Source organism: Triticum aestivum, chromosome 6D, assembly GCF_018294505.1.
Source record: "Triticum aestivum cultivar Chinese Spring chromosome 6D, IWGSC CS RefSeq v2.1, whole genome shotgun sequence".
NCBI lineage: Eukaryota > Viridiplantae > Streptophyta > Magnoliopsida > Poales > Poaceae > Triticum > Triticum aestivum.
The window spans coordinates 481,173,719-481,245,807 of NC_057811.1; the positions used below are offsets into that span (position 1 = coordinate 481,173,719).

Below are 72,089 nucleotides of genomic sequence, written 5' to 3' on the forward strand. Positions count from 1 at the left end.
TGGATATCGACAAGACCCCAGACAACGAGGAAACCCACGACGCAGCTACCTCCAAAGCCAGTAAGTTTGCCCGACTCGAGTTTATTTGGACGACTGGATTGTTTGTCAGCTATCTCCTTGACTTTCTCTGTTTGTTGCAGCGCCATGGGACGTTGTTGTGCTCCCGGACGATGAAGAAGAAGTGCCACTGAGGGGAAGGAGGAGGAGGGACAAGGAACTGAGCGGGAAAGCGCCTGAGGCCCAGGTTCCTCAGTCGACTGATATGCCTGGGAGCGATCGTCAGATCCGGCACGTACCAACGTCACTTTCGCTATCCCGCTGTCGACTGATTGCACATCAGGATCAGCTGCTCAGACTTCTGCTGTACCAATACAACCCCATGCATCAGACCCAGCGGTTGCTCCGACTGCTCTGCCATCATCGCTTTTTACTGCGTACTAAACCCCGGACGACCCACCGTCTGTCGCCAAGGAAGCTCTTCTTCAGTTGAACCTTGTGATGGGGCAGATGAAAGTGGTGCATGAGGCCAGTCAGGTGGCCTTCAACGCCGGAGCTGCTCTGCAGACCAATGTCCAGGTTAGTTGATTTTCAATTGATCATATTTCTCGTCCGATCACCCACTTGGGTGTGACTGTTTTGAAGTTGCACGAGTCAATTTGAGTCGTCTTGGATTGAATTTTTGAACTAGTGGGGCACTCTTAGTGCACCCACTGGGTGTAGTCCCCGAGATCATAGTTGACTGCGGGCAGTCAACTGGTCTGAGAATCTGAATTTTGTCACTCGGTCTGGACTGGCCAAGTCGAATGACACCAGAACTAGTGGGGGCACGCGGAGTGCACCCACTGGGTGTAGTCCCCGAGACCGTGGTTGACTGCGGGCAGTCGACTATGGTCTGAGAACTGTTTTTTTACTCTCGCAATGGGTAGACCATGTCGAGTGTTTATTCAAACCAGTGGGGGCACGCCAAGTGCACCCACTGGGTGTAGTCCCCGAGACTGCCGTTGAATGTTTGATTCGGCGGTAGTCTTAGAGTAGCTATCACTGTGATGTCTTTTTATCCTGGTCAATTGATATGGCTTAAACTGCAGAAATCTTGTGATCTTGGGGCTCAGCTTTCCGCAATGAACAAGCAGCAAATCAGCCTCAACCTTGATCTGGAATTGGCCCAGAAGAATCTCAAGAGTGCTCGTGATGAAGTAGCTGCCATGGGAGGTAACCAATCGACAAATGTCTTTCTCACTGCCGGCCCTTCTCCTTTCCATTTTTTGAACCGAGTGACTCCACTCGAGCAGATGTATGTAGTGAAAACCGTCAACTCCAAGCCCGTCTGTAGAGAAAATGAAGCAGGCTTTGGAGAAGAAGGATCTGGATCTTGCTGCTGCACAGAAGGAAGCGCGAGAGAAAATGGCGCTTGCTGACAAGAAGCTTGCTTCAGTCGGTAAGTTAGAAGAGGAGAACTCCAAACTGAAGGCTGCTGTCTCTGACGCCAATCGGGAGGTCGAGCGACTGAAGAAAGGCAAGGACAAGCTGACTGACGAGCTTGGGAGTCTCAAGGCCAAGAAGGGCGAGTTGGAGTCTTATCTGGGCCAGCTTGCTGCAAAGCTGGTCCTAAAACTTGAAGGTACTGATGATTGACTGACTTATTACGGTCGGCTGTCCAGCTTGATTATATCGTCGACTCATCGTTTACTCGACTGTGCAGAGCTTTGCCAAGACTTTGAAGCGGAAACTGGGTGGGTCGAGACGGGTCTCGATCCCATAAATTGTCCAGTCAAGGATGATGTTTGCGATGAATGTGCTGCGGTTGGAATCTCGCATGGACAGCGCGGTTGCTTATCTTGCTTGCCTGAAGGCAGCGATGACTCGGGTTGATGCTGAACTCTGGCCTCAGGCAGAACTTTCTCAAGATCTCGAGTCTCTGATGGCTCGACTGAATCAAATACCTGACCGAGTGCAAGAGTGGAAGAAGTCATCTGCTTGCTGTGGCACTGATGTCGCGTTGTCCTTGGTCCGAGTGCACTGCAAAGACGTCAAAGAAGACAAGCTGGCGGAGCTCAAGGTTGCTAACACAAAGAGGCACACCTTCCAATCCTTCATGGACACTTTTCTTGACGCTGCCACTCGCATTGCAGACAACATAGACCTTGACAGTTTCTGCGACCCAGCCAGTCCTTCTCCTGACGCGTGATCGAAAAACATTATGCTCCACTTTTATTTGCCTCGGAATGCCGAGTGATTGTGTAATCGTTAAACTTCTTCGGGCTTGGTGCTCGAATACTTTTGATCCGTTGTCCGGAACTTTAGGATTTATCTGAACTTGGTTTATCTCTGAATATGCTTGTGTTTGCCTTCGAGTGGATTTGGCTCTTCACTCAGAATAATCTTTGTACTTGAGATGCGGCTCTGAGGAGGAGATCCCAGTCGACTTGTACCTCGTCATCCTTGCGGACGAGGATGGATCGTACGTTGTACTTGTGGCGCAGCTCTGAAGGAGAAGGTTACAGTCGACTTGTACCTCGTCGTCCTTGCGGATAGGGCAGGAGCACACGTTGTACTTGTGGCGCAGCTCCGAAGGAGAAGGTTGCAGTCGACCTGCACTTCGTCGTCCTTGCGGATAGGGATGGACTTCGAACTTAGGCGAGTACTAGACTGCAGCTAAGCCCCCGAGTGAGAGGGTTGCTCACCACTCGGTAGGGTTTTACAAACTTAGGCGAGTACTGGACTGCAGCTAAGCCCCCGAGTGGGAGGGTTGCTCACTACTCGGTAGGATTTTTCAAACTTAGGCGAGTACTGGACTGCAGCTAAGCCCCCGAGTGGGAGGGTTGCTCACCACTCGGTAGGATTTTTCAAACTTAGGCGAGTTCTGGACTGCAGCTAAGCCCCCGAGTGAGAGGCTTGCTCATCACTCGGTGGGATTTTTCAAACTTAGGCGAGTACTGGACTACAGCTAAGCCCCCGAGTGAGAGGCTTGCTCATCACTCGGTGGGATTTTTCAAACTTAGGCGAGTACTGGACTGCAGCTAAGCCCCCGAGTGAGAGGCTTGCTCATCACTCGGTGGGATTTTTCAAACTTAGGCGAGTACTGGACTGCAGCTAAGCCCCCGAGTGAGAGGCTTGCTCATCACTCGGTGGGATTTTTCAAACTTAGGCAAGTACTGGACTGCAGCTAAGCCCCCGAGTGAGAGGCTTGCTCATCACTCGGTGGGATTTTTCAAACTTAGGTGAGTACTGGACTGCAGCTAAGCCCCCGAGTGGGAGGGTTGCTCTCCACTCGGTAGGATTTTACAAACTTAGGTGAAACGGATTTGCGGCTAAGTCCCCGAGTGAGAGGCTTGCTCACCACTCGGTAGGATTTTTCAAACTTAGGTGAAACGGATTCGCGGCAAAGTCACCCACTGGGGGATTTCAGACATAAACAAAAGTAACAACAACCATTTAGGAAGACTGTAAAGCTCTTGTCTTTGATAAGCAAACTACAAAGGTACTTCTTATTACATCACATCCGAATGAGTACTTAAGTATAAAAGGGGCGGAGCAGCTCCGCGTTCCAAGCCCGTCGCTCGTCTTTCTGATGCTCGACATTGTAAAGATGGTATGCTCCATTGTGGAGAACTCTGGTGACAATGAAGGGACCTTCCCAAGCAGGGGCAAGCTTGTGTGGTTTCTGCTGATCCACTCGAAGAACCAAGTCTCCCTCTTGAAAGGCCCGGCCCCTCATGTTTCTGGCGTGGAATCGACGCAAGTCTTGCTGATAAATGGTCGATCGGATTAAGGCCATCTCTCTTTCCTCCTCTAGGAGATCGACTGCGTCCTGCCGGGCCTGTTCTGCTTCATCTTCAGAGAAGAGCTCGACTCGGGGTGCATTGTGAAGCAAGTCACTCGGTAGAACAGCTTCAGCTCCATAAACCAAGAAGAATGGAGTTCGGCCAGTCGACCGATTGGGAGTTGTCCTCAATCCCCAAAGAACTGATGGAAGTTCATCGACCCAGGCGCCTGCTGCGTGTTTGAGATCACGCATCAGTCGGGGTTTCAGTCCTTTGAGAATCAAGCCATTTGCTCTTTCTGCTTGTCCATTCGACTGGGGGTGGGCGACTGAAGCATAGTCGACTCGCGTGCCTTGGGAAGCACAGAAGGCTCTGAACTCATCAGAATCGAAGTTTGACCCGTTGTCAGTGATGATGCTATGCGGAACTCCATATCTGAATGTCAATTCTCTGATGAAGCTCACGGCAATACTGGCTTCAAGATTCTTGATAGGCTTGGCTTCAATCCACTTGGTAAACTTGTCGACTGCTACAAGCACATGAGTGAAGCCGCTCCTACCAGTCCTCAGGGGTCCAACCATATCCAACCCCCAAACGGCAAAGGGCTAGATGAGTGGAATAGTCTTCAGGGCTGACGCAGGCTTGTGGGACATATTGGAGTAAAACTGGTAGCCTTCACATTTGTCGACTATATCTTTCGCCATTTCATTTGCTCGTGGCCAATAAAATCCGGCTCGGTATGCTTTGGCCACAATGGTCCGAGAGGACGCATGATGACCACAGGTCCCCGAGTGGATGTCGTTGAGGATCACTCGACCTTCTTCTGGTGTGACGCATTTCTGGCTGACTCCAGTTACACTTTCCCTAAACAGTAGTCCTTTTATCACAGTAAAGGCTTTGGATCGACGGACGATCTGTCGAGCCTCTTCTTCATCCTCTGGGAGTTCTTTCCTAAGGATATACACAATGTATGGCACTGTCCAGTCGGGAGTGATGACCAAAACCTCCATGATCTGGTCGACCACGGCTGGGACTTCGACTTCAGTCGGATCTGTGGCGCTCTTAGGCTGCGGGGGCTCTTTAGTGAAAGGATCTTCTTGAACTGAAGGTGTATAAATGTGTTCCAAAAACACGTTGCTGGGAATGGCTTCCCTCTTGGAACCTATCTTTGCCAAATCATCGGCTGCTTGATTTTCCAGTCGGGGTATATGATGGAGCTCTAACCCCTCAAACTTCTTTTCCAACTTCCTCACCGCATTGCAGTAACCAGTCATAGCTGGGCTTCTGACGTCCCACTCCTTCATCACTTGATTGACTACCAAATCTGAGTCGCCATAGACCATGAGGCGACGGACGCCGAGTGAGATGGCCATACGTAACCCATATAAGAGTGCTTCATATTCCGCTTCGTTATTGGAGGAATCAAAGTGAATCTGGAGAACATATCTGAGCTTGTCTCCTCGGGGGGATACCAGTACCACCCCAGCACCGGAACCATTCAGCATCTTGGAACCATCAAAGAACATGGTCCAGTGCTCCGAGTGGACTTGAGTCGGCAGTTGCTGTTCGATCCACTCGGCGAGGAAATCTGCTATTGCTTGGGACTTGATAGCTTTCTTTGCCTCAAACTTGATATCCAAGGGAAGAAGTGTTGGGGAACGTAGCAGAAATTCAAAATTTTCTACGCATCACCAAGATCAATCTATGGAGTAATCTAGCAACGAGGGGAAGGGGAGTGCATCTACATACCCTTGTAGATCGCGATGCGGAAGCGTTGCAAGAACGCGGATGAGGGAGTCGTACTCATAGCGATTCAGATCGCAGTTGATTCCGATCTGAGCACCGAAGAACGGTGCCTCCGCGTTCAACACACGTGCAGCCCGGTGACGTCTCCCACGCCTTGATCCAGCAAGGAGAGAGGGAGAGGTTGGGGAAGACTCCATCCAGCAGCAGCACGACGGCGTGGTGGTGGTGGAGGAGTGTGGCAATCCCGCAGGGCTTCGCCAAGCACCGCGGGAGAGGAGGAGGAGGGAGAGGGGTAGGGCTGCGTCGAAAGAGAGACGTTCTCATGTCTTAGGCAGCCCAAACCTCAACTATATATAGGGGGGGAGGGGGCTGCGCCCCCCTCTAGGGTTCCCACCCCAAGAGGAGGCGGCCAGCCCTAGATCCCATCAAGGGGGGCGGCCAAGGGGAGGAGAGGGGGGGGGCGCCCCACTAGATGGGCCCTAAGGCCCATCTGGACCTAGGGTTTGCCCCCTCCCACTCTCCCATGCGCCTTGGGCCTTGGTGGGGGGGCGCACCAGCCCACTTGGGGCTGGTCCCCTCCCACACTTGGCCCACGCAGCCTTCTGGGGCTGGTGGCCCCACTTGGTGGACCCCCGGGACCCTCCCGGTGGTCCCGGTACATTACCGATATCACCCGAAACTTTTCCGGTGACCAAAACAGGACTTCCCATATATAAATCTTTACCTCCGGACCATTCCGGAACTCCTCGTGACGTCCGGGATCTCATCCGGGACTCCGAACAACATTCGGTAACCACGTACAAACTTTCCCTATAACCCTAGCGTCATCGAACCTTAAGTGTGTAGACCCTACGGGTTCGGGAACCATGCAGACATGACCGAGACGTTCTCCGGTCAATAACCAACAGCGGGATCTGGATACCCATGTTGGCTCCCACATGTTCCACGATGATCTCATCGGATGAACCACGATGTCGGGGATTCAATCAATCCCGTATACAATTCCCTTTGTCTATCGGTATGTTACTTGCCCGAGATTCGATCGTCGGTATCCCTATACCTTGTTCAATCTCGTTACAGGCAAGTCTCTTTACTCGTTCCGTAACTCACATCATCCCGTGATCAACTCCTTGGTCACATTGTGCACATTATGATGATGTCCTACCGAGTGGGCCCAGAGATACCTCTCCGTTTACACGGAGTGACAAATCCCAGTCTCGATTCGTGCCAACCCAACAGACACTTTCGGAGATACCTGTAGTGCACCTTTATAGCCAACCAGTTACGTTGTGACATTTGGTACACCCAAAGCATTCCTACGGTATCCGGGAGTTGCACAATCTCATGGTCTAAGGAAATGATACTTGACATTAGAAAAGCTCTGAGCAAACGAACTACACGATCTTGTGCTAGGCTTAGGATTGGGTCTTGTCCATCACATCATTCTCCTAATGATGTGATCCCGTTATCAACGACATTCAATGTCCATGGTCAGGAAACCGTAACCATCTATTGATCAACGAGCTAGTCAACTAGAGGCTTACTAGGGACATGGTGTTGTCTATGTATCCACACATGTATCTGAGTTTCCTATCAATACAATTCTAGCATGGATAATAAACGATTATCATGAACAAGGAAATATAATAATAACCTATTTATTATTGCCTCTAGGGCATATTTCCAACAAGAAGTTCAATCGCCCACTTTGCCACTCGACCAGTTGCATCTCTGTTGTTCAGAATCTCTGATAATGGAGCGCCGCTGGCGACTGTAATGGAGTGGTCAGAGAAATAATGTGCAACCTTCTTCGTGGTCATATAAATCCCATAAACAAGCTTCTGATAATGTGGATATCTTTGCTTTGATGGAGTCAAAACTTCAGAAACATAATATACTGGGCGCTGAACTTTATAGGCTTTTCCTTCTTCTTCCCGCTCGACCGTAAGTACTGTACCGACGACTTGTCCAGTGGCTGCAATGTAAAGCAGTAAAGGCTCTTTGCTGATTGGGGCAGCAAGCACCGGCTGGGTGGAAAGCAGGGCTTTGAGCTCTACAAATGCTGCATCAGCTTCAGGAGTCCACTCGAACTTATCAGACTTCTTCATCAGTCGGTAAAGAGGCAATGCCTTTTCACCGAGGCGAGAAATGAATCGACTTAAGGCGGCCAAACAACCTGTAAGCTTCTGAACATCGTGCACATGCACAGGGCGTTTCATTCGGAGAATGGCACCAACTTTCTCTGGGTTAGCGTCGATCTCTCGTTCGGAAACGAGAAAACCGAGTAATTTTCCGCCCGGAACTCCGAATGTGCACTTTGATGGATTAAGCTTGATATCATACCTTCTGAGGTTGGCAAAAGTTTTAGCAAGGTCAGTCAGCAGGTCGGAACCTTTACGTGACTTGACCACAATGCCATCCATGTATGCTTCCACATTCCGACTGATTTGAGTGAGTAAACACTTCTGAATCATCCTCATGAATGTAGCTCCAGCATTCTTCAGGCCGAATGGCATGGTGACATAACAGAAGCACCCAAATGGAGTGATGAAAGCTGTTTTTATCTCATCGGGTCCATACAGTCGGATCTGATGATACCTGGAATAAGCGTCCAAAAAGGACAAGCGCTCACACCCTGCAGTCGAGTTGACTATTTGATCGATGTGGGGTAGAGGAAAGTGATCTTTCGGGCAGGCCCGATTGATATGCTTGAAGTCAATGCACATGCGAAGTGAGTCGTTCTTCTTGGGGACCATGGCAACATTGGCTAGCCACTCGGAGTGGTAAATCTCTCTGCTAGGAGCCGAGCTACTTCTTCACCGATCACTTTTCTCTTCTGTACGGCGGACCGTCGAAGATGTTCTTTGACTGGTTTCACTTTTGGGTCGACTCGCAAACGGTGCTCAGCCAGCCCCCTGGGAACACCCGGCATGTCAGAAGGTTTCCATGCAAAGATGTCCCAGTTCTCACGGAGGAACTGGATGAGCGCTTCTTCCTATTTGGAGTCGAGCGTTGTCGAAATGTGAGTCGGAGCAGCATTGGGATCGGTCGGGTGAATATGATCGGCTTCGTTTCACCAGACGACTGAAATGCTGAATCCGTGGCAGGCTTCTTTGCTCGCAACAAATCACTCGGATCTGCGTTCTTTTGATACTCTTGTAATTCCACTACTGCCATTTGTGCATCGGCGATCTTTGAGCCCTTCTGGAAGCACTCTTCTGCCTTCTTCTGATTGCCAGTGATAGTGATGACTCCTTTGGGACCAGGCATCTTCAATTTGAGGTACACGTAGCATGGTCGAGCCATAAAACGTGCATAAGCCGGCCTGCCCAGGATAGCATGATAAGCACTCTGGAAATCGACGACTTCAAACGTCAACTTTTCTTTGCGGTAATTCTTGGAATCACCGAAAACCACATCAAGGGCGATCTGGCCGAGTGATTCAGCCTTCTTGCCAGGAGTAACTCCATGGAAACTCATATGGCTTTCACTGAGTCTGGACATCGGAATGCCCATTCCTTTCAAGGTCTCTGCATACAGTATATTCAGGCCGCTGCCACTATCCATCAGAACCTTAGTCAACCGAGTGCCTTCGACGACTGGGTCGACCACCAACGCTTGCCTCCTAGGGATGGCTATGTGTGTTGGGTGATCAGACTGGTCGAATGTAATGGCAGCCTGAGACCACTTCAAATAACTGGGCGTCGCTGGGGCGACCATGTTCACTTCTCTGTTGATGACTTTCAGTCCACTTTTGCTCTCAACATCAGCAAAAATCATCAGAGTTGAATTGACGTGGGGGTAACCATCATCGTCCTCTTCCTTATCCTCAACCTTGTCTGATTCTTTCTCCTTCTCTTTGGGTTGTTTCTCTCGGAATTGCTGGATTAGGAGACGGCATTGTCGAGTGGTATGCTTCGGGTAAATGAGATTACCCTCCTCATCTTTTTTGATGTGAATGTGGCACGGTAAATCCAACACATCATTTCCATCTTGATCTTTTACCTTCTTGGGGTTCCATGGCCCTTTGGGCTTCCCCTTGAACTTTCCTTGAGTCACAGCTAAGGCTTCCCCGGGAGCAGCTGGCTCGACTTTGCGCTTCTGCTTCCGACTGGAGTTCCCTCCCCCGGTTTCGTGGGCGACTGTTTTGTGCTTGCCACTCCGGAGCCGATCCTCCTCTTCACCATTAGCATACTTGGTGGCAATTTCCATCATTCGACTCTGAGACATATCTCCGGTCCGACCGAACTTGAGATTCAATTCCGGATACTTGACGCCTTCCTTGAAGGCACAAACTGCTTGGCGATCAGACACATTCTCCACCGTGTGGTGCAACGTGATCCATCTCTGGATATAATCTCTCAAAGTTTCATTCGACTTCTGCACACAAGACTGTAGCTCTGTCAGCCCTGCTGGCCGTTTGCATGTACCTTCAAATGTTCTGACAAATACTCAGGCAAGCTCTTCCCAGCTATAAATACTGCCAGGTGCTAGCTGATTCAACCACGCTCTGGCCGAGCCCTCTAACATCAGAGGAAGGTGCTTCATGGCCACTTCATCATTACCACCACCAATCTGCACAACCACTCGGTAGTCTTCAAGCCAAGTGTCAGGCTTGGATTCACCAGTGAACTTGCTGACTCCAGTCGCCAACCTGAAGTTGGGAGGAATCACTGCTGCTCTGATGGCTCTCTTGAAACACTCGGGACCTGAAACATGCACCCTGCTGCCAGTCGGGTAATCTCTATCGTGGCCATCTCTGTGTGCTCTGTTCCTGTCAACCAGACCTTGAACGAGAATGGATCTCGCGTCAAAGCCCGGCTCCCGGGGGTCGACTGGAATCCTTCACCCACCACTGTGAGGGCGTCTGTCATCGTGTTGCCGAGGCGCGTATGACCCACTCCTTGGGGGAGGCGTGGGTACTCGACGACGATCGTACTGCTCACGGTTCCTGTACTGATCCTGTCGATCTCCACGCCCCTCACGCCTTGGAGGTGATCTCGGGCTGTGAGCCGACTGAACTGTATCTGCCATCACAGACCTACTATGAATCCTATTCCGAGACTGTGACACAGCTGTGTTCTGCTCCCTCGCCGCCCGGAGCAAAGCCCGGATCTGCATCAAACCCCTACCAGCCTCCGACTGGGAAGGCTGAATCGACTCTGCTATTCGGGCAGCAGCTGTGAGATTCTGGATCGGAGTTCGATATACCTGGGTTGGAGGCGGAAAGAGTTGACGTCGACTGGATTCAGGAACTCGCTGCCGAGCACGCTCGTCGAGTGCGTGCTGGAGATTCTCCAGTCAAGTGCGCTCAGCCAAGTTGGCCAGGTGCACCTCCTCCAAGGCCCGGGCCTCGGGGGTTTCTCCAACGATAGGAGTGTGAAGTGCATCCATGTTACGGCGGCGAAGCTCTTCCCTCTGCTGCGAAGAGAGGGGCTCGGGGCGGTACTCCTCGTGGGCACGCGACGGATCGCCTCCGCCATCACCACCGTCGACGCGGGGGAAGCCAGGAGGACTGCGCGGTCTGTTGACCATCAGGACTTCCGCCGCAGGGTCACTGCTGTCGCACTCGGATGCGGTCTCAACGGAGCCAGTCGACAGGTCAAACAGGCCGTAGAGAGTTTCGTCGGGCTCGATTTCCGCGACTTGAGGGGTGGCCGACTGGCGAGCCACCGCGTGCCTCACCCACCGCTGGAGCCTCGACCGACCGGAACGCCTGTGCCGGCGGGCTGCAAGGAGTGAAGACGCCACAGGAGCCGACCGATACTGGGTCGACGGCTGCCGCAGGAGGACGCCGCGGACGCACGTGCGAAAGTGCGTTGCCCCGTGGACGGGGAGCGCCTCGACGTCGAGTGGAGCCTCTTGGAGCCAAGCGGATTCGTCTACGACGAACACGAGCGCGCCGAGACGGATCTCGCGGCCGTCGGTCAATCCTCCGCCTGAAACCATACTGATGGGGATCAGAAAAATTGCAACTTCTCCAACAAGTCGCTAAAACACCTGCCCCACGGTGAGCGCCAACTGTCATGGTTCTAAGTCTGACAGTAGAATGGGGGGTAGGGATGTAAAGGCAAAGTCCTAGCTATGGAGAAGCTGTACGCATGAGTTTTACGAGTTCAGGCCCTTCTCGGAGGAAGTAACAACCCTACGTCTCGGAGCCCGGAGGCGGTCGACTGGATTATATGCATGTTGTTACAGGGGGTGCGAACCCTTGTGTCAGTGGAGGGGGTGGCTTATATAGAGTGCGCCAGGACCCCGGCCAGCCCATGTTACAAGGAGTTCAATGTTCATAAAGTAGGAGCGTTACAGGTAACGTCTGTAGTAAAGTAATATAAATGACTATTAAGTCTAAGAGTAAATGCCCGACCGTTGCTGCGCAGAGTGGCTTTAGGTCTTCTGCACGTCGAGTGGTTTAGTGGTCGAGTGACAGAAACAAAGGGGGGTCTCCGAGTGAATGGTAGGTCGAGTGGATTACACTCGACACCTTTGTTGGGTCCCTTCAATTTACTCTTGAACCTCTTTGCTTCTAGGACAAGGACCTTAGGTAGGAGGTATAGGTCAGGCCTATTGCCCTACCCCAGGTCTATGTCCTCATCAGTTCGGACATCTAGGCTGGTACGAACAATTTTGGTGTCGTCGCTGGATGACAAAAAATGTCTGGACTGTTCAGTCCGGAAATTTGCGCGCTACTTTGCTAACTTTCAGTTATTTTATTCATTTCTCGTTGATTATGCGACTGCACCTTGATCATTATTGATATCCTGTGTGTTATTTGAGAGAGAGAGAGAGAGTTTGAGCAGAGTTATGAGCATATCATTTCAGATATAGTTCTAAGATTCGTCATTAATCTGCTTAGTCATCTCGCTTTGTTACATTGGTATCATGACCGCAAACATATTGTACCAGTCACAGTTCAGTTATTGTACTGTTTGAGTTCTTCAGTAGGGACGACACTTGTTTCGAACCGGTAGCGGTGATGGATCCTAGGAGCGACCAATACTAGCAAGTCAAGTTGTCGTACCTCAGGGGACCAAAGGGCTCTACTCTTCTGGAACCCGTCCCATGTGGTTAAGGCAGAGGTTGTCGACGTTGGGGTACCCCCTTCAGCTTAAGAGTGTACAAGTGTCGAATTTCACCCCTTGCTATGATTCCTGGGCTGGGAAGCTTGATGGTCATGTGTGACGCCAATAATTTCCTTGCCCATTTCTATTGAATTTATTTTTATTGTTCCTTTTTTTCATTTTTTAATTCAATCCTGTCAATTATTATCTTCTTTATCCTTTAAATTCAGTTCATCTGTTGATACACCATCATACCACCTTATTAAATAGTGAAGTATCCGCTTGCTAGGTATGATTTCTCGTACTCACCCTTACTTCCTCTATTTTCTTATGTACTCATCGATTTACATAAGAATGCGGAAGACTTCCAATAATAGGCTTGACTAGCGGGTGGGAAGCGACTAGTGAATATAATATGTCTATTCAGCTATTGTAGATGCAAAGAAATTCATAAAGTAAACATATAAGCTTTTATGATCCACTGATTTATGTCTGCTTAATCTCACCTTGCATGACTATAGGCCACCTGATGCATAGGCGCGCGACAGTTGTCTCACCTAGGCCCGGTATCGGGTGTGACAACCGCCGACCGTGCGCAATTACATTAACACATTTCATTTATTTGTAACCTCGATTGAAAAAGAATCATTTAAAACATAAATCAAGAGAAAAAAGTATGAAAAGTTGATAAAAAGAGAAACGTAAAAGAAAAAAGAAACATACTAACGTCACTCGACTGTGACTTAACCAAGTCTCTAGCCGCATCCCGTGTCGTAACTACTACTATAAATCCCAGGATTACCCACCACAAGAATTACATTATTATTGGTGTGCACGAGGGTGATACACCTCTACGGCACAAGATAAATTTCTCTTACAAAAAAGTTCAACACTTCAAAATCCACTCATCTCATCTCTGACATCCGCTGTCACATTACTCTGCTTGCTTGGCCATCATTCCTCATACAATCTTTTTCTGTATGGAATTGGCTCCCGATGGCAGAAAATGGACCCTAAACCGAGCGAGAAACCTCCTCAAGATGATCTCGCCGCCGGCGAAACCTTCAACCTCTAGTGCATGATGAGAGACCTGCCAGGCAGGACAGCTGACAGATCGGCGGCAGATCCCACAGCGAGTCGCAGGGGTCGCTCCCGATGTCGAACCCGTCGTCCTGCTCCTGCTGGACGACCCCGCTCATGGCTGCGCCGGGCGACGCGGTGTCTTCTTGCTTCTCCGGCCTCGCCGCGTCCGCGATCACCCGGCACTCGGCCACGTTGCGTCGCGCGGCGAGCGTCGGGGCAGCCGGGCTGAGTGTTGCCGGCCATGGCTGATGCTCGAGGTGTTGATGGAGCTGTTCGCCTCCGTGGTTGATCCACTGGTGGTAGGTCATGTGGTTAGAGAGGCCGGGAGTGGGAGTGTGATGAGCGGCGGCTCCACCGGCGCTCATGGCGAAGCTGATGGTCGAGCTGGTGCTGCCGGTGCTGTTACCGGCGCTGGCATTACTAGCTGCCGTGGCGAGGCCGATGGTAACAGCGGGCTGCTGGGACGGCGCCCGCGGCGGCGGGGAGGCGCTCTTCTTGAGCTTCTTGTGGGTGAGCAGGGTGCGGATCCTGGACGCGAGCGGCGAGTCCGGCGGCGAGGAGGCGGCGGCGGGGGCGGCGGTGGCGAAGTTGGTCCGCGTGTTGGAGCCCCGGAGGAGGCAGGCGGCCTCGTCGTAGGCGCGCGCGGCCTCCTCGGCGGTCTCGAAGGTGCCGAGCCACACCCGTATCTTGTGCGTGGTGTCCTTGATCTCCGCCACCCACCTCCCCGACGGCCGCTGCCGCACCCCGACGAACTTGCACTTGCTGCTGCCCCTCCCCTTCGCCGCCGCCGCCGCCGCCTTGCCCACCGCCGCCTCGTACTGGCATTGCTGCTGCTGCTGCTGCTGCTGCTGGAACTGGAGCTCCATTGATGAATTCTCTCTCTGGTCTGAACTTTTTGGGGAGGAGGTTGTGCATGAATTTAAGGGAGGGGAGGTGGTGGGGCGAGGTCGTGGAGGGCTTGTCATGGCGCGCATGTCTGTAATGGCGAGATCTTTGTTAGTGGGGTAGCGGGAGGCTGAGTTTTCTAGGGGCGCTAGACGTTGAATCCTGTGGGTTATCTCGATGTTTGATGTGGTCGTACGTCGTGGCTGGCATGTTTGTCCTCTCCCCAGGTTGACGACAGCGCCCTTTGTTTTCAGGCCGGGCGACGCGCGCTACGTGTCCATCCGGGCTTCGATCGCGGCCGCGCGCGCCATGCCCTCGCCGAGGAACGAGCGACCGACGGATTTGTTAAGGACGTACGACGAGGGTCGGGGTTTGAGACGACGTGGGGCGGATGAAGAAGAAGGTGACGATGAGGGGGTTTGAGCCCGCGCACTACTGAGCACTGACCGCCGTTAGTTTATTGATGCTTCTTTTCGGGACGCCATTTGTCAGGTGCCTTCATGATTGGCAGTTGCAATCAGTTGCAGTCTTCGCCGTGCTCAAATATGAACTTGGCTGGTCATTGTCATGTATATACAAAATTCAACATGCATCTGCCCGCTTCATTAGTGGTTCTTCGTCCGTGCATTTCAAAAGTTATAAACCACTCCGGCCGGTAGACCTATCCGACGTTCTGTTCGTCTGCAACATGGCACGCATAACGGAAACAAAAACGATGCTCAAACTTTTCTTTTAGGAAGGTCAAACATCATATATTAAGTAGCACAGACCCTTAGAAATACCAGTCTTGCTAAATCTCAGTCGACTGAGACTTGATTATGTCTCAGTCGATGCTATATTCGTCAGATCTTACATTGAGATCCGTGTTTCTTTTATTTATTTTTCTTTTTTTTTTCTTACATGTTACGTTATTTGACTAAGACTTGGTTAAATCTCAGTTGACTGAGATCTAGCCACACCCTAAAATATATCATTGTAGAAAATGAGAAATACATCCAATTTTTTGGGATGCCGAAGTCTTCTTCCTTCTGCATATACCGGCATCGCGTCGTGAGCAAAGCTCGTAGCCGCCTCTCAGCCTTCGTCGCAACGGAACAAACTTGTTTAAATCCAAAAACTTGTAGAAGTGTCGGCAGAAAAGTTGTCAAGGTAAACCAGAAGATGGAGGCGACCGCGGTCCCCATAGTAGAAACTCCAAGGACCATGCGTGCCAACCAAATCCAGACGGATCCATGGAAGGCCAATACTGACGGGATACATAACGATCCATCGAAGACACACCTCCACCGATGCTAAGCGCGCCGACAAAACGGGAATAGGAGAGGGCACTATTCCTACATTGGACACCTCCACCTCGCCACCCCAACCAAGACACTAAGACTACCTGGGAAAGCCAGACTGGGTTGTTGCTAAGACTGGTCATAGTGGGAGTAATTTCAAAAGTAACATAGGCTTCAACACAGCCAAATTATCTATGTGGCATTGAGTTAATGAGAAGAGAGGCAAATTGAGTAACTTAGCTAGTTACCGTGAGATCACATATCCCAATACAATATGAAGCTATAACCTAATACATGAAGGTTTACATGACATTACACTTATCTTACTACACACTATGAAGATAGTAACATAACATAAAATATAAAAGTGTGTATGAATATTTATATTAAAATAGGCAAATGCTTCCTATCTATAGTCTGATACGACGCTATCGTCAGACTTCTCGACAGTCGTCGAGTCTACTAGAATCTCATGGTGAAGATACCCCTAATTCACTTGCTTCACATGCAAAAAAGAGAGCTGACGACCCACATCATTTGCACGTAACTTTCTCGCTAATCACACATCTGCATCCCGCTGCCCTTTCTCACCACATCTCGCAGGCAACCTCGCCGCCAATCGCACCACCTTGGCTCTCACCTCTTGCTTCTTTCTCAACTCGCCCCACCTCCACTCGCATCACACACACCTCCCCGAGCTTGTCGTCAACTGCACTGACCGCCCCGCCCTCTCTGACGTCGGCGCTCGCCAGCAGCCTCCTTCTCACCTAATCGTCAAGCAGCACAACCAAGATCCAACTCACCACCCAGATTTGTTCCCCTGCTCCTTCGCACTCACTCAGGGGCGGAGCCAGAACTTTTGTGAAGCCTGGGCGAGTTTAAGCCTAAGCTGCTAAGCATCTAATTTAGAGATAAAAACCGAGTGTTCTGATAGACAATATATGATAGTATGTCATATGTGATTTGGTGCTTCGCTGAATCGGCTGCGCCCGAAGAACCTGCAGTGGCTTCCGGCATTTGAAATGCCCCATCTCGAAATCGAAGGTATTGTACTGTGTCAATTGCCCCCAATTTGATAATTTGCAATTGCCACATTCCAATTTTGTTTCTAATTCATTGTCTACCGAGTACTTATTGGTATTTATGTTCTTTGTCTGCCTAGTACTGTTCTGTTCGTCTATTAGGTTATGAATCCTCATACAATTTTGTAGTTGGAGTATTTAGACCATTCAATCACCCATATATACGGAGGCAGACAATCATGCTTATTACCTAGTTCGAATTAGCAGTTCTTCAAATTAAGATAAGAATTTTTTTGGCAAAAATTCTTTCAATGCTTCATGCACATAGAACTTCTACAAATATGGGCTACAACTGGCAGCAGATTCAAATTTTAAATTTCATGCTTCGAACTAACACTAATAATGCACCCATTGTATTATTTTCCGGCTTCTTACAAGGGTCCTTCTATATTGTAATTAGTTTGTTTTGATGGACTAAAAAATGATTCCATTTATCAACATAAATTTGTTCTTTTAACGAAGTTGGCTACACAGAAGATGCATCCTTATCTTGCTACCAGGCCTAGCTTTTTACCCATTCTCAGTTTTCTATGCTTTGTAACAAGATTAGTTACGTTGAGTTCCCATGTTTTCGTGTTTCCCGTGATTTTTCCAGAAATGTGCCTCCCCATTTGGCGGACATTTTTGTTTTCAATTTACCTATCAAATTTCCATTTTTCAAGTAATGCTACCTACGAACCCAGTGCTGCTAACAAGGGTGTTTCTACTTAGTAAACATTTAGTTTTGTTCCTCTATGAAATTGCTTCTATCCATCATGAAGTGATAATCGATTCAGTTTGTAGGTTGAAAACACAATTGATGCATCGTCAAGATAGTACCAATCTTACTTTCTTATCAACTATTAATGATATATGCTTCATACCAAGTTCCCTAATGTCGAGTTCCCAATATTACATGCTTCCTACATTCTTAATGTATCGTACTCAACAAATAAAATTTCTTATTAATTTCTAATGTCTTGATTCCATACAACTATTTTCCTCATATAGCGAATCTATGCTTCTTTAAATGTATGCAACCAAATCTTGTGGGCCAAGATCTTTCCTGCCAATCATTTGGATTTCTCGAATAAAATTTATATGTTTCTAGTGCATGATAGCATCAAATCATTTATTTGTGTTAGCAATGCTTCTTATTTTTTTTGATTTATCACATTCTTTTCTATGATGACGAGGGTGGCGCCCGAAAACCAAGGTTGGCTGCGTCTACTTCAGAGACGACGAGTCGAGTTCGCATAGTATTGTCACGGATCAGACTTTTGGGGTATAACTTCAAAGACGACATAGTGAAGATGATCAAAATACTCGAGCAAGATCATCTCAGCTTCTGTCGGGGATCACACCTTCCATCACTTGATGTCTAAGTAACTTTTGAATTAGCAAAATTTGACGAGTGGAGGCAATTTGACTTCTCCTATTGAAGCATACTCTCCAATTGACAGTGGTAATGTTTTTGCAAGCAAATCCTTAGTTCTAATTGGAACCATGTGTACTTACACTGAGAATGTTTTTTTCTCCCCGATGGAAGCAAGATAATATTTATTTGGAAGCAATTCTCTAGTCGATGGAAACAAGATGTGATGCTTCTCATACATGTGGATAACTTCCTTTTTGATGGAGGCAAGTCCAAAGCAATTATCTAGTTGATGGAAGCAAGAGAGTGTGATGCTTCTGAAACAAAATATCATGTTACATAGGACATATAATGTCAAATAGATTGAAGCTGATTTTATTCACCATAGAAGCAAATTCTGTGATGAACGAAAACATACTATAATTTTGTTTCAAAGTCACTGAACTCATACACAAGGTTATAGACAAGGGTGTACAGACGTATTATTTGCATCGGATGCAAATTTGCATAATATTTGGTAAAACAAATACCCTAAAATCTGTGTCGTTTCATAAAGTCAAGGACCCCTGCATATCGGCAGTTAATCCCACGTAATCAGGGAACCACATGTGCATGATTGACGGAAGCAGTCCCAGTGAAGCAGAGATCGATAGTTTCGCACATGCCTAAATCATCAGATCCAACGTACATCTTGCTTCCGATCTGACGGTCTACAAGTAGTCCGATGAACGCAATCTTTCAGTAGTCTGATGGCTAGCACTAGCAGTGCCCTTTAAAATATGCCAACATTTTGTTGTTGAGCTCATGAACATTTATTTTGCATAAATCTGAATATTTTTCTAGAATACTGAATCTGAATATTGAATGCAGAGATAAATAAGACTCTTCTAAGTATGCTATCATTTGATTTTGAAGTCATAAATACCCATTTTCAAATACATGAACATTTATTGGCAAATACAAGAACACATTTTATTAGTATATTTTTGTAACAATTGTTTGAAAACAAGTAAACTAAATAAATAGTTCACATTTAATTACCCAAAAAGTATATATTAAAGATTATACATATGTTAATTGGTGGTCCCAGCATTGCATCTCAACATGGTAGCACTCAGTTCTGCCAATTGTGGCTGGCACATTTAGGAGCACTCACACCATTCCACATGCTGGACCTCGTCGTCGAGCTGGAATTTTAGGTATCTACTTTCTTCCACACACATTGTACATTTTTGCTATATGTCTAATATATTTTATAATAAAATATTAACATTTTTTAATACATTGTCAACATTTTTTCAATCCACCTTTTTAAACATTTTTCAAAGGTTTCATTAACATTTTTCAGAGACAAGATTCATAATTTTTTTAAACATAGTCAACATTTTTTCCATGCACATTTAACATTTTCAAATGATATATTGACATGTTTTTCAAATACCAGATAATTTTTTGGAAATACATAGTCACATTATTCAAATGCTTGGTTAGCATTTTTAAAATACATCAACAACTTTTTCAGCGAACCAATCTGTGGTTGGATGGTTAGAGGGACTGTGGTATCCCCAGCCCACCAGGGTTTAAATCCTGGTGCTCGCATTTATTCCTGGGTTTATTTCAGGACTTCCGGTGATGCGCATTCAGTGGGAGGAGACGTTTCCGTCGACGACGCAGCGCCTACGGTGACTTCGTAAATCTCAAGATGATATGCCGGCTTAGTCTTTCGGAGGTGCTCAAAGGTGTAGGGTGTGCGTGTGTGCATTCATAGGGGTGAGTGTATGCGCGTGTATATGAGCGCTTGTGTCTGTACTGATGTAAAAAAAAACAACTTTTTCATAAATATTATATTTTCTATATAACATTTTGGAAGTACTTGGTTAACATTTTTTGAAATGTTTATGTTAAGTGATTTTTGTTATATATTTATTTAGAATATTTGAAAAGCAAATCCAAATGTAATAAAACGAGGTTGTGGCCTCACGCGCCTGGCCTGGGCCAGCTCGCGCCTCCTTCAGGCGAGGAGAGCTCCTCGTTGGCGCTCATAGGGGTAGGTGTGCGTGTGTGCGTTCATAGGGGTAGTGTATGCGCGTGTATATAAGCGCTTGTGTCTGTACTGTGTTTAAAAAAAAGTTGAACACGTTGATTTTTAAAAATCAGAAAAAGTTCATCACTTTTGAAAAAATAGTTCACAGATCCGAAATACTTTCATGAATTTTAAAAAGTTCATCGCTTTTGAATAAAAAAGTTCATGAATTTGATTTTTTTACCAATTTGGAAAATAACAATTCTTGGATTTGGAAAAGGTCATCGATTTTGAAAAACAAAATCACGGATTAAAGGAAAAGTCAGAGATTTTGAAAAAAGTTTGCTAAAAACTAAAAAAAATTCACAAAATTTAAAAAAAAAGCATGAAATTTGAAAACGTTCACTAGAAAGTTAAGACAAAACTTAAAAAGGTTGGCGGATTTGAAAAAAGTTCTTGTAATTTGAGAAATCTTTACAAATTCAAAGAAAGAAACAAAAAATGCAGAAAAGAAAAGCTGGCCAAACAAAACCGGAAGAAAAGGAAAAACTAGGGTCCTTTTCTAGAGCAACTTTTGACAAAAAGGGAAAAAAGAGTAGGTAGGCAGGGAAGTTGTGTTGTCCACTTATCGCACTTACCACTGAACCGTAAGGTTCCGAGATTCAAATCTCATGTACGGCAGGCTTCCCTTGGTCCGAGATCGAGTTCTTTTTCTATTTTTATTTTTATTATGTTTTTGGTTTCTTTCTTTCATTTTTTTCATATATCTTTGAAAATAAATGTAGCCATTTCTAAAGTATACATTTTTTCCCAAACTACATGAGCACTATTACGAAATTGCATGAGGTTTCCAATTACAAGATGTAACCACTTTTCAAAGTTATATGTACAATTTTTAGAGGTGATTTTTTTTCAAAATTGCGCAAATATTTTTTTAAAAATATAACCACTTTTGTTACAATTGCAAGAACATTTATCTAAATACATGATAATTTTTTAATATGTAACCACTTTTTGATTAAATGGCCATTTTAAATTATATGAACACTTTCCTTGGTTGCATGACAGTTTTTGAAAATACATGAAAAATCCATTAAAATCATGTATATTTTTAAAAAGTACAATACATTATTATTATTTATTGTTTTTGTTATGTACATATATTTATCATGCAAAAACATGTATAGATATTTTTATATTTAATGAATATTTTCACATATTTCTAGTATTAAGCAGATTATATTTTAAATATTCTACTAAAAGTCCAAAAAAGAACAGAAAAAATACTTTTAATTTGTGAGCACCTATTGGGGCATATATAGCAGGCAATAGGTGCTATATCATACCAGTCTGATCCAATACAAAAACTGCATGGAATTTCAAAGCCCATAACTCGGCTTCCTCTATATGTGTCTTAAATAAAAAAGTTTTTTTTTCTTCAAGTTGGCGTGCATCTTTTGCTCCATTGATCAATTCAGTTTTCCTCATCCAATAAGCCATTGTCTGCCTACACTTACACAATAAATTTCCTTCTGTCGCGATCTCCACCATGAATAGGCAGCGATAAGAGGACAACTATGGGTTGAGGCATGGAAGAATAATTGGCTTCTCGAAAGGACATTGTCTCTAGCACCCTTTGAGGTGAAGGAGATGCTACCGTTAGATAGGTGGAAGGTGAGGAGGAGAATACATCCGTTTTGCATCACTATTTCTATATTATAAATTACGCATTATTGGGAATGTTTTTCAGATTATAATCAACCTTATGCCTTTTACACGCTATGCTCAGTAAATGAGCCTAATTGGAAATCGCCATATCAGCCTAAAAACTTGGAGTAAATTTTATTTACCACTGACCACAATATAACACACAGAAGACTACACGAATAGACGACAATCACAACCGTATCAACCATAGAAGATCGCCAAGGAGGCAAGATATGCCAGCAGTGACGGAATCGGGAGCTGGAGCCCCGAGCATACGAGATACGCGTCACAAGGGCAGACGGGCCTTCCGGAGCGCTCCACCGACCAGGCATTTAATGTGCATGTAGGCTACGGGACGTAGCCCGACGGAGGCCTACGAAGGAAGGCCATCATCATGACGACCAGGGGAGACGGGAGATGTGACCCAACCCTGGCAAGACCCAAGACCAAAGAAGGATGGTGTGGTGCGTCACGTCAAGCAGAGGCACTTGAGCACCAAACAGCCTGCAGTGTCAGGTCATCTACTGAGCGTACGGAGGACAAGTTGCACACAACGCCTACCATTTTGTATATGTGTTCACACAGAAGTTAGCAACCAATGTGGTACCCCCCCCCCCCCCAGCCTATATAAGGGGAGGACCAATGTCAGTAGGAGAGGAGGCAAAAAACACATCCACCAAAGCACACTTGTATCCATTGTTCAAGAGCACCAAGCAGTAGGAAGGAAGAAGGATAGAGATAGGAGTGCTCGTGCACTCTAGGTAGATTCAGACCACCACTGGTAGCACCCCGACCACCCACATTGTAACATAAAAGAACGTGTACCACTCCCATTCGTGTCAATACCAACAGGAAGTAGGGTATTACGCTCAGATAGCGGTCTGAACTTGTATAAAATCCTGGTGTCCGAGTGTGATCCTGATTTGACAAAGTGTTTTAGCCCCTGGCCGAACTAAAACTATGGTGTATCCTTGATCCCTGGTGTCCTGAGTACATACCCAGACAAGGGGGGAGTACCAAAAAACTGTCAAAAAGAAAAAATATCAACAAAGGCAATAAGTTTTTAGAGCCAAAAATATTTCAAGAAAATCAGAGAGTTTTTTTTAATAAAAAACAGATCCATGGGGCTTGGATTCAGGCCAGGGCGTGGCCTATGTGGCCCATGCGGCCTAACCATACAGCTAGTCCAGGGCTCACAAGGCATCCCTTGGCCCTCTTCGGCTCTCCTAATCTTACATCATTGTGAAAACTTTATATCTACTTTACAAGTTTTTCCACTATCGAGAGCGATGCGAAACGGACCGGAGCACTTTTCTCTCCCGAAGGGCGGATCTACCGGGAGCCTTCCCCTCAAGTTCGGGAAATCTAAAACAATGATCATCACCAACACTTCGTCCAATGAGGGGATTATCTTGACCCACTCAATCTTCACCAGCACCATCACCACCTCCATATTCATTCCCTTTTCAATCTATGAACTAGTATTACCTAAGATCTGTTGATGAGATCACTTCCTGGTGTGAATTGATGCTTAGTGGTTTATTGGTCATATATTTATATGTTGAGACTGGCATCATATCGTTACCCCTAATGATCATGTTCACTATAATGTATTGTGAGTAGTTCGTTGCGTTCATGAGAACTTGGGAGAAACCATGTTGTTAGTATCCATGTGAAGTTGCATAAAGTTTGATGTTTTGATATTATAATGTGGTCTAATTATCTAGTGGTGATGTGCGAACTTCGACTGCATGTTAATTCACCTTTATGGGCCTAGAAGAGAGCATTATGTGACAAGTTCATTTAGGATGGGTGTCGGAGTGGCAGATATTACCGAAACATGAATTCATGAACTATTGCATGAGGAGTTAATGGGGACCCTAGAATTTAATGCCATGGTTAGATGTAATATTAGTTATTATTTCGTATTTGCCGGTGCTTGCAAAGAGGGTATAATCATAACTATGTATGTGTACAAGGGGAATACACAAACATAGGCTGCACCAGACAACAAATATCAAGGAAACAAAGTTACAGTCAATGGAACTAGGTAAAAACAACATGGTGATCTACCCGCTAACCTCTTAAGAACAATATGATCCATATAAGGAATACAACCGGCCTGTACTTCGCACAAATAAGGATTATTGTTGCACTCTTTTACTTTTATTGAAATTTACATTCTTGCACTTGTTCAATTTCTCAAACAAACAACAAAGGAATCTTTGCAATTTTACAGTGAAACCTTATCTTCCATAGGCCAATTCCTTCTACTCGTTGGATTCAGAGCTCTTACTTATTCAAAAGATCTAAAATAAAATCCACTACACTTGTGGGTCATTAGAGGAGGATATAGAAAAGAGAAAAAGGCGGCAATGGTTGCATAGTGACCAAGGGGATCTTCGTTGCGACACATCTTGATTTAGTAAAGAGAAGGACGGAACACTCATCCATATATGGTAAACTTGTAGATTGTGACATTAGTAAGAGGATATGAACTTGCTGTTACAACAGTGTTCGTTTCTTGCAATGGGAAAGCACAGGTGTACCACACGAGAAGATGTTTTACTGAATCTCTTCTATACAAAATTTGTACCTTCTAATTTTGATTTGTTATACTAAGCATATAAACTATGAATATGGTGAATTAAATGTGCTAGTTTCACTAGAATGCCAATTCCAATAGGATCACATTGCCTCATTAGCCCATATTGCTTTACAAAGTATGTCTAGTAAAAAGGGTAAATTTTAGGATAATAACACGTCAAATCCAATAATCTAGATATGCATTGTTAAAGCACTTATTTTTGCATAGAAGTATTCAATTTCATTTAAGATGAATGTTTTAAATAAGTGTCGAAGATTTAGAATAACAAGATCAAGTCATCACAAACGGTGGAGTAAAAAATAACATGGTCGCTCTATCATTAATAATGGATGATATAGTGGTTCCACTCACAAGTATCTTACGACAAGATTGTGTTGTGAATTTAGAGCTCGAACATCCCATTGGGCTCTTGCAGAAATCTAAACCTTGTACTATTTCTATATAGCCGCCCTAAATAACATAGGTAGCATGTTTATCAAAATATAGACGTCCACTGGTCTTGAAAGAGACAATTTCACTACTGCACAACTGCTCATTCCACACTCTCAATATGCCACTAATCCAAGTGGAAACCACGGCATCCTATTTTTTAGAGAGAATATTTGATATGTTTCATGTATTTAATTTTCTCAATCCATCATTCAATGCAAAACAATGCCTCATAAGCTACATGAATTAAGCCACTTGCACATCCAGAACATGTTTCATTCGCATGTCATTTCACAAGCATATTGGCTTTTGAAATGACTTTACACTTTGTTGATTAGCTTGCAACTAGTATCTTAGACTGTATTTGTTTATTATGGTTTAAACTATTGTTCTACAACCAAAATTACTGCCATTTCAATGACATGTTCCAATGTACCATTACGTAGAAAAATACTATGAATTTCTAGAGTATAGATTGACCAATTGATTGCCTCGAAGTGGGGGTTTCACACTATAAATCCAGAACCTTTTCGTGCAGGATAGTACTGTTTGTGAAGGAAGTACCACATCAAATATGTGTATTGGATCTTTCCACCTTACACCACCCTTCCATACATATATTAGGGCCACATGCAACTGGAGGACGTTTTTTGACCCTCCCTCACACATTATCCGAGGAAAGCCGATCTATGGGCCCCGCTTGGTCTAGCACTTTGACCAGCTTTGAAAGGGGGCCATGGGGATTTTTCATTTTTTGTGTTAGGGTAGGTCATATCAATATCAGAAGCAAATTTGACCCCATATTTAACAAGATTCCCTCCTGTTGCATCGAAGTGGGGGTTTCACACTATAAGTCCACATTCTTCATGCCGGATAGTCATGTTTGTGAAGGAAGACCCACTTCAAGGCTGTGCATTGGATTTTTCAACCTTATAGATCTATGGGCCCCGCTTGGTATAGCCCTTCGCCGACTTTGAAATGGGGTAGACCATGGGTATTTTATCTTTGTTTGTGGTAGGATAGTTCATTGCAACATGTTAAACCAAAATGGGGCCTTAGTTTTGACAAGATTCCCTCCATTGACTCGAAGTGGGGTTTTCACACTAAAAGTCCAGAACCTTTGTGTCGGATAGTCTTGTCTTTGAAGGAAGTGTCACATCAAATAAAGTTGTGTATTGGCTCTATCCACATTACACCAACCTTATATACATATATTAGGGGCACATGAAAGTGTGTGTGTGGGGGGGGGGGGGTCTGACCATCCCAGCTCGCGCAGTTTCGAAGGAATCCCTGATTTGTGGGCTACGTTGTCCTGTCCTTTGACTGACTTCGAAAGGGGGGTCGGGGTAGACCATGGGGATTTTCTATTTGTTTGTGTTAGGGTAGGTCATAGCAACATGGAACCAAAATTTGTTGGTCCTTAAAAATACAATTAAGTTGATTGCACTTGCCTAGTCGTATTTTAGTACATGACATGAAATTTATAGCATGACTATGTTGCCTTGATCATAGTTTTAAATATCTTAGTGCAAACTATAAGATCCAATATGAAGTTAATGGTACTGTTGTTTGAAGTAGACAAATTAAGAAGTTGTTGATACATGTATGAGGACAGAAAACATAGCTTCACCCCATAATTTGTTAGGAATGCCCACACCATGCTGAGATTTCGTCAAATCTAAATAGTTTGAGTGTCTTTCAGTTTTTGTGAATTATAATTGGTAATACTTAATTTACAGGGTGACTCCTTCAATATTGGCATTCAAACTCCTATAGCTGTTAACTTGCAAGTTTAATAAGTGTTACAAAATAAACCGGTTGTATTTTTTGTATGGTTTATGTTTGTTCATGTCATTCCCATGCATGTTCGGGAAGTTAAGAGATAAGTGTAATTAACCATTTACTTGGCATTAGAGTATATTCAAAAAATCATTTCAGAATGCAATAAATAAACATAAAATGCAATGGAATACATAAAAAGCCATTTTGCATTAAGAAATAGCTTTGCAAAAAATATGCAATGTATAAGCTGAGTGTTCCCATAGATACACTCGGCTAGCCAAGGGGTGGGTGTGTAAGCAGTGCTCTTTTTGGTTATATATGCTGAGAATTTCCTATAAAAGCCGAGCATATTTCTTGTCACTCTCCGTTTACATCCTTATAAGCCGAGGTCGAATTTTTTGTTGTGCTTTCGTATTTCAATGTTCGGCATACAGGCCTATAAGCCGAGTACCCGTGGATTTACGCTCGGCGTACATCGAGATACACAACAACTTTTGATTTTCTTGTAGTGTATTTCAAAAACCGTGGTAATTTTGTAGTACTAATAACTCTAGTCCCGACCTCTCTTTAAGGTTAACTGAGAGTTTAGAAACTCTCTCGTTCACTGGCAGCATGTGCATGGTAGAGCAGCCATCACCTCCTTTTTTTCACTTCTCACGTGATGTGTTTCTTATTGGCTTTTGCTTATGTTCGTAGAACTAGCTAGCAGCCAGCATCCACCTATATGCGGAAGTTTAAAACACACCCCCATATCTACGATGAACACACATCTACCGGCGAGCCTTCACGTGTAATTTTTAAATCTCTCATAAGCTGCTTTATCCACAAGGGTGTTCAAATAAACGAGTACAAAATATGTAACCATGAATTTGTGAAACTTGTGTTTTTCTCTCTCCTGTGTTAACACACAATCTAAGCCAAATAACAACAACAACAACAACAACAACAACAACAACAACAACAACAACAACAACAACAAAAAACAACCAAAAAATACTCTACTAAATACTGAAACTGCCAAAAGCCCTTGGTTTTTCCAAAACTGCAAATTACTATAGTACTTCTTCCGTCTAGGTGTATAAGTCACCTTACAAAGACAAAATAATCCCAAAACACTTAGGGGCGATACATTAATTCCCACCTCGTTTTTTGTTTCTTGACATAAGTAAAGGAATCAACCAATAAGAGATGTGGGACGTATATATGCTTTCAATGACTTGAGATTACCAAACACGACATGCAGTAGTCAGTTCATTGCATGCAATGCAATTAATTAACAAATAAACGTTAAGTTCTCTCGTTTTCCCCTTTGCCTTGGTCACGGTGCACAACCTAAGATGACTTATGCACCTAGACGAAGGGAGTACTCATGGTCAGTTTATATATTGTGGTATTTCATGGCTACATGTTATGATATTGCAGTTTTCACATATTTTTGTTTTAAAAATATTCTGTCACCAAACATAAACTAGAAGTATCAAACAAAAGAAGTTCTTCAATATAAGATATAAGTGTAAATGTTTCATTTAATTTTATTTATGTTTGGGCTCGAATAATGAGGGTTAACTGCAAACAGACAAATGACATACTCCCTGCGTCCTTGAAAAAGTGTATTTCCAACTTTGTTGGAGGGTCAAACTATCTCAAGTTTTGACCGAGTTTGTGCAAAAATATATCAATGCTGGTGAAACCAAATAGGTATATGACGAAAATATATTTTATCATGAATCTAGTGCTACTAATTTGATGGCATATGTTGGTTTATTATTGTATAAATACGGTCAAACATAAAAAAGTTTAACTTTCCAACAAAGTTAGAAGTACACTCTTTTAAGGACGGAGGGAGTACATACTAGATCAGCTTTAATAATTAAAGGAGTTAATTAAAGATCACAGGCACTTGTTGCATTAATTGTGAGTGAGTGCAGCAATCAGAGTCACGGTACTACCCTCACCCTCAGATAATGTGTGTATCAGCCCCGGTTTCCCCAATTTCTCCAGTGTAACTGATGCTGAGAAATCATCGTTGCCCTCGAGATTCTTGAGCTGAAAAATGGTAAATGTAGCCAGCGGAGACTTCAGCTTATTGGTGTTGAGTTGGCTGCATGTAGCTGACTCTGAGTGCATTGTATTGATCCAGCAAAAGCTTCGACCACTTTGGAGGGGGCACAGAAACTGCCTTGAGAATCCATTTGGCCCAACGAGGAACTCCCGGATGGGATGCCATTTGGTACTGTTCATGGGCAGGGAGAAGAGCGTGATTGCATCGTCACTGTGGCTCTTGGTTTTCGTACAGGCGGCAAACATGCGATGGCAGAGGGGGGGCGCCTGCCCGATGAAAGGCAGGTTACTGCCATCAACGCGTTCCCATGTTTTCTTGGCGACAAGGAAGACGTAGGTGCATGCCCTCCTCTTGTTGCAGGGAGAGGAAGATGCGTCCGTCCACGGCGGCGTAGGACCCGACGCAGACCTCCGGCGGATTACGGAACTCGATCGGGGTGAGTCTGCAGGGGAAGAAAGGCGGCGGCGGCAGCTCCTCCCAGTAGGCGAAGCACTCCTTCTCGGTGGCGTAGGGGTTAATGGACGGGATGCCATCCTCGAAGCTTATGACCTCGAACCATGGCACGAAGTCCGTCCAGGGCACCACCCGGGGGCGGCGTGTGATGGCGTAGAGCATGCCCTCGTGCGAGATCAGGACGGGCTGGTGCTTGGGAGACAGGACTGGCGGGCCCTGGATCACCTCCGACGTGCTGGCGTCGTAGGTGATGGTTCTCTTGCCGCCGACGCCGACGATCCAGTCGCCGCCGTGCGTCGAAGAATTCACGGCGACGAGGACATGCCCGGCGCGCCGAAGGGTACCCCGGCGTGGCTCGGCGGCTTGATTACCTCGCACTTGTTGTCGGTCTGGTGCTCCACCACCAGGTACAGACAATTGGGCGGTACTGGTGCGATCTTGTCAGAGGGACGGTGTGGCTCTCGCTCTGCTGATCTTCTTGCTCTCTTTCTCCGCCCCTGCTCTACTGCTCCTCGTCTCGATCTGGTCTCCATGTTCTCCTCCTCCGTCGCCATGGGGGAAGTTAGTTAGTTAGGGTTTCGCTCACAAACAGGGGGGGTGGCGGTTTTCTCTGCGATCGATTGGATGCGGTCCTCTTCCGGAAGGGGATATATATCAAGACTTCTCCATCGGGAAGTGGAGGTGTGGGAGAAGAGACCGAGAGAGAGACGGGCCAGAATCTAGCGTCAAGGGCGGTGCGACCGAAAATCACGTGATTCGCACTAAACCAAACCGAAAGAAAACAGGCGGTAAACCAATGGACGTAGCCACCGTGTCAAACTACCGTACGTGTCAGTTTTGTACTGTTTGAATCAGAACGCGTTGTCAATATATCTGGTTCATAACGTGCCAATATATAGGCGCCGGCCCGCCAGCCCAAATTTGGGCCCGTCGCACATATACGTCCGATTAAAGCCCATTGACCGTCAGATTCAAGGCCCTTTTCGTTCCTACCACACCGTTTCTTTCTAGGCGACTGATAGGCGCCGGTGCGCCGGCCCAAATTCAGTCTGGTCGCACCCTATACGTCCGATTAAAGCCCCTTTGATTTGACCGTTAGATTTGAGACCCTTTTCTTTCCTACCATGCCGTTTCTTTCTTTTCCCCCTGCAAATCATGCGTGCACGCACAGCGGGCGCGAGCGCCATGGACAAGCTACGTGACCCGCCAGATCTCCGTCGCTCGCCGGATTTCCACCGCTTGCCACCTCTCTTCGCAGCTCCAATTCACTGTCGTCGCACGCCTTCCTTGTCTCGTCGTCGTTCCAGCACCACCACCTGCCGGATGCAGCTCTGTCAAACGTCGGTTCCAGCAACTCATGCTGCCCACCATAGCTAGCACGGGTCGCCCCCTCTGGATCACCACCGCCGTTGACCTGCACCACCGGATTCGAGCGAAAAAACACATCTCAACAAAAAAAAAAGAACTCCAATGAGTTGCAGCAAACCCAAAATTGGTTCCAGCAAAAAAAAATTGTAGTTTCCAGCAAAATGACCTAAACAACTAGCAAACTCAGTAATATGAGATATAACTTCAAAACAATATAAATGACAATAGAAAAACATTATGCAAAATGGACGTATTAGGCCCGGGGCTATTATTCCCATCTACTCTCATAGAATAAACTCCCAGTAGCACTTCATACACTCCATTGCAATCCCTCGCATGAGGTATACCGGTCATGAATAACAATACCAAGCAGTATGGAGGGTATTACTCCTCACCGGAGGACCAAACCTGGGTAAAACCCTTGTGTGACCCCTGACATAAGACTACCAACCGCGCTAGCTAGTTATCCTACCGATGGTACTGACGGGATTGTGCACCATCAATTGGTAATCACGCTTTAACATATTTTGGAAAAAGAAAATTGTATATATTTTAATGTTTACAATTAAAAAGGTAAAAATAAAATGCAAAATGTATACAAAAATGAAGAAAAAAACGAGAAAGGTGAAAAATTAAGAAATAATAAATGGAGAAAACAAAAAGAATTATTATAGTTTTCCACAAAAAAATTAGAACATCAAAATAAACAATAAAAATAAGAATAAAATATCAAACACCACACAAAAGGCTGTACCACAAAAAATTTATAGATGTTTTTTAAAACTCTTGCACTATTAAAATGTTTATATTTCTTTAAAAATGGAATGAATAAAAACATAAAAGTGGAAAATATTTAAACCAGAAAATATATAATAAAAAGGGTAATTGAATAAGGAAAACTAAATATTGGAGAAAGTAGGAAAGATAAAAAATAAGTTTAAAATGGGAAAGCAAAAATAGAACTGAAAAAAGAAAAAAGAAATACCATCAAAAATTGAAAACCAGTACCTCAAAAAATGAACCGATAATCATATAGAAAACCCCTTTTAGAAAAATACAAAGAAGCAGTTGGAATGCGAACCACTAATGGGTCGACTCAAGAGGGTGCCCACGGGCGATTTGGTATCTCGAAAGAAGTTTGGTGGATCACTTCCTTAAGAGAAAAACTCTATCTTGCGGTAGTACTTCCATGAGAGGATTCCTTATTCAGCGTTTCCTTAAACGGAGTTTCCTATTTGTGAACAATATTTCATCTCTATTTGATACTCACTATAAATTTTGTTCGTACTTCTTAGTATGACACTTCAATCATTTTTCGCCACTAACTGTGTTATGGTGCCTTGAAAAGACAATGTTTCACCTGGTACACCTATGTGAGACATCTTTCCTTCATATTTATCTCAGTATGCGGGTCCCTTTTCCATCATTTGTATCTTAGTACGTGGGTCCCATTTCTCACCAAACAAATAATAGAACTGGAGGAAAAATAAACATCGCCAAGGATAAATAAATCATGAATGGGGTAGTTTTTCTCATGTTTTCCTTTCAGTTTCTTTGTTCCTTTTCTATTTATTTTCCTTTTGTTTCTTACTTAAAAATATAAAAAAATTGTTTACCAATATATGGACATTTTTTAATACACAACAAAAAAATTAAATACATGTTGTACATTACATAATATAAATGAGGAAATTTTTTGAACTACATGTTGAATAATTTCCAACTTCTATCACTACACTATGAAGCTTTATCTAAAAAAGTACACAATGTCTTTATTAAAATACACGTGAATTTTTTATTACACCATGATTTTAAACAAATTCTAAACATTTTTTTACATGCTAGAATTTTCAATATACGATGAAATGTTTTGGAAGTATGCAATAAAAAAGTTTAATACACGGCGAACATTTTAGTACACTGTGCTACATGTGACCAATTTTTTAGTACACAATGATTTTTAACACATCTAAACAATTTTCGCACACACTGGATTTTTTCGAAGCAAGGTTAATTTTCTTCACTTACGTGATAAAAATTTATTACTCCCTCCGTTCCTAAATATCTGTCTTTTTAGATATTTCAAATAGACTACCACATACGGATGTATATAACATATTTTAGAGTGTGGATTCACTCATTTTGCTCCATATGTAGTCACTTGTTTGAAATCTCTAGAAAGAAAAATATTTAGGAACGGAGGGAGTAATACACAGTGAACATTTTTTAGTTAAATTATAAACAATTATTTAATACATGGTGAACATATACACCATGAACATTTTATTTAATACACACTAAATATATTATTGCATTACCTATTTTTTGTAAATGTTGAACATTTTTTAATCATGAACAATTCTGGAAATACCTAACACTTATTCAATTACGTGAACAGTTTTGTGAATTGCGTGAAAACTTTTAAAATTTCATTGAAATTTTGAAAAGGCGGAAAGAACTTTCCAAAACTATAGCATATAATGCACTTTCCTTTTCAAAAAGATTTATGATTGTTCTCAAGGTATACAAAATCTAAGATTTAATATAAAAAAGGGAAATAGAGAAAATATTTTGCGCCTGTTTAATGGGCCGTGCCAGTGGCCAGCATATTAGTGTTCCCTGTGGGGGAGGCGAGCTTCATGCTTGCCAAAGACGATATATAGACGCTCCCACTAGGAGGAAAAACTGTTTCTTGCTGCCCCTACAGGCTTTGTGCTCGTGCTCTCCACAATTTGTGTGGGGCGCGCGCGCACTCAGTGGCTCCATCCATTCGAGCTGGAGCCTGGAGGGACAAGCACCAATCAATGTACCGTTGATGGATGCATGGTCTACGGCGCCGATACTGCAAAAGAACGGGATCGTGGATGCTGAAGCTGAACCAACGAGAAAGAAATTGTTCCAACAGACGGGAATCACGCCACGCCACGGTAGCTTTTTTTTCGATAAAGGGCTTTTCATTGAATTGAAATATCGAGTTGATATAGACGCATCAAAAATCACCCGGCCTCTGCATAGCTAGATGCACACGCCATGGTAGCTAGGCGCTAGTGCACCCTGCGGCATGCATGCCGCTCTGGATCGAGGAGGATACGTATGTGCCGTTTCTGAATCTAACGACGATGGTGACGTCTGACTTTGAGCCGCTGGGCTCGCGGACGAGATCGACCGACGGACAAGACGTGTTAGCCGCTTGGAATTATCTGCCGATGTGATGCAACAACTGATCGACGACAACGACCAGAAAATCGATGCCAATCACTCGGGTCTCAACTGTAGCCTGTCCTAGTCCATAAAACAATTCCTTCTTCCTTCTCCTGTTGGTTACTACTCCTACATCCCAAGCACTAGTGCTGCATGCTAACTGTACACTAACTAACAACTTGTGCTGTTCGTGGAGGCAGATCGAGGAAACTGATGAACATCATGAGCTTGGTTGGTTCGTTGGTTGGCTGGTTGTTTATACTTCTCGCCAGAATGCTGAGCACGATGGATCGACCATAGCTAGCTAGCTATCAGCTACTAAGATCTTCTCGGAGCTTATTCTATCGGATGACAACTTCCGAATTAAGTGCTTAGGTTTTCTGATTTCGTATATATCTACCTGTCTGCTTATACATTTTCTACTCGCAGATCTTGCAGAGAAGAGGTACATACGGTAGCTAGACATGTCGCTGATGGGGAGGGTTTGACTCTCTCACGTTATTACGTACTCCTCCCTTCTCCCGATGCGTTTACTCAGCTCTGATAGTCCCTTGCTTGCTGCATGCTCGTAGTACCATTTTTATTCTTCTTTAATTTTCCCACCTGCGTGCGGGCATCCGATTCTGATGCTGACACCTGCTCCTACCTTTGCCACTTTCATAGTCACTCAACTGCCTTTCTATTCTTTTCTTTTTGGCACGAAGTTGTGATCTTAATCTGTGTTGCAAGTATAGGTATATACCTATGCGCTTGTATGTTCACTTTTCGTCCATCACACCAAGTACTAACCCAAAGAAGAAAAAGCAACATCCACCCTTAACGCCATCCATGTTCAGTGATGGACCATTTCAGACAGCATTTCTTGGGCAACCTGTCGATTTAAAAAGAAAAGGAGGGGTACCCGTGAATGGCGGCGTATCCACATTGTTAGGCATGAGATCATACTGGATTAGAAACTACCACCTTCGTCTCATAATATAATGTGTTATTACATATAGCATACTTACATATTGAATATAATAATGTTTTCTATTATGTGACGTGTATATTGAATGTAGTAACATCTTATATTATACAAGACCGAGGGAGTACAATATTTACAAGCAAGTGGCCAGTGGCCTCATTTGATTCCACATGCTTGTAGCTTTCACTTGACTGGGGAGTTTTCCTTGGAAGGCTTGGAGAGGGAGGGATTGAGAAAGTATCCTTACGAGCTCGAGCTCAAATGAGCTCAGATGAACAGTGAAATCAAAAAAATTAAGTGTTTCCAAAAAAAATTGTGATAAATTTTGACAAATGTTATAAGTGTTTGCAAATTTTTATCATGAGATCACATTCGTGGAAGACGCTACAAAAAAAACAGTGCTCGAAAATGCTTTCGAAAGTAGCATTTTTGGAGCATCGGTTTTTTTTGTCACGCCTTCCACGAATGTGATCTCATGATGAAAATTTGCAAGCACTTATTAGAACATTTGTCAAAGTTTACCAGAAAAGAATTCAGTTTTTTATTTTACTGTTCATCTAAGTTCATTTGAGCTCGAGCTCAGCACGTCCGAGGGATTTGCCGCTATGCCGCTATGTTTCCATTACACTATTGGGGGGCATGCATACATGGCTGGTCCTGTCATTTTAGTGGTCCAGAGAAAAATTAAGAATACAGACCCTTAGACTACTTATGGTGGGAGTAATATAAGTAGTAACATGTACGTCACATAAGCAAAAGAAAGTAACGTGTCATGTAATTAAAGAGAAGAGAGATAAATAAAGTAGCATTATTTGTTACCATCATATAGCGCTTTCTAATGAAAAATGACTACAAACTAATAAATAAAGGTCTCTATGTTATCACACTTATGACACTACCCACTATGTCACCCACTAGTAACATAGACTAGTAACTTATGCATGTTATCTAAGTTACTCCCCCAATGTGACTAGCCTCAATATAAACAGTTAATACGACTAATGCGAAATGACACATATACTCCGAATAATCTTATCGTACTGCATAAAACTCATATTTGATTGATTAAATTAATGGTCAAATTTGACATAATACGACGATGGCTAACAAGTCCTGGCGAAGGGAGTACAAGTGTGGTGATTTCATTAGATGTGTCACGCCCCGAGACTGGGCCTAGGCGAGACAGCCGCCACGCGCCTATAAACCAAGAGGCCTATAGTCAAGAAAGGCGTAATTAAGTAGGCATAAACCAACACTGGATCATAAAAGCTCATATATTCACTTTACAAATTTCTCCACATTTATGAATAGCTCGATAAATTATTCTCTAGTCACTTCCCAGCCACTTGCCCATCCTATGATAAATGACGATGTCTTCTGGACGTATTTATGTTAATACAACTGATGTAAAAAAATGAGAAAGCAACCGTCATACTTAGCAAGCAGATCATACACAATCCAATAAATTGCAGAATAAAAATGCTTTAAGTAATTAATTAAAACATTCTAAAGTTTTTAGTTAAGCTCTTAAAATCATGGTGCCACACATGAAGGTAAGCTTCCCAAACAAAAGGGTATGTTGCATGTAGGTTGCCAAGTATTGGGGGCTGGGGCACCTAATTCATCTCATTTCCAAGCAAACAGTTTAGCCTTGCCCATTGTTAGATGCTTTATCAATATCTATAAAATGAAATCGAGAACAAGGAGCTCCTTTAATCCAAAACAAAGGCATCGGATCTTGGACACCAGCTCGTGGATTGACGATCAATCCTAGCCCAGAAATCCATGTGTCCCAATGACATCTTAATTTCAACTCAAATCACCCAACACTTTTTGGCTTGCTAGTGTAACCACTTCTATTGCCTCCGATCAAGGGTGTCTAATTCTTTTGTTGCTGGATCTGATGATGGGGAGGGGATGTTTGACTTTTTATGTTCTTCATTGATTGCTATAAGAGATTTACTTTCGGTACCAAGTACAATTATTGCAAACATTGTCAATTTGTTGTTGTAACCACTAACTTACATTAAGGGTCAGGTCGAATGGTCAACCTGCACTCTGGAATCATAGTAATTTGCTACCTAATGGTACACTAGAAGTCGTGTAAAAAATATTTAGTAGATCATACGTTTTAAGGGCCTCGCCGAACTGCGAGAATTTTAAAATGCAGGAATAAAGAATCATGTTGAGAAGATATACATCAGGCTGGCAATAGGGATTACCCAGGCGGGTATTGGACTCCCATCCTCATCCCCATGACAGCCTTCCCATGCCCGTCCCCATCCTCATACCCGTCCGTGGGGTTAAAAATATTCACATCCCCATCCCCGTCGGGTTTTTATCCCCGTGAGGAAACCCATAGACGCAATCAACAATGATCTTCGATAGCATTTCAGTAGAAAAAATGGCATTTCAACACAATAAATAATATGTGGCTAGGTTAGGGTTTTCTTAGGGATGTTTTGCCAAAGGGGTGTGATGGGTGAAATTTTGGGTTGGTAAGGACGGGAATTACATGGGGTCTACTAATCTTAGAGACCGCATCTAAGGCCTTAACGGGTAAGGCGGGTAACGGGCGCTGCTATCTCTTGAGCTTGCGTTGGTTTTTCCCTTGAAGAGGAAAGGGTGATGCAGCAAAGTAGAGTAAGTATTTCCCTCAGTTTTCAGAACCAAGGTATCAATCCAGTAGGAGACAACACAACAAGCCACCGAATACCTGCACAAACAAACACCAACTTGCACCCAACGCGATAAAGGGGTTGTCAATCCCTTCACGGTTATTTGCAAAGTGAGATCTGATATAGATGGATAAACGGCAAAGTAATATTTTTGGTTTATGGAACGGAAAGTAAAAGATCGCAAACAAAGTAAATAGGAAAATAGAATTGTAGATCAGAAACTTATATGATGGAAAATAGACCCGGGGGCCATAGGTTTCACTAAAGGCTTCTCTCAAGATAGAAAATATTACAGTGGATGAACAAATTACTGCCGAGCAATTGATAGAAAACCGCAAAGTTATGATGATATCTAAGGCAATGATCATGAATATAGGCATCACGTCCATGTCAAGTAGACCGAAACGATTCTTCATCTACTACTATTACTCCACACAACGACCGACTCCTGCCTGCATCTAGAGTATTAAGTTCATAAGAACAAAGTAACGCATTAAGTAAGATGACATGTGTTGGGGAACGTAGTATTTCAAAAAATTTACCTACGATCACGCAAGATCTATCTAGGAGAAGCATAGCAACAAGCGGGGAGAGTGTCCACGTACCCTCATAGACCGAAAGCGGAAGCGTTAAGTAACGCGGATGATGTAGTCGAACGTCTTCGCGATCCAACCGATCAAGTACCAAACGCACGGCACCTCCGCGATCTGCACACGTTTAGCTTAGTGACGTCCCTCGAACTCTAGATCTAGCTGAGGCCGAGGGAGAGTTCCGTCAGCACGACGGCGTGGTGACGGTTATGATGAAGTTACCGACGCAGGGCTTCGCCTAAGCACTACGACGATATGACCGAGGTGTGTAACTGTGGAGGGGGGCACCGCACACGGCTAAGACAAATCTTGAGTGCCTTTGGGGTGCTCCCCTCCCCCGTATATAAAGGAGGGAGGGAGGAGGCGGCCGGCCTTGGGGGCGCGCCAAGCATAGGGAGTCCTACTAGGACTCCCAAGTCCTAAGGATTCCCTTTCCTATTCGGAGTAGGAGAGAAGGAAAGAGAGGGAGAGGGAGAAGGAAAGGGGGGCCGCGCCCCCACCCCTTGTCCAATTCGGTTTGGGCAGGGGGGAGGCGCGCGCCACCTCTTGGCCCTTCTCCCCTCTCTCCACTAAAGCCCAATAAGGCCCATTACTTCTCCCGATGAATTCCCGTAACTCCCCGGTACTCCGGAAAATACCCGAATCACTCGGAACCTTTCCGATGTCCGAATATAGCCTTCCAATATACGAATATTTACCTCTCGACCATTTCGAGACTCCTCGTCACGTCCGTGGTCTCATCCGGGACTCCGAACAACCTTCGGTCATCAAATCACATAAACTCATAATATGAATCGTCATCGAACGTTAAGCGTGCGCACCCTACGAGTTCGAGAACTATGTAGACATGACCGAGACTCATCTCCGGTCAATAACCAATAGCGGAACCTGGATGCTCATATTGGCTCCTACATATTCTATGAAGATCTTTATCGATCAAACCACATAACAACATACGTTGTTTCCTTTGTCATCGGTATGTTACTTGCTCGAGATTCGATCGTCGGTATCACCATACCTAGTTCAATCTCATTACCGGCAAGTCTCTTTACTCGTTCCGTAATGCATCATCCCGCAACTAACTCATTAGTCACATTGCTTGCAAGGCTTATAGTGATGTGCATTACCGAGAGGGCCCAGAGATACCTCTCCGATACACGGAGTGACAATTCCTAATCTCGATCTATGCCAACCCAACAAACACCATCGGAGACACCTGTAGAGCATCTCTATAATCACCTAGTCACGTTGTGACGTTTGATAGCACACTAAGTGTTCCTCCAGTATTCGGGAGTTGTATAATCTCATAGTCAGAGGAACATGTATAAGTCATGATGAAAGCAATAGCAATAAAACTAAACGATCATTATGCTAAGCTAACGGATGGGTCTTGTCCATCACATCATTCTCTAATGATGTGATCCCGTTCATCAAATGACAACACATGTCTATGGCTAGGAAACTTAACCATCTTTGATTAATGAGCTAGTCAAGTAGAGGCATACTAGGGACACTCTGTTTGTCTATGTATTCACACATGTACTAAGTTTCCGGTTAATACAATTATAGCATGAATAATAAACATTTATCATGATATAAGGAAATATAAATAACAACTTTATTATTGCCTCTAGGGCATATTTCCTTCAGGCTCCCGCTTGCACTAGAGTCAGTAATCTAGTTCACATCGTCATGTGATTTCACAACAATAGTTCACATCTTTATGTGATTAGTTCACATCTCCATGTGACTAATACCCAAAGGGTTTACTAGAGTCAATAATCTAGTTCACATCGCTATGTGATTAACACCCAAAGAGTGATCATGTTTGGCTTGTGAGAGAAGTTTAGTCAACAGGTTTGCCACATTTAGAGCCGTATGTATTTTGCAAATTTTCTATGTTTACAATACTCTGCATGGAGCTACTCTAGCTAATCGCTCCCACTTTCAATATGTATCTAGATCGAGACTTAGATTCATCCAGATCGGTGTCAAAGCTTGCATCGACGTAACTCTTTACGACGAACTCTTTGTCACCTCCATAACCGAGAAACATTTCCTTATTTCACTAAGGATAATTTTGACCGCTGTTCAGTGATCCACTCCTGGATCACTATTGTACCCTCTTGCCAAACTCATGGTGAGGTACACAATAGGTCTGGTCCACAACATAGCATACTTTATAGAACCTATGACTGAGGCATAGGGAATGACTTTTCATTCTCTTTGTATTTTCTGCCGTGGTCGGGTTTTTCAGTCTTTACTCAACTTCACACCTTGCAACACAGGCAAGAACTCCTTCTTTGACTATTCCATTTTGAACTACTTCAAAAACTTGTCAAGGTATGTACTCATTGAAAAAATTTATCAAGCGTCTTGATCTATCTCTATAGATCTTGATGCTCAATAAGTAAGCAGCTTCACTGAGGTCTTTCTTTGAAAAACTCCTTTTAAACACTCCTTTATGCTTTCCAGAAAATTCTACATTATTTCCGATCAACAATATGTCATTCACATAAACTTATCAGAAATGTTGTAGTGCTCCCACTCACTTTCTTGTAAATACACGCTTCATCGCAAGTCTGTATAAAACTATATATGCTTTGATCAACTCATCAAAGCGTATATTCCAACTCCGAGATGCTTGCACCAGTCCATAGATGGATCATTGGAGCTTTGCACACTTTGTTAGCACTTTTAGGATCGACAAAACCTTCTGGTTGCATCATATACAACTCTTCTTTAAGAAATCCATTAAGGAATGCAGGTTTGACATCCATTTGCCAAACTTCATAAAATGCGGCAATTGCTAACATGATTCAGACATACTTTTAAGCATCGATACAAGTGAGAAAATCTCATTGTAGTCAACACCTTGAACTTGTCGAAAACATTTTGCGACAATTCGAGCTTTGTAGATAGTAACACTACTATCAGCGTCCGTCTTCCTCTTGAAGATCCATTTATTCTCCATGGCTTGCCGATCAATGGGCAAGTCAACCAAAGTCCATACTTTGTTCTCATACATGGATCCCATCTCAGATTTCATGGCCTCAAGCCATTTCGTGGAATCTGGGCTCATCATCGCTTCCTCATAGTTCATAGGTTCGTTATGGTCAAGTAACATGACCTCCAGAACAGGATTACCGTACCACTTTGATGCGGATCTTACTCTGATTGACCTACAAGGTTCGGTAGCAACTTGATCAGAAGTTTTCATGATCATCATCATTAGCTTCCTCACTAATTGGTGCAGGAATCACTGGAACTGATTTCTATGATGAACTACTTTCCAATAAGGGAGCAGGTACAATTACCTCATCAAGTTCTACTTTCCTCACACTCACTTCTTTCGAGAGAAACTCCTTCTCTAGAAATGATCCACTCTTAGCAACAAAGATCTTGCCTTCGGATCTGTGATAGAAGGTGTACCCAACAGTTTCTTTTGGGTATCCTATGAAGACGCACTTCTCCGATTTGGGTTTGAGCTTATCAGGTTGAAACTTTTTCACATAAGCATCACAACCCCAAACATTAAGAAACGACAGCTTATGTTTCTTGCTAAACCACAGTTCATACAGTGTCGTCTCAATGGATTTTTAGACGGTGCCCTATTAACGTGAATGCAGCTGTCTCTAATGCATAACCCCAAAACGATAGCGGTAAATCAGTAAGAGACATCATAGATCGCACCATATTTAATAAAGTGCGGTTACGACGTTCGGACACACCATTACGCTATGGTGTTCCGGGTGGCGTGAGTTGCGAAACTATTTCACATTGTTTCAAATGAAGACCAAACTCGTAACTCAAATATTCACCTCCACGATCAGATCGTAAAAAAATTTATTTTCTTGTTATGATGATTTTCCACTTCACTCTGAAATTCTTTGAACTTTTTGAATGTTTCAGACTTATGTTTCATCATGTAGATATACCCATATCTTCTTAAATTATATGTGAAGGTCAGAAAATAACGATACCCACCGCGAGCCTCAACACTCATCGGACCGCATACATCAGTATGTATTATTTCCAACAAGTCTGTTGCTCGCTCCATTGTTCCGAAGAACGGAGTCTTAGTCATCTTGCCCATGAGGCATGGTTCGCAAGCATCAAGTGATTCCAAAAGCCCATCAGCATGGAGTTTCTTCATGCTCTTTACACCAATATGACCTAAACGGCAGTGCCACAAATAAGTTGCACTATCATTATTAACTTTGCATCTTTTGGCTTCACTATTATGAATATGTGTATCACTACGATCGAGATTCAATAAACCATTTATATTGAGTGTATGACCATAGAAGGTTTTATTCATGTAAATAGAACAACAATTATTCTTTGACTTAAATGAATAACCGTATTGCAATAAACATGATCCAATCATATTCATGCTCAACGCAAACACCAAATAACATTTATTTGAGGTTTAACACTAATCCCGAAGGTAAAGGGAGTGTGTGATGGTGATCTTATCAACCTTGGAATCACTTCCAACTCACATCATCACCTCGCCCTTAACTAGTCTCTGTTTATTTTGCAACTCCCGTTTCGAGTTACTACTCTTAGCAGCTGAACCAGTATCAAACACCGAGGGGTTGCTATAAGCACTAGTAAAGTACACATCATAACATGTATATCAAATATACCTTTGTTCACTTTGCCATCCTTCTTATCCGCCAAGTATCTAGGGCAGTTCCACTTCCAGTGACCATTTCCTTTGCAGTACAAGCACTCAGTTTCAGGCTTGGGTCTAGCTTTGGGCTTCTTCATGGGAGTGGCAACTTGCTTGCCATTCTTCTTGAAGTTCCCTTTTTTCCCTTGCCCTTTTACTTGAAACTAGTGGTCTTGTCAACCATCAACACTTGATGCTTTTCTTGATTTCTACCTTTGCCGATTTCAGCATCGCGAAGTGCTCGGGGAATCATTTACGTCATCCCTTGCATATTATAGTTCATCATGAAGTTCCAGTAACTTGGTGATAGTGACTAGAGAACTCTGTCAATCACTATCTTATCTGGAAGATTAACTCCCACTTGATTCAAGCGATTGTAGTACTCAGACATTTTGAGCACATGCTCACTGCTTGAGCTATTCTCCTCCATTTTGTAGGCAAAATACTTGTCAGAGGTCTCATACCTCTCGACTCAGGCATGAGTCTGAAATACCAATTTCAGTTCTTGGAACATCTCATATGCTCCATGGCGTTCAAAATATTTTTGAAGTCCCGGTTCTAAGCCATAAAGCATGGTGCACTAAACTATCAAGTAGTCATCATACCGAGGTTTTGCAAAACATTCATAACGTCTGCACTTGCTCTTGCAACAGGTTCGTCACCTAGTGGTGCATCAAGGACATAATACTTCTGTGCAGCAATGAGGATAATCCTCAGATCACGGACCTAGCCCGCATCATTGCTACTATCATCTTTCAACATAGTTTTCTCTAGGAACATATCAAAAATAAAATAGGGGAGCTATACGCGAGCTATTGATCTACAACAACATAGACATGCAAAAAACTATCAGGACTAAGTTCATGATAAATTAAAGTTCAATTAATTATATTACTTAAGAACTCCCACTTAGATAGACATCCCTCTAATCATCTAAGTGATCACGTGATCCATATCAACTAAACCATGTCCGATCATCACGTGAGATGGAGTAGTTTTCAATGGTGAACATCACTATGTTGATCATATCTACTATATGATTCACGCTCGACCTTTCGGTCTCAATGTTCTGAGGCCATAGCTGCATATGGTAGGCTCGTCAAGTTTAACCCGAGTATTCTGCGTGTGCAAAACTGGCTTGCACCCGTTGTATGTGAACGTAGAGCTTATCACACCCGATCATCACGTGGTGTCTCAGCACGACGAACTGCCGCAACGGTGCATACTCAGGGAGAACACTTGTACCTTGAAATTTAGTGAGAGATCATCTTATAATGCTACCGCCGTACTAAGCAAAATAAGATGCATAAAGGATAAACATCACATGCAATCAATATAAGTGATATGATATGGCCATCATCATCTTGTGCCTTTGATCTCCATCTCCAATGCACCGTCATGATCACCATCGTCACCGGCTTGAAACCTTGATCTCCATCGAAGCATCATTGTCGTCTCGCCAACTATTGCTACTACGACTATCGCTACCGCTTAGTGATAAAGTAAAGCACTTACATGGTGATTGCATTTCATACAATAAAGCAACAACCATATGGCTCCTGCCAGTTGCCGATAACTGTTACAAAACATGATCATCTCATACAACAAATTATATATCATCACGTCTTGACCATATCACATCACAGCATGCCCTACAAAAACAAGTTAGACGTCCTCTACTTTGTTGTTGCAAGTTTTACGTGGCTGCTACGGGCTTCTAGCAAGAACCGTTCTTACCTACGCATCAAAACCACAACGATTTTTCGTCAAGTGTGTTGTTTTAACATTCAACAAGGACCGGGCGTAGTCACACTCGATTCAACTAAAGTTGGAGAAACAGACACCCACTAGCCACCTGTGTGCAAAGCACGGCGGTAGAACCAGTCTCATGAACGCGGTCATGTAATGTCGGTCTCGGCCAGTTCATCCAACAATACCGCTGAAAGTATGACATGCTGGTAAGCAGTATGACTATTATCGCCCACAACTCTTTGTGTTCTACTCGTGCATATAACATCTACGCATAAACCTGGCTCGGATGCCACTGTTGGGGAACGTAGTATTTCAAAAAAATTACCTACGATCACGCAAGATCTATCTAGGAGAAGCATAGCAACGAGCGGGGAGAGTGTGTCCACGTACCCTCATAGACCGAAAGCGGAAGCGTTAAGTAACGCGGTTGATGTAGTCGAACGTCTTTGCGATCCAACCGATCAAGTACCAAACGCACGGCACCTCCGCGATCTGCACACGTTTAGCTCGGTGACGTCCCTCGAACTCTAGATCCAGCTGAGGCCGAGGGAGAGTTCCGTCAGCACGACGGCATGGTGACGGTGATGATGAAGTTACCGACGCAGGGCTTCGCCTAAGCACTACGACGATATGACCGAGGTGTGTAACTATGGAGGGGGGCACCGCACACGGCTAAGACAAATCTTGAGTGCCTTTGGGGTGCTCCCCTCCCCCGTATATAAATGAGGGAGGGAGGAGGCGGCCGTCCTAGGGGGCGCGCCAAGCATAGGGAGTCCTACTAGGACTCCCAAGTCCTAATAGGATTCCCTTTCCTATTCAGAGTAGGAGAGAAGGAAAAAGAGGGAGAGGGAGAAGGAAAGGGGGGCCGCGCCCCCACCCCTTGTCCAATTCGGTTTGGGCAGGGGGAGGCGCGCGCCACCTCTTGGCCCTTCTCCCCTCTCTCCACCAAAGCCCAATAAGGCCCATTACTTCTCCCGGCGAATTCCCGTAACTCCCCGGTACTCCAAAAATACCCGAATCACTCGGAACCTTTCCGATGTCCGAATATAGCCTTCCAATATATGAATCTTTACCTCTCGACCATTTCGAGACTCCTCATCACGTCCGTGATCTCATCCGGGACTCTAAACAACCTTCAGTCATCAAATCACATAAACTCATAATACAAATCGTCATCGAACGTTAAGCGTGCGGACCCTACGGGTTCGAGAACTATGTAGACATGACCGAGACTCATCTCCGGTCAATAACCAATAGCGGAACCTGGATGCTCATATTGGCTCCTACATATTCTATGAAGATCTTTATCGATCAAACCACATAACAACATACGTTGTTTCCTTTGTCATCGGTATGTTACTTGCTCGAGATTCGATCGTCGGTATCACCATACCTAGTTCAATCTCGTTACCGGAAAGTCTCTTTACTCGTTCCATAATGCATCATCCCGCAACTAACTCATTAGTCACATTGCTTGCAAGGCTTATAGTGATGTGCATTACCGAGAGGGCCCAGAGATACCTTTCCGATACACGGAGTGACAAATCCTAATCTCGATCTATGCCAACCCAACAAACCCCATCGGAGACACCTGTAGAGCATCTTTATAATCACCCAGTTACGTTGTGACGTTTGATAGCACACTAAGTGTTCCTCCGGTATTCGGGAGTTGCATAATCTCATAGTCAGATGAACATGTATAAGTCTTGATGAAAGCAATAGCAATAAGACTAAATGATCATTATGCTAAGCTAACGGATGGGTCTTGTCCATCACATCATTCTCCAATGATGTGATCCCGTTCATCAAATGCCAACACATGTCTATGGCTAGGAAACTTAACCATCTTTGATTAACGAGCTAGTCAAGTAGAGGCATACTAGGGACACTCTGTTTGTCTATGTATTCACACATGTACTAAGTTTTCGGTTAATACAATTCTAGCATGAATAATAAACATTTATCATGATATAAGGAAATATAAATAACAACTTTATTATTGCCTCTAGGACATATTTCCTTCAGTCTCCCGCTTGCACTAGAGTCAGTAATCTAGTTCACATCGTCATGTGATTTCACACCAATAGTTCACATCTTTATGTGATTAGTTCACATCTTCATGTGACTAATACCCAAAGGGTTTACTAGAGTCAATAATCTAGTTCACATCGCTATGTGATTAACACCCAAAGAGTGATCATGTTTTGCTTGTGAGAGAAGTTTAATCAACGGGTCTGCCACATTCAGAGCCGTATGTATTTTGCAAATTTTCTATGTTTACAATGCTCTGCACAGAGCTACTCTAGCTAATCGCTCCCACTTTCAATATGTATTGAGAATCAAAGAGAGAGAAGAAGCCATCTAGCTACTAGCTATGGACCCATAGGTCTGTGGTAAACTACTCACGCTTCATCGGAGAGGCAATGGTGTTGATGTATAAGCCCTCCGTGATCGAATCCCCCTCCGGCAGGATGCCGGATAAGGCCCCTAGATGGGATCTCACGGGTACAGAAGGTTGCGGCGGTGGAAAATTGGTTTTGTGGCTCCCCCGGAAGTTTTTTGGGTATTTTAGAATATATATATATATATAGGAGAAAGATCTAGGTCAGGGGGTCACCGAGGGGCCCACAAGGTCGGGGGCGCGTGCTACCTCTTGAGCATGCGTTGGTTTTTCCCTTGAAGAGGAAAGGGTGATGCAGCAAAGTAGCGTAAGTATTTCCCTCAGTTTTTGAGAAGGTATCAATCCAGTAGGAGGCCACACGGAAGTCCCTCGTACCTACACAAACAAATAAGAACCTTGCAAGAAAGGGGTTGTCAATCCCTTCACGACCACTTGCAAAAGTGAGATCTGATAAAGATGATAAGATAATATTTTTGGTATTTTTATGATAAAGATGAAAAGTAAAGATTGCAAAATAAACGGTGCCAGAAATAGCTAGTTGATGAGAGATTAATATGATGGAAAATAGACCCGGGGGCCATAGGTTTCACTAGTGGCTTCTCTCAAGATAGCATAAGTATTACGGTGGGTGAACAAATTACTATCGAGCAATTGATAGAAAAGTGCATAATTATGAGAATATCTAGGCATGATCATGTACATAGGCATCACGTCCGTGACAAGTAGACCGACTCCTGCCTGCATCTACTACTATTACTCCACACATCGACCGCTATCCAGCATGCATCTAGAGTATTAAGTTCATAAGAACAGAGTAACGCATTAAGTAAGATGACATGATGTAGAGGGATAAACTCAAGAGGGATAAACCCCATCTTTTTATCCTCGATGGCAACAATACAATACATGTTGTTTCCCTTTCTGTCACTGGGATCGAGCAACACAAGATTGAACCCAAAGCTAAGCACTTCTCCCATTGCAAGAAAGATCAATCTAGTAGGCCAAATTAAACCTATAATTCGAAGAGACTTGCAAAGATAACCAATCATACATAAAAGAATTCAGAGAAGATTCAAATATTGTTCATAGATAATCTTGATCATAAACCCACAATTCATCGGATCTCAACAAACACACCGCAAAAAGAGTTACATCGAATAGATCTCCAAGAAGATCGAGGAGAACCTTGTATTGAGATCCAAAGAGAGAGAAGAAGCCATCTAGCTAATAACTATGGACCCGAAGGTCTGTGGTAAACTACTCACACATCACCGGAGAGGCCATGGTGTTGATGTAGAAGCCCTCCGTGATCGATTCCCCCTCCGGCGGAGCGCCGGAAAAGGCCCCAAGATGGGATCTCGCGGGTACAGAAGGTTGCGGCGGTGGAATTAGGTTTTCGTGGTGCTCCTCGATGGTTTCGGGGTACGTAGGTATATATAGGAGGAAGAAGTAGGCCGGTGGAGCCACGAGGGGCCCACGAGGGTGGAGGGCGCGCCCAGGGGGGTAGGCGCGCCCCCTGCCTCGTGGCCTCCTTGTTCGTTTCTTGACGTCCACTCCAAGTCCTCTGGATCACGTTTGTTCCAAAAATCATGCTCCCGAAGGTTTCATTCCGTTTGGACTCCGTTTGATATTCCTTTTCTGCGAAACACTGAAATAGGCAAAAAAAAACGGCAATTTGCACTGGGCCTTGGGTTAATAGGTTAGTCCCAAAAATAATATAAAAGTGTATAATAAAGCCCATTAAACATCCAAAACAGAATATATAATAGCATGGAACAATCAAAAATTATAGATACGTTGGAGACATATCAAGCATCCCCAAGCTTAATTCCTGCTCGTCCTCGAGTAGGTAAATGATAAAAAAACAGAATTTTTGATGTGGAATGCTTTCTAGCATATTCTTCAATGTAATTTTCCTTATTGTGGCATGAATGTTCAGATCCGAAAGATTCAAGATAAAATTTTAATATTGACATAAAAATAATAATACTTCAAGCATGCTAACCAAGCAATTGTGTCTTCTCGAAATAACATAGCCAAAGAAAGCTTATGCCTACAAAATCATATAGTTTGACCATGCTTCATTTTCGTCACACAAAATGCTGTCATCATGCACAACCCCGATGACAAGCCAAGCAATTGTTTCACACTTAGTCTTTTCAAACTCTTTCAACTTTTACGCAATATATGAGCGCGAGCCATGGACATAACACTATGGGTGGAATAGAGTATAATGATGATGTGGGTTGTGTGGAGAAGACAAAAAGGAGAAAGTCTCACATTGACGCGGCTAATCAACGGGCTAGGGAGATGCCCATCAATTGATGTCAATGCAAGGAGTAGGGATTGCCATGCAACGGATGCACTAGATCTATAAATGTATGAAAGCTCAACAAAATAAACTATGTGGGTGCGCATCCAACTTGCTTGTTCACGAAGACCTAGGGCATTTGAGGAAGCCCATCGTTGGAATATACAAGCCAAGTTCTATAATGAAAAATTCCCACTAGTATATGAAAGTGACAAAACAAGAGACTCTCTATCATAAAGATCACGGTGCTACTTTGAAGCACAAGTGTGGAAAAAGGATAGTAGCATTGTCCCTTTATTTCTCTTTTTTTCTTTCTTTTTTTGGGCCTTCCTTTTTTTATTTGGTCTTTCTCTCTTTTTTTATTTTTTTATTTGGGACAATGCTCTATTAATGATGATCATCACACTTCTATTTATTAACAACTCAATGATTACAACTCGATACTAGAACAAAGTATGTCTCTATATGAATGCCTCCGGTGGTGTACCGGAAAGGGCAATGAATCAAGAGTGACATGTATGAATAATATGCATGATGGCTTTGCCACAAATACGATGTCAACTGCATGATCATGCAAGGCAATATGACCATGATAAAGCGTGTCATAATAAACGGAATGGTGGAAAGTTGCATGGCAATATATATCTCGGAATGGCTATGGAAATGCCATAATAGGTAGGTACGGTGGCTGTTTTGAGGAAGATATAAGGAGGTTTATGTGTGATAGAGCGTATCGTATCACGGGGTTTGGACGCACCAGCGAAGTTTGCACCAACTCTCAAGGTGAGATAGGGCAATACACGGTACCGAAGAGGCTAGCAATGATGGAAGGTTGAGAGTGCGTATAATCCATGGACTCAACATTTGTCATAAAGAACTCACATACTTATTGCAAAAATCTACAAGTCATCAAAACCAAGCACTACGCGCATGCTCCTAGGGGGATAGATTGGTAGGAAAAGACCATCGCTCATCCCCGACCACCACTCATAAGTAAAGCAATCAAAGAACACCTTATGCTTCAAATTTGTCACACAACGTTTACCATACGTGCATGCTACGGGACTTGCAAACTTCAACACAGGTATTTATCAATTTCACAATTACTCAACTAGCACACCTCTAATATTACCACCTTTATATCTCAAAACAACTATCAAGTATCAAACTTCTCTTAGTTCTTAATGCACTTTTAAAGTTTTTATCTTGGATGCCTATCATATTAGGACTAATTTTATAACCAAAGAAAATTACCATGCTGTTCTAAAGGACTCTCAAAATAATATAAGTGAAGCATGAGAGATCAAGAATTTCAATAAAATAAAACCACCACCGTGCTCTAAAAGATATAAGTGAAGCACATAGAGCAAAATTGTCTAACTCAAAAGATATAAGTGAAGCACATAGAGTATTCTAATAAATTCCAAAAAATGTGTGTCTCTCTCAAATGGTGTGTACAGAAAGGATGATTGTGGAGAACTAACAAGCAAAGACTCAAATCATACAAGACGCTCCAAACAAAACACATATGATGTGGTGAATAAAAATACAGCTCCAAGTAAAGTTACCGATAGACGAAGACAAAAGAGGGGATGCCTTCCGGGGCATCCCCAAGCTTAGGATTTTGGTTGTCCTTGGATTTTACCTTGGGGTGCCTTGGGAATCCCAAATCTTAGGCTCTTGCCACTCCTTGTTCCATAATCCATCAAATTTTTACCCAAAACTTGAAAACTTCACAACACAAAACTTAACAGAAAATCTCATGAGCTCCGTTAGCGAAAGAAAACAAAACACCACTTCAAGATATTGTAATGAACTCATTATTTATTTATATTGGTGTTAAACCTACTGTATTCCAACTTCTCTATGGTTTATAAACTCCATTACTAGCCATAGGTTCATCAAAATAAGCAAACAACACACGAAAAACAGAATCTGTCAAAAACAGAACAGTCTGTAGTAATCTGTAACTAACGCAAACTTCTGGAACTCCAAAAATTCTAAAATAAATTGCTGGACGTGAGGAATTTATCTATTAATCATCTGCAAAAAGAATCAACTAAATAGCACTCTCCAGTAAAAAAAATTGTAGCTAATCTCGTGAGCGCTAAAGTTTCTGTTTTTTACAGCAAGATCAAAAAGACTTCACCCAAGTCTTCCCAAAGGTTCTACTTGGCACAAACACTAATTAAAACATAAAACCACATCTAAACAGAGGCTAGATGGATAATTTATTACTTAACAGAACCAAAAAGCAAAAAACTAAAATAAAATTGGGTTGCCTCCCAACAAGCGCTATCGTTTAACGCCCCTAGCTAGGCATTGAGATTTCAATGATGCTCACATGAATGACAAGAATTTAAGCACAAAGAGAGCATCATATAACATGTGAAAAACACAACTAAGTCTAACATACTTCCTATGCATAGGCATTTTATAGGCAAACAAATTATCAAGGCAAGAAAAAACTAGCATATGCAAGGAAGCGGAAAGAAACAATAGCAATCTCAACATAACGAGAGGTAATTTGGTAACATGAAAATTTCTACAACCATATTTTCCTCTCTCATAATAATTACATGTGGGATCATAAGCAAATTCAACGAAATATCTATCACATAAAATATTTTCAACACGATCCACATGCATGCAAAGTTGACACTCTTCCAAAATAGTGGGATTAACATTAACTAAAGTCATGACCTCTCCAAACCCACTTTTATCAAAAATTTCATAAGATTGAACATTTTCCAAATATGTGGGATCTAAAGTTGACACTCTTCCAAACCCACTTTCAATAATATTGCAAACACTATTATCAATCTCATATTCATCATGGGGCTTAGATAAATTTTCAAGATCATAAGAAGAATCACCCCAATCATGATCATTGCAACAAGTAGTAGACATAGTAAAACTAGCATCCCCAAGCTTAGGGGTTTGCATATTATTAGCACAATTAACATTTATAATAAGATTATTGCAATCATGCTTTTCATCGAAGGAACTATCAAGTATGGGTGCAATAGTAACAATCTCATGTTTAACATAAGGAACTATAGCAAATTCGTCTTCATAAATATTGGCATCATGGCCACAAGAATAGCAAGAATCATGTTCATCAAGGGGTATTTCAATCAAATCATCGGAATCATAATTATCTATAGATTCATGCATATCATTATTTTCTTCCAAAGCAACGGTCATTCTCTCAATAAATTCCTTAACATGGGCATTATGAGCATAGTTTTCATAGCAATATTTAAGTATGTCGGAATTTTCAGATTTGTAGAGAGTAATATCATACTTTTCAATCAAAGAAGCAACTTCATGAGCACCCTTAAAAACAACAAATTCTTCAATTTGTTCGATATCATAGTAACTATAAACACCCTTTCCATAGGAAGATAAGATTTCATTATCATTAAACTCACATAGGTAGGGAAGGTGTTTTTTAGGGTTCTTAGAGCAACAAGTAAAGTCATAAATTTCACAAAGATTCCAAGCATAGCATAGCAAACGATTTATTTGATACCATAAGAGCTTCGTCTTTTCAGACAAACGATGACACACAAAATGAGCATGCTCAACTAAGGATTTCCCATCAACAAGGCTAGTTGGGGTTTCAGCACGAGCGCATAAGGATCGAAGATGATCCAAGTAGAACACTTTAAGTGGATCCATATCAATATATTTTTAGCAAGCAAAGATGCAAGCAAATAGAAGGCACATGGAAACACAAACAAAGATACATACGGGAAGAAGGCGAACGGAAAAAGAGGGCGAAGAAAATGGCAAGGGTGAAGTGGGGGAGAGGAAAACGAGAGGCAAATGGCAAATAATGTAATGCGAGGGATAAGAGTTTGTGATGGGTACTTGGTATGTCTTGACTTGTGCGTAGACTCCTCGGCAACGGCGCCAGAAATCCTTCTTGCTACCTCTTGAGCATGCGTTGGTTTTTCCCTTGAATAGGAAAGGGTGATGCAGCAAAGTAGCGTAAGTATTTCCCTCAGTTTTTGAGAACCAAGGTATCAATCCAGTAGGAGGCCACACGCAAGTCCCTTGTACCTACACAAACAAATAAGAACCTTGCAACCAACGCGATAAAGGGGTTGTCAATCCCTTCACGGCCACTTGCAAAAGTGAGATCTGATAGAGATGATCAGATAATATTTTTGGTATTTTTATGATAAAGATTAAAAGTAAAGATTGCAAAATAAACCGTGCCAGAAATAGCTAGTTGACGGGAGATTAATATGATGGAAAATAGACCCGGGGGCCATAGGTTTCACTAGTGGCTTCTCTCAAGATAGCATAAGTATTACGGTGGGTGAACAAATTACTGTCGAGCAATTGATAGAAAAGTGCATAATTATGAGAATATCTAGGCATGATCATGTATATAGGCATCACATCCGTGACAAGTAGACCGACTCCTGCCTGCATCTACTACTATTACTCCACACATCGACCGCTATCCAGCATGCATCTAGAGTATTAAGTTCATAAGAACAGAGTAACGCATTAGGTAAGATGACATGATGTAGAGGGATAAACTCAAGCAATATGATATAAACCCCATCTTTTTATCCTCGATGGCAACAATACAATATGTGTCGTTTCCCTTTCTGTCACTGGGATCGAGCAATGCAAGATTGGACCCAAAGCTAAGCACTTCTCCCACTGCAAGAAAGATCAATCTAGTAGGCCAAACTAAACCGATAATTCGAAGAGACTTGCAAAGATAACCAATCATACATAAAAGAATTCAGAGAAGATTCAAATATTGTTCATAGATAATCTTGATCATAAACCCACAATTCATCGGATCTCGACAAACACACCGCAAAAAGAGTTACATCGAATAGATCTCCAAGATGATCGAGGAGAACCTTGTATTGAGATACAAAGAGAGAGAAGAAGCCATCTAGCTAATAACTATGGACCCGAAGGTTTGTGGTAAACTACTCACACATCACCGGAGAGGCCATGGTGTTGATGTAGAAGCCCTCCGTGATCGATTCCCCCTCCGGCGGAGCACCGGAAAAGGCCCCAAGATGGGATCTCACGGGTACAGAAGGTTGCGGTGGTGGAATTAGGTTTTCTTGGTGCTCCTCGATGGTTTCGGGGTACGTAGGTATATATAGGAGGAAGAAGTAGGTCGGTGGAGCCACTAGGGGCCCACGAGGGTGGAGGGCGTGCCCAGGGGGTAGGCGCGCCCCCTGCCTCGTGGCCTCCTCGTTCGTTTCTTGATGTCCACTCCAAGTCCTATGGATCACGTTTGTTCCAAAAATCACGCTCCCAAAGGTTTCATTCCGTTTGGACTCTGTTTGATATTCCTTCTCTGCGAAACACTGAAATAGGCAAAAAAACAGCAATTTGCACTCGGCCTTGGGTTCATAGGTTAGTCCCAAAAATAATATAAAAGTGTATAATAAAGCCCATTAAACATCCAAAACAGAATATATAATAGCATGGAACAATAAAAAATTATAGATACGTTGGAGACGTATCAGCGCGCCCTACCCCCTGGGCGTGCCCTCCACCCTTGTGGCCGCCTCGTGGCTCTTCTGACTTGCACTCCAAGTCTCGTGGGTGTCTTCTGGTACAAGAAAAATCATCGCGAAAATTTTATTCCGTTTGGTATTCCTTTTCTGCGAAAGTCTAAAACAAGGAAAAAACAGGAACTAACACTGGGCTCTAGGTTAATAGGTTAGTCCTAAAAATCATATAAAATAGCATATTAATGCATATAAAACACCCAAAATAGATAATATAATAGCATGGAACAATAAAAAATTGTAGATACGTTGGAGACGTATCAAGCATCCCCAAGCTTAAATCCTGCTCGTCCTCGAGTAGGTAAATGATAAAACAGAATTTTTGATGTGGAACGCTATATTTATCCATGTAATTCTCTTTATTGTGGCATGAATGTTCAGATCCGTAAGATTCAAAATAAAAGTTTAATGTTAACATAAAAATAATAATAGTTCAAGCATACTAACAAAATAATTATGTCTTCTCAAAATAAAATGGCCAAAGAAAGCTTATCCCGGCAAAATCATATAGTCTGACTATGCTCCATCTTCATCACACAAAATATTCAAATCATGCACAACCCCGATGACAAGCCAAGCAATTGTTTCATACTTTTGATGTTCTCAAACTTTCTCAACTTTCACGCAATACATGAGCGTGAGCCATGGACATAGCACTATAGGTGGAATAGACGGTGGTTGTGGAGAAGACAAAAAGGAGATAGTCTCATATTAACTAGGCGTATCAACGGGCTATGGAGATGCCCATTAATAGATATCAATGTGAGTGAGTAGGGATTGCCATGCAACAGATGCACTAGAGCTATAAGTCTATGAAAGCTCAAAAAGAAAACTAAGTGGGTGTGCATCGAACTCGCTTGCTCACGAAGACCTAGGGCAATTTGAGGAAGCCCATCATTGGAATATACAAGCCAAATTCTATAATGAAAATTTTCCACTAGTATATGAAAGTGATATCACAGGAGACTCTCTATCATGAAGATCATGGTGCTACTTTGAAGCAGAAGTGTGGTAAAAGGATAGTAGCATTGCCCCTTCTCTCTTTTCTCTCATTTTTTATTGGGCCTTCTCTCATTTTTCTGGCCGCTTTTATTTTTTTTATTTTTCGTCGGGAGTCTCATCCCGACTTGTGGGGGAATCATAGTCTCCATCATCCTTTCCTCACATGGGACAATGCTCTAATAATGAAGATCATCACACTTTTATTTACTTACAAGTTGATACTTAGAACAAAATATCACTCTATATGAATGCCTCCGGCGGTGTACCGGGATGTGCAATGATCAAGAGCGACATGTATAAAAAAATATGAACGGTGGCTTTTCCACAAATATGATGTCAACTACATGATCATGCAAAGCAATATGACAATGATGATGCATGTCATAATAAACGGAACGGTGGAAGTTGCATGGCAATATATCTCGGAATGGCTATGGAAATGCCATAATAGGTAGGTATGGTGGCTATTTTGAGGAAGGTATATAGTGGGTTTATGGTACCGGCTAAAGTTGCGCGGTACTAGAGAGGCTAGCAATGGCGTAAAGGTGAGAGTGCGTATAATCCATGGACTCAACATTAGTCATAAAGAACTCACATACTTATTGCAAAAATCTATTAGTCGTCAAAACAAAGTACTACGTGCATGATCCTAGGGGGATAGATTGGTAGGAAAAGACCATCGCTCGTCCCCGACCGCCACTCATAAGGAAGACAATCAATAAATAAATCATGCTCCAACTTCATCACATAATTGTTCACCATACGTGCATCCTACGGGACTCGCCAACTTTAACACAAGTATTTCTCAAATTTACAACTACTCACTAGCATGACTCTAATATCACCATCTTCATATCTCAAAACAACCATAAGGAATCAAACTTCTCATAGTATTCAATGCACTTTATATGAAAGTTTGTATTATATTCCTCTTGGATGCCTATCATATTAGGACTAATTTTACAACCAAAGCAAATTACCATGCTGTTTTAAAGACTCTCAAAATAATATAAGAGAAGTATGAGAGTTCACCAATTTCTATAAATAAAACCACCGCCGTGCTCTAAAAAGATATAAGTGAAGCACTAGAGCAAATTTGCCTAGCTCAAAAGATATAAGTGAAGCACATAGAGCATTCTAGTAAATCACGATTCATGCGTGTCTCTCTTAAAAGGTGTGTACAGGAAGGATGATTGTGGCAAACTAAAAAGCAAAGACTCAAATCATACAAGACGCTCCAAGCAAAACACATATCATGTGGTGAATAAAAATATAGCCTCAAGTAAAGTTACCGATAGACGAAGACGAAAGAGTGGATGCCTTCCCGGGGCATCCCCAAGCTTAGGCTCTTTAGCCTCCTTGAATATTACCTTGGGGTGCCTTGGGCATCCCCAAGCTTAGTCTCTTGCCACTCCTTATTCCATAGTCCATCAAATCCTTACCCAAAACTAGAAAACTTCACATCACAAAACTCAACAGAAAATCTCATAAGCCCGTTAGTATAAGAAAATAAATCACCACTTTTGGTACTGTTGTGAACTCATTATTTATTTATATTGGGTGTAATATCTACTTTATTCCAACTTTTTCATGGTTCATACCCCCCGATACTAGCCATAAATGCATCAAAATAAGCAAACAACACGCGAAAAACATAATTTGTCAAAAACAGAACAATCTGTGAAGATCCGGATTGTTTTAATACTTTTGTAACTCCAAAAATTCTGAACAATTAGGACAACAGAGGTAATTCGTATATCAATCTTTTGTTAAAAATTCAGAGTTTTTCCATGCACCAGCAGAAAATAAGAATTGTTTTCCTGAGCGCAAAAGTTTCTGATTTTCAGCAGGTTCAACACAACTATCACCATAAGCCATCCCATAGGTCTTACTTGGCACAAACACTAATTAAAGCACAAAACCACATCTAACCACAGGCTAGATTAAAAATTTATTGCAAAACAGAACAAAAAAAACAGGGTTGCCTCCCAACAAGCGCTATTGTTTAACGCTCTTAGCTAGGCATAAAACACGAATAGATATAGGTATTCGCATATTTGGTATGCAATCCATAAGTGGCTCTCATAATAGGTTCATAAGGCAATTTAATCTTTTTTTCTTGGAAAGTGTTCCATACCTTTCCTTAAGAGAAATTGAAATCTAATGTTTCCATCTTTCATATCAATAATTGCACCAATCATTCTAAGGAAAGGTCTACCAAGAATAATAGGACATGTAGGATTGCAATCTATATCAAGAACAATGAAATCTACGGGCACATAATTCCTATTTGCAACAATAAGAACATCATTAATCCTTCCCATAAGTTTCTTAATAGTGGAATCCGCAAGATGCAAATTTAAGGAACAATCATCAAATCACGGAAACCTAACACATCACATAAAGTTTTTGGAACCGTGGAAACACTAGCACCCAAATCACAGAAAGCATAGCATTCATAATCTTTAATCTTAATCTTAATAGTAGGTTCCCACTCATCATAAAGTTTTCTGGGGATAGAAACTTCCAATTTAAGCTTTTCTTCAAAAGATTGCATCATAGCATCAACGATTTGTTTAGTAAAAGCTTTGTTTTGATTATAAACATGAGGGGAATTCAACATAGATTGCAACAAGGAAATACAATCTATTAAAGAACAATTATCATAATTAAAGTCCTTGAAATCCAAAAAAAGTGGGTTCATTGCTACTTTTATCAATTTTTGCATCAAGATCTAAAAACTCCGAATCATTGGGACACCTTCTAACTAAAGTTGACTCATATCCAGTCCCATCTTTATCAAGATTTACATTGGAAAACAAAGATTCAATAGAAGTCACATAAATCACTTTAACATCTTCATCATTATTCTCACGGAAACTAGAAGAACACGCTTTTAAAACCAATCTTTTTTAGCACGCATCTTAGCGGTTCTTTCTTTGCACTCATCAATGGAAATTCTCATGGATTTGGGAGACTCATTGATATCATGTTTAGGTGGAATAGATCTAAGTTTCAAAGAATCAACATCAAGAGAAATTCTATCCGCGTTCCTAGCCAAATCATCAATCTTAAGCAATTTTTCTTCAATCAAAGCATTGAAATTCTTTTGCGAACTCATAAATTCTTTAACACTATTCTCAAATTCAGAGGGCATCTTATTATAATTTCCAAAAGAAATTTTGTTGCAATTACCATAGTTATTATAGGAATTACTAGGAAACGGCCTAGGATTAAAATTACCTCTATACACATTATTACCAAAATTATTCCTACCAACAAAATTCACAACCGTAGATTCATTATTGTTTTCAATCAAAGTAGACAAAGGCATATCATTAGGATGAATAGGAGCACTCTTGCTAGGAAATAATTTCATAAGCTCATCCATCTTTCCACTCAAAACATTTATTTCTTCAATCGCATGCACTTTTTTACTAGTGGAAGATCTTTCGGTATGCCATTGAGAATAATTAATCATAATATTTTCTAGGAGTTTAGTAGCTTCTCCTAAAGTAATTTCCATAAAAGTACCGCCCGCGGCCGAATCTAAAAGATTTCTAAAAGCGAGAACGGAAAATACTATTTTTAGGCAAAGATGAAAACCAAGTTTTAGCGTGACCCCTAAGCGAGAACGGAAATAGCTTCAATTTAACAATATCATTAACCACATCTTTTTCCTTTTGCATATCACACAAAATCAACAAAATTATTAAGATGGGATGCGGCATATTCATTGGGAAGGCCGGAAAATTGATCTTTCATAACAAGATTCAGCAAAGCGGTATTAATTTCACAAGATTACGCATTAGCATCGGGAGCAATCGGAGTACTAATAAAATCATTGTTGTTGGTATTGGAAAAGTCACACAATTTGGTATTATCTTGAGCCATCGTGACAAGGCAAGCAATCCAACACACGAGCACAAAAAAACAAACAAAGAAGACGAACGGAAGAGGGGCGAAGAAAAGGCAAATATTTTCGAAAATCATTTTAAAAGTGGGGGAGAGGAAAACGAGAGGCGGATGGCAAATAATGTAATGCGAGGGATGAGAGTTTATGATAGGTACTTGGTATGTCTCGGCTTGGCGTAGATCTCCCCGGTAACGGCGCCAGAAATTGGTAAGTTGACGGGAGATCAAATCTTGACTTGACTTGGCGTAAATTTCCCCGGCAACGGCGCCAGAAATTCTTCCTGCTACCTCTTGAGCTTGCGTTGGTTTTTCCCTTGAATAGGAAAGGGTGATGCAGCAAAGTAGAGTAAGTATTTCCCTCAGTTTTAAGAACCAAGGTATCAATCCAGTAGGAGACAACGCAACAAGCCACCGAATACCTGCACAAACAAACACCAACTTGCACCCAACGCGATAAAGGGGTTGTCAATCCCTTCACGGTTATTTGCAAAGTGAGATCTAATATAGATGGATAAACGGCAAAGTAATATTTTTGGTATTTTTGATTTATGGAACGTAAAGTAAAAGATTGCAAAGAAAGTAAATAGGAAACTAGAATTGTAGATCGGAAACTTTTATGATGGAAAATAGACCCGGGAGCCATAGGTTTCACTAGAGGCTTCCCTCAAGATAGAAAATATTACGGTGGGTGAACAAATTACTGCCGAGCAATTGTAGAAAAGTGCAAAGTTATAACGATATGTAAGTCAATGATCATGAATATAGGCATCACGTCCGTGTCAAGTAGACCGAACGATTCTGCATCTACTACTATTACTCCACACATCGACCGACTCCTGCCTGCATCTAGAGTATTAAGTTCATAAGAACAGAGTAACGCATTAAGTAAGATGACATGATGTAGCGGAATTAACTCAAGCATTATGATGAAAACCCCATCTTGTTATCCCCGACGGCAACAATACAATACGTGCCTTGCTGCCCCTACTGTCACTGGGAAAGGACACCACAAGATTGAACCCAAAGCCAAGCACTTATCCCATTGCAAGAAAAACCAATCTAGTTGGCCAAACCAAATCGATAGTTCGAAGAGACTTGCAAAGATATCAAATCATGCATAAAAGAATTCAGAGAAGATTCAAATAATATTCATAGATAAGCTGATCATAAATCCACAATTCATCGGATCTCGGCAAACACACCGCAGAAGAGTATTACATCGAATAGATCTCCAAGAACATCAAGGTGAATTTTGTATTGAGAATCAAAGAGAGAGAAGAAGCCATCTAGCTATTAGCTATGGACACATAGGTCTGTGGTATACTAGTCACGCTTCATCGAAGAGGTACTGGTGTTGATGTAGAAACCCTCCGTGATCGAATCCCCCTCCGGCAGGATGCCGGAAAAGGCCCCTAGATGGGATCTCATGGCTACAGAAGGTTATTGCGGTGGAAAAGTGGTTTCGTGGCTCCCCCGGAAGTTTTTGTGGTATTTGAGAATATATAGGAGGAAGATCTAGGTCAAGGGGTCACCGAGGGGCCCACAAGGTCGGGGGGCGCCCTACCCCTCTGGGCGCGCCCTCTACCCTTGTGGCCGCCTCGTGGCTCTTCTGACTTGCGCTCCAAGTCTCCTGGGTGTCTTCTGGTCCAAGAAAAATCATCGCGAAAGTTTTATTCCGTTTGGACTCCGTTTGGTATTCTAAAACAAGGAAAAACAGGAACTGACACTGGGCTCTAGGTGAATAGGTTAGTCCCAAAAATCATATAAAATAGCACATTAATGCATATAAAACATCCAAAACAGATAATATAATAGAATGGAACAATCAAAAATTATAGATACATTGGAGACGTATCAGGCGCGGATAATGTTATCCCATCCCCATCGCTGTCTTGCGCACTGGGTAATGTATTTGGCCCACCAGCTTCCCCGTGGGCATTAAGACTGACACATCCCCATCCCATGATAGAGTAATTACCCATGGGGACGCGGGTAATGGTTAACCGCCAGCTCGAGATATACACCACCGAATCATGTAGGCACTCAAAACACAAGAATTCTATGGTATGTGTCTTTGGATGAACAAACACAGTGACTATGGAGGATTTATGAGAGAAGGATAGAGCAAAGGTGCAATGGACTTCTCAATGGAAAATTGAAAGGAGGTTTGAGCTCATGTTCAGATTCATATTGAATGAGGTGAACGGGGAAGGATTCCATAGGAGTCTAGTGAGCCCTATCATTTGATCCAAAGGGCTTCCATACAAAAAATATCCTTATGAGCAGAATTATAAAAAAATCCTACAATCTAAAGAGGTGCTAAAGATTTCTACCAAGATATTTAAGGATATTTAAATATACAAGCACACACATAATTATATGAATATACACTATGTAATTCATGCAAACTTCAAGATTTAATCCAAGGAGTCCTGCAATTTTATCATTTTGGTTTCTTTTCACAATTAGGGGCATCCTTTTCAAAATCTCGTTGAAGGTCATTGTCTAAACAACGAAAATTAATGTAATCTGGACCGCAAAGGTAGTTTAAAATTTCCAGAACATAGATGTATTTTCAATAATATACATTACATTACAAATAACAATATGATTAATATGTAACAACATTTTTGTTAACTATACCAATGAAATAATATGGAATATTTATCGGTTATGGTTGTACCATAATTAAAAACAAGTTATACAGAATTATAAAAGTTTAGTTTAAAATATATTTATTTTAAGAAGTGTCATATTAAAATTTTCTTTCGATCGGACCTAATACTTCCCGTATGTCAGCTCCTCTTTCATGAAAAAAGTGGGTACAGAAGAGTGCAAACATCAGTTGTGTCGGTATTCGTTCCATATATACGAACATGAAAATTTAACCACGCAATATTCATTCCTTCAAGGAACTACATAACACTCTTTACAACAATCATGGTTTTTAGGACGTCCGATGCATTTGTAGTGAAAAATTGAAAAGTCTAAATGTTGTTATATATCTAGTCTATGTTGAATCTCCTCTTATTCTTTTCTCTATAAAAAATTGAAGTCTTTTGAAGATTTTTATTTATGTGTATAATAACAATGGCACGCATTTAATCTCTACAAATATTTCACATATTTTTTGTGTTGAACCAATTTTTTTTATCATTGCTTGATGTGTTTTCGATCCCTATATATATGATTCCATGTGTCGTCACATTCCATTGCCGCGTTATTGTCTTATGGTTTCTAAAATTCTATGAGCCAACGAGGTCATAAGAAATTAGAGCTGATGGAATTTTCCAATGGAATCTAGCGCAAACGAATTCTAAAGAAAGTTGTGTATATTTGAAATCTTAAGACAAATTTGGGTTCTGTAAAAACTGTACTGTTCATGTATTGTTCTGACCCCAAATTGTATTTTTTGCTCAGAGCTACTCATATGTCAAAATGATCTGAAATTCGGAGCGCATCTCACGCACTAAATTATCTACCATGCAAAAAAATGGATTTTTTATTTCTTGTATTTTTTTTTGGAATTTTTTCTTGACCGGGTGCACATGAGCCTAGGCTCAAAAATGGATATTCGTTTTGGTTGTTGTTATTTTTGGTAACTGAATTCAAATAACTTCACATGAGAACGTGTACAATTTGGTTTAGATTGTAGTTCCTCTAATATCTTCCCATAAAACCAGTTTTTTGGCTTCTATTAACTTTTAGAGGAAGTTGTTTGTGAGCAACTTTTGTCAGTTCTCGAAAACTTCTTCCTCTAAATCTATTTTATTTCATTTTCATTGAAAAAAAACTAGCTTAATGGCCTCAGTCATTGACATGCGTGAGGCCACGAGGGCGCGTGGTGGCCGCCGATGAGGGGTTGCGCGAGGCGGTGGGGCCACGGGCGGCGGCACGTTGGCGGCGGTGGCGCGACGTGTCCCAGCATGCTAGAATTTTTCAATACACCATGAAATGTTGTGGAATTTCGTAATAAAAAATTAATACACGGTGAACATTTTAGTTCACTGTGCTACACGTGAACATTTTAAGTACACAATGATTTTTAACGCATGTAAACATTTTTCATACATGCTGGAATTTTTCAATATAAGGTGATTTTTCTTGAGTTACATGATCAAAAAATATTAATGTGCAGTGAACATTTTTTATTATATGATGAATTTTAAAAAAATTCTCACGAAACATATACACCATGACATTTTGTTAATACACACTAAATATATTTTTGTCATACTTAATTTTTTTAAATGTTGAATAGTTTTTAGTACACAATGGTTTTTAGCACATGTAAACATTTTTCGTACATGCTGGAATTTTGAAATGCAAGTTTAATTTTCTTGAATTACGTGATAAAAAATATTAATGCATGGTGAACATTTTTTAATTATACAATGAACATTTATTCAATTCTTGGTGAACATATACATCATGAAAATTTTGTTAATACATACTAAATACATTTTAAAATTACCTATTTTTGTAGATGCTGAATATTTTATAATTATATGAACAATTCGGGAAATACCTTGACACTTTTTTAATTACGTGGACACTTTTAAAATTGCGTGAAAAAAATCTTTGAAAAATTTAAAATGTGTAAAGAACTTTCTAAAATTATGGCACACAATGCATTTTCCTTTTCAAAAAAAATTCATGATTGATTTTTTTAAGATGTATAAAATTAAGATTTAACAAAAATGGTAAAATGGAGAAAATACATGTGTAATGGGTCGCGCCAGTGGCCAGCATATGACTGTGCCCGGCAAGCTTCACACTTGCTGAAGACCATACATAGCGCCCACTAGGAGGAAAAACTGTTTCTTCCTGACAAATCACGCTCATGAAAATGCAATACACCTGAACGGAAGTCCATGAATGCGGGGGTGCGGGCTTTGGGAGACTGAGCTCCAGGAAGCTCGTTTCTAAAGACAAATTTTCTGCAGCGTGAAAAAATTCAAAAGAAATTAAACATTCATAGGCATGTGTATTATGCGTGTGCAAATTCATAAAAGTATACTTTCACACAAGGCGTATAAAAAAGACAAATACATATTTCTTAAATGGGTTGATTTTTTTTGTTGGGTCAGAATTTTGTTTTTTGTTCAGCCTGCAAATCATAATATTTGCAGGCGATTCTTCATACGTTTGTGCGGAATACGTATAAGTTTCCAATGAAGTTTTTCGAATTTTTCTAAGACATTGAAATATGGCTTTGAACGTTTTAAATACCGAGCTCGGTCACCATTGGCATTATTTTCCGTTTCTTGCTGCCCCTACAGGCTTTCGTGCTCTCCACAATCCACATGACTGGAAACAAAGTCTTCCCAATAATTTGTGTGGGGCGCACGCGCACTCGGTGGCCTGCTATACATCCCTTCGAGCTGGAGACTGGAGGGACAACCACGAATCAACGTACCGTTGATGGATGCATGATCTACGGCGCTGATACTGCAAAATAAGGGGATCGTGGATGCTGAACCAAGTTCATGGATGATTCAGTGCCGTTGCTGAATCTAACGACATGGCGACGTCTGCCTTTTGGCCGCTGGGCTCGCGGACGAGATCGACCGACGGGAACAGCCGTGTTGGCCGCTTGGAATGATCTGCCGATGTGATGCAACAACTGATCAACGACAACGACCAGAAAATCGACGCCAGTCATATGACGCGGGGCTCAACTGTAGCCTGTCCTAGTCCATAAAACAATTGCTGCTTCCTTCTCCTGTTGGTTACTGGAGTACCTCCCAAGCACTAGTGCTGCATGCTAACCGCACATTCCTGTGCTGTTTCGTGGAAGCAGATCGAGGGAACTGATGAACAACATGACCTTGGTTGGTTCGTTGGTTGGCAGGTTGTTTATACTTCTCGCCAAAATGCTGAGCACGATGGATCGACCCCAGCTAGCTATCAGCTACTACTAAGATCTTCTCGGAGCTTATTCTATTGCGCAATGTCCAGGGATGACAACTTTCGAATTAAGTACTTAGGTTTTCTGATTATGTATATCTACCTGCCTGCTTATGCATTTTCTACTCGCAGATCTTGCAGAGAAGAGGTACATACAGTAGCTAGACATGTCACTGATGGGTAGGGTTTGACTCTCTCTCACGTTATTACGTACTCCTCCCTTCTCCCGATGCGTTTACTCAGCTCTGATAGTCCCTTGCTTGCTGCATGCTCGTAGTACCATTTTTATTCTTCTTTAATTTCCCCTCCTGCGTGCGTGCATCCGATTCTGATGCTGACACCTGCTCCGGTTCTGATGCTGACACCTGCTCGTACCTTTGCCACTTTCATAGTCTACTCAACTGCCTTTCTTTTCTTTTCTTTTTGGCATGAAGTTGTGACCTTAATCTGTGTTGCAAGTATAGGTATATACCTATATGCAATTGTATGTTCACTTTTCCTCCATCACATCAAGTACTAACCCAAAGAAGAAAAAGCAATATCGATAAATCCTCAACGCCATCCATGTCCAGTGATGGATTATTAATTTGGAGTTGTGTGCGCGTGGTGAGGTGATCACCGAGAAGCTTTTGCCATAGCTAGCTTCCTACGAACATTTCGCTTGCTTTTTGGCAGGTGAACGCATGAAAGCAACTGATGACCCTTTACTAGTGGATCAACGCATAAGGTAGAAAATGCTCTACCTTTTTATTCAAAAAACTAGTGGATCAACGCAAGGGGGTTAATTAACGAATTATGTCCTAGTAGTAGCTAGTTAATTAGCAATTCAATTAACCTTCAATTCGTAAAGCCATGTACGTCCTCCACTTAAGCTTCACTAATTGAGGAACACCAACTAACGGGTATCTTGGTTATGGAGTACTAGTAGTATTTTTGTTGACAGCACGGGCATGTAACTTAATTTGGTTCAGTTGCATTGACGCTTGATTCGTACCGGCCGGCCAGATAAACGTGGTGGGTCAGACCGCATTTCTTGGGCAATCTGTCGAGTTAAAAAGAAAAGGAGGGGTACCCGTGAATGGCGGCATGTCCACATTGGTAGGCATGCGATCATAATGGATTACGAACTATGTGTACACTTGTGAGGTCAAGCAAGTGGCCGGTTGGCTCATGCCACAAGCTTGTTGTTTTCACTTCACCGTCATCGCCTTTCCTTGGAGGCTTGGAGAGAGGCATTGCCACTACGTTTCCATTTCAGTATTTGGGGAACAACCGAGGTGGTCTCCTCCATCATCAACCGCAGCACTCCTAGAGAAACAAGACGAGGCATCAATTCCATGATCATACTAATCTCCTGGGAGATATATATGGAGAGAACGGAAAAGTTGCACATTCATAGGAAAGCAACCATCTAGCAGTGACATGGTTAGGGCGATTAGATCAACCCTGGAACTATGGCGTCTTGCGGGGGCGAAGTGCTTAGGGAGCCCCTTCGTGGGTACAAAGTGATAATATAGCCTAGAAGCTTTGCCAGCTGGCCTTTTCTCTTTCTTCTTCTTCTTTATTTCTATAGATCACTAGATCAACAATGTTTTACATCCACTCCTGCTAAATCAATGAATGCCAGCGATGCTGAATTTTCAGAAGAAAAAAAGGTATTTGGGGAAGGGTTTGCCTAATGTATGTGTAGAGTTGTGGCATTGTAATTGTGTGCTTTTTCTGGCGATTCTATCCAGCACAATGTAACCCAGGATTGCATACAAAGAATTCGTTGTAATGACATTCAGTTTGTGATCAATAAAGAGCGAGATTCTCTCTCAAAAAAAAATTTGTGGCATCGTATCCATTTCACCATGTGTGGTGCACGGTGGGATCTTGGCTCATGGGACCAAGTTTAGAATTATGGTGCCCATATTTATTTGCACATGTTGATGCATATTCAGTGATAATTCAGTGAGCAAGTTTTGCTGGTTTATGATCGGTTTTCAACAAGTCAAGGGAGTAGGGAGTGATGATTTTCACGTGACATGTGTATTTGTGTGTGATGGTGTGTGCGCATGTAGAGAAGGCGCATCCTGAACCCGGCTACATATGAACCTGCTTTAAAAATGTGGTTTAAACGCATTTTAAAATGTCAAAAAAATTCAAAACAAAATTTCACATGTACATGTTCGCAAGATACGTGTGCGGCACAAAGTTTTGCGAAAAATGCTTTTTTAGTTGCCTCTGCAAAAAAATAAATTTTAGTGCTTCTAAATAGCGTTCCATGACACATTTTCTTTGTCTTTTTTGCACGGGCTAAAAAAATTATTCTTTTGCAAAATTTTCTATGCGCACATACAATGTGGAGATGTACGTGTGCAACTTATTTTCAAAGTTCTTTGATATTTAGAAATGTGTTTTTCAAAATAGATTCATATGTACCAGGGTTCATGCATATATTTTCCCGCGCATGTAGGCTTCTTCCTTCTAGTGTCGAAAATAATAATACTCCCGTTTGATGTTCTTTTCATGTTACCGTGCTCTTTGCAATAATTAATCCAGCACGCAACGACTTCTTGATCATGCACGTAGGATTTCAGCTTGTACGAGGGAGAGCCGTACCTTGTACGTGAAACCTCTCCCTATATATATGCATCACCACAACGAAAATACAAATACTACCCTCAAGAGAAAAAGTCAGATGCCGACATGCGTATAGACATGCACATATGTTTTTTACGGTGAGTACAGACATGCATATTTGTTGTATTTGAGTAGCTAGTACTAACAATGAAAGCTACCAAATCGACGTGACCTTTCTCCAAAACAAAAGCGTTGTTGTTCTAATTTAGGAGTATTTCTTATGGTCGTTTCATGCATGGCTATTGGAGTATAAAAAACCAAGAAAATGTTTTAAATTCGGTACCCATCGACCCATCGGTGCATACGGCCGTTTCCACGTCGAGGTCGATCGGGGCACTTATTTTCTGTCCCTTGGTTCTTCCCTGCAAGCACACACAATGTCCCATTCATGCGAGACAACCAACGAGGAGACGTGGGAGCCAACAACTTGGAGGAGGTCGTTTCAAAAACAAAACAAATAATTGGAGGCGGTTGCACCGTGTTTGCCACCTACTCGTCATGCCTACTTTCCCCATTCGTCACTCCCTCCGTACCCTATATTTCCTCTCCCGCTTACAGAACAGGTAAGGTTCTGTTAATTGTTACTCCACTATCTAAGAGCATCTACAGCCGGACGCCTCAAACCCGTCTCATACGGCCGGGTGGGTCGCTCAGTCACTGTCCGGTCACGATTTTTTGACCCAGACGGGCCCCTCAAACGGCCCTTAAACGCCTGAGTTGACCGACACTCCTCATATCCAGCCCAAATATGGGGCGGATATGGGGGCGCTCTTCTTCCTCCTCGGCGCTTCCATCTCGCGCTTCGTCGCCAGCTCCAGAAGAGTAGTCCTCTCTCCCGTCCTCGACGCGAGGGACGTCGTTGCCGGCCCGGACACCACCGTGGTACGTCCGGTAACTCTCTGGCTCCGTCTTGCGCTTGATGTGTTCGACACATTGTCCGACCGGATTTTTTTGTGATTTTGTTAGGGAAAACGATAGATTCCGATACTTCGTCGGACGAGGAGTATGGACTGACGGAGCTTGACCAAATGATTCAGATGAGTTCTTCGATTCGTCGGATTTGGACGAAGAAGTGGACATGATTATGCTCATGAGCATGCAAGAGGAAATAGACCGGCAAATGGAGCATATTCTCAACTTCAAGGGCTAAGAGTGATCAACCAGGACAGGGTGTCCGGAGCAAAGCTACTACACAAGGATTACCTTGCTCCCAAACTTATTTTTCTGGATGATCCATGGTTTCGTCGTCATTTTTGTATGTAGAAACCATTGTTTTTGCGCATTGTGGAGGGAGTGGAGGCACACGACGACTACTTCAAGCTCACAAGGGATTGTTGCGGCCAACTCTCTTTCTCGGCCAAGCAGAACTGCACGACTGCTCTGAGGATGCTTGCACTTGGTACTGTTACAGATGCGGTTGGTGAGAATGGTCAGGATGCTAAGGGGTGTTGAGCGTTTAATACACCATATTTACAATTTACAAAAAACAAATCAAAACTATGTATTTCTGGAAAAAATGTTTACGAAATTAAAGTAAGTGTTCATAATTTTGAAATATTCATTTAGTTAAGAAAAGTGCTTACATATTTTTAATTTGGGCCACTTTGCATGTCGGCTGGTGGATCTTTTTAAAAGATTCGCGGCCTCAACGGCCGTTAGATCTATAACTATCCAGCATCCAGCACTGTTCTCGTCATTGCAACAATGGTTGTGTTGCAGAATCCTTTGCTACAAAGCTTGTTACAGAAATCTTTTGCAACCTAGGTGATGTTGCCGAATTTTTTTTCTTCACTATTTTTGCACCATAGGTGTTGTTGCGGCAAAAGATTTTGCAACACAGGTGATGTTTTAGAAAATATTTACATTTTTTTTGTCTTTTTTTGCACCATGGGTGTTATTTGCGGGACGCAATTTGCAACACGCATTACGTTCCGCGTATAAAAAGACAAGTAGAGGACACGCGTCACACAGAGGAGGCGGCGGATCGCTCGAGTGCGATCCGCCAGCTAAAAGCTAGCGTTTCATTTAATTATCAGAAAGAAAGAACGCCATATTTACAATTTACAATTTTTCAAAAATATGTATTTTGGAGAAATGTTCATGAAATTAAAGTAAGTGTTCACATTTCATTTTGTTAATAAAATTAATTACATATTCTTTTAAATGATTGTGGCACCCCGGCTCAGAGCAACCGGTTTACCTTGCATTGCCAGCCCAGAGATCAAGTCTTCTGTCAATACACAACAACATGGTACAGAAACAACCGCTTTATTGATGCTAGCGGATTACATAGGTCTGATATTACATCGAGATACAAAGCCGAGCGGCACACACGGTGCTGCTGGATAGTATGTACATTATTTAATGAACATGATGGGGCCTCGGTTACACGAACTACGCGGCAGCGGAAAGACAACGAAGTGGAACTTCATAGCACAGGGACACCGACGTGGACACGGCCTAGACACGAGATGCGCTCCGATGTGAACTGGCTTGCCTGAAAGCTGGCATAACACGCCAGGTCAGTACATTGAATGTACTTGCAAGCTCACAACAAACATAAGCACGATGACAGACAATATCATGATAATTAATCAAATTAATTCAATGCAAGCAATACTACAGATGCAGTGCAAACAATATGTGCTCCGAGTCTCACGGTATCGCTTACCCGACGGTTACCTCGTAACCAAACGGTGACCATACCGGGGTCACACCTGAAACCAATCACTCATGAACACCTCAAGAGTTCATGATTCCACCACGAACAAATGCATCACAACAATCACTTAGTTTGCAAGATTTATTATAAAAGCCGATCCATGGTGTGACTTACTCACGAGTTATGCCCATAGCTGAGGACGCGGCTATCGATAGATTAAATACACTCTGCAGAGGTAGCGCACTTTACCCACACTACGGAACACCTGGCCTCGCATTCCCATTCGGGTGGACCAAAGCATTCCGACGAAACCCTCCCTTTGTCATGCACTCTCCCCGACCACTCCGACCAACTCCCCCTCAGGGCTAGGTCTTGGGTGGCCCCGTGTCTACCAAAGACACCAACGGCCACCGTCGTGGCAAAACGGTCCCAAACGGGGACAAGGTAACATAAAAACAAAAACGAGCACACAAGGTTATGTCTGCCTACCGGGCCAGGGTATGCACGCCCATAACCTTCCCTCGCGGGAGGCACCGGTGAGAGCCACAACAAAGGACCGAATCAAGACCTTCCGACAAGGTAAATGTGGTCGCACTGAATTAAAACCCGATTCAGTGGCACCATGATGTGATAAACATCATATTCAAGTTGAACTTAATCAAGTTTAACTTTGATAAAAACTTTTTATCAAAATCATGATATAATGCAATAATCATGCAACTACTCGTCATGCAAAGCAAACAACTCATAGTCATGGATCAAACTTAACAACATAATATCTTGCAATACTCAGAATCAAAACTTCTCTGGTTATAACTCATTTTTATTATCAAGCACTATTTTTATTAGTTCATCATTTAAATGAAAATATCACTTAGTAAAATAACTACCATCAATTTCCATAGCAATATGTCTAGTGCAAAATCTTACTCTACTTAGCCAAACAAGTTCATGCATTCAACCAGTAACTAAAACAAGCATATCAAGCATGATAAAGTAACTAGCAATTAACCAAATTTATTTATCAAATTTTAAATGCAAATAAGAACTCATATTCAAGTAGAAAATCATAGATATTGAAATAACACCATCCAAATGCTGGTGTGGCTTGCCTTAGTGTAGAGGAGGATCACACCCCTCTTGGTTTGCTTC

General features: G+C 42.5%; 1 protein-coding gene across 1 annotated transcript; it reads right to left on the reverse strand.

Annotated features, from left to right (window-relative positions):
* Positions 1-13,188: 13,188 nt before the first annotated feature.
* LOC123142168 (ethylene-responsive transcription factor ERN1-like) lies at positions 13,189-14,586 on the reverse strand. The gene has a single exon (XM_044561170.1). It carries the CDS (start codon positions 14,518-14,520, stop codon positions 13,636-13,638), a length of 885 nt encoding a protein of 294 aa, XP_044417105.1. The 5' UTR covers positions 14,521-14,586; the 3' UTR covers positions 13,189-13,635.
* Between the last annotated feature and the right edge of the window lie 57,503 nt (positions 14,587-72,089).

Coding starts and splice junctions, on each gene's coding strand:
- LOC123142168 (XM_044561170.1), bottom strand. CDS start 14,520: ATGGAGCTCCAGTTCCAGCAGCAGCAGCAGCAGCAGCAGCAATGCCAG.